Here is a 72,089-nt window from a genome sequence, read left to right as displayed (position 1 = left end):
TGGATGTAGCATTTAATCTGAATTTAATTCAAAATACACATATTGATATTAACTGGTAAACAGTATTCAGTTTTGGGCACAGCTAAAAAAGTTCTCAAAAGGTCAATATTACTAGTATTTTAGAATAAAAGAAGGTTTAAAAGGCTCCGTTGATTAGCTCCCCCTGCCGGAAAGGCTGTACGGTAATGTACACCTCACACTGATTCCAGTGACTGGTTTTACAAGGTTTATATTACATGCTAGAGGGATGACATCCATTCAAATACTCAGAAAAGCACCTGTTCTAAGACAGGAACAATGGGTATGGCTTACAGTGGATGTAGAGTCTTTGTATCCTTCTCAGATTCAAAAAATGTAATCCTTAGGAGTTGGTTTACACTGTCAAAACAGAAAGACTTACCAGGCTCCTCTTTACCACATGGGTGCCATATCAGCTCTGGCCCACAAGTCTACTGTTTCCAACAGGATTAATCCACTTTTAACCTTATGTGCCACAAACAAGCCAACTTTGTCTGCTATACAGGCCAGTGTAAGCCAAGCAACACTGCAGTAATGATACCACTGAGAAAAATAAATAATGCTGATTTGTTTCTCAGAGTTCTTTCTTCATCATATGTTGATGTCATGTAGCAAATGATAAGACTATAGGGCAGACACATTTTGAGAATTTAGTAGTTACAGGAGCATGATTTTCTCACTTACTCTTTTTTTCTTCAGCTTAGTCCCTAATTTATCAGGGGTTGCCACAGTGCAATGAATCGGCAATTACTCTGGAATATGTTTTCATGCGGTGGAGGACCTTCCAGCTGCAACCCATCACTGAGTGTAGACTAACTTATGAACACCCCAGTGCTGGGAAACCTGTACACTCTCATATAAACACAAACAATTCACTTATTGCGACTGTGGGAAACGTGTAAACGTGTGAAAACCACTGTCTACAACCACGATTGCCACAATGCTAATTTAATTTTTAAAAAAGTCAAGATGTCCAGGAAGTTATCAGTTGTATGAAAATAAAATCACATTTATATCATATTTAAATTAGGTCTGCTTTTTTGTTTTTTTTAAAAAAAAGGACAATAATCACAGAGATGGTCTCTAATTAATTTAAATTAAAATATAGGATTTAATTGTAAATATCCAGTGTTGACAATCTAGTTTAAGGGGTTTTATTATCTTATTATTTTTATGCTTTATATTACTATTTTAATTAATAGAGAACATGGAGTTGCTGTGTAAGGAGATAATTGCTTTAGAAAAAAATAAAATACAAAATAACTATTTAAAGCGTTTTGATACTAGAAACACTTGCCAAAAAAAAAAAGTGTTCGTTCACCCAATATGATTCTCTCTACAGTGCTTGTGAACATTTAAATAAAGGGATTTTAGAATAAAGTCATTTGAATAAGTCGTGAACCTTGCTTTCTATTGAGGATGAGAGAGATCTCAGATTTTACCTAAAAAATCTTAATCTGGGCTCTGAAGAAGAAGCGGAGGTCTTAGGGACTCAAACAAATTGAGAGTGAGTAATTAATAAGATATTTTCGTTTTTTTAACTGATTATTAAACTAATAACTATAAAGCAAAACTGGCCAAGCAGTGGCGCTGTAGGTTTTGCTGTCGCCTCACAGCGAGAAGGTCTCTGGTTCAAGCTTCGGCAGGAGTTTGCATGTTCTCCATGTGTTTGTGTGGGTTTCCTCCGGGTGCTCTGGTTTCCCCCACAGTCCAAAGACATGCGGTACAGGTGAATTGGGTAAACTCAGCTAAATTGTGCGTAGTGTATGAGTGTGAATGGATGTTTCCCAGAGATGGGTTGCAGCTGGAAGGGCATCCGCTGCGTAAAACATGCTGGATAAGTTGGCGGTTCATTCCGCTGTGTTCACCCCGCATTATTAAAGTCACTAAGCTGAAAACAGAATGAATAAATATATAGCAAAAGTAATTTTTAATACCAAACATTCTACATTGTCTGTCTTATTGTCTAAAAAATGTGATGGGCAGTAATTCCGTGGACATAATTAAATAGACAATAACAAAGGTTATTCAACACAGAATTCAGGGGCCTGTAGCATTAAGACAGATTGGCTGGCAATCCGGTTATTGTTGTACAGCTTCAAAATACATTCATATAAAGTCGACCCTAAAACTGTGTATTCCTATATATATATATAAATATATATATATATATATATATATATATATATATATATATATATATATATATATATATATATATATATATATATATATAAATGTGTGTATAGACACTGCAAAAAAATGTCTTTCTTAGAGACATTCTGGGGACATTCTTCATTCTTTCTTAGAGATCTAATTAAATTAGATAAAAAAATATCTAAAAAAATTTTTAATTAAAACAAGCTAAATAATCTGCCGGTGGGATAAGCAAAATAATCTTATTTCAATACTTACCCCATCAGTATATTATTTTGCTCACTTAATTTTACCATATTAATTTTGAGAACAATACATTTCATTTATCTAGAAAATACTTATTGATTAAAGAATTGTAAAATCTCTGAGCAAGGAAAACATTTGTTATAGTGTATATAGATGGTTTTGTATAAGTCTGAACTACAAAATAAGTATCTTACACTATATCAAATCAGGCTATGCAATATTATATTAGTGTTTTGATTTGAAATGCATATGCGAAGTGTAAATAATGTTCAGCTATGATGATAAAGAGCCCCTATTTTGCATTAAAAAGGTCATATTTTGGTTTTAGGGTCTCCAACAACTGACTGATATGCGTGCAAGGTCAAAAAAAGACTTTCGTTGTCTTATAATATGCATTTATTTTTACCTAGTTATCCCAACGACTCCCATATGATTCATTCAGTGATTCATTTGTTTCCAAACCCCTCCTTAGCGCGAAGCTAATCTGTGCTGATTGGACAGATGACCCAGTCTGTTGTGATTGGTCGACTCCATTCAGCTCGAGACAGAGAGAAATGCCCATCACAGCTATTAAGTAGCAGCCAGAGAGTATGTGAGAGCCCAATGCAGGAATGCAATAAAGCTGCGGTTCCCAACAGGGGGGTCCCAGCCTAAAACCAGTCCTCAACCACTGGTCCGTGGATCAATTGGTTTCATTTTATTAATTATTTGAGTCTGAGTAATATTTTATTTTGAAGTCTTTTATTTAGAAAAATTATCATATTCTCTCGCTTAAATTGTCACTTGAGTGCCCAAATTTCTTTGCTAAGGGGTTTAGGCCCAGTCAATGACCCGCGAACTGCCAAGGTATGGATCTGCAACCCATTTGTCCACAAATCAGCAGAATCCCACATCTGTGCAAGAAGATCAACTGATGGAGATCGCAAATGTTGGCGGCCTTTTAGGCGGCCGTTCGCATATCGCGTATTTTTAGATTTTGCACAAGTTTGTTCTTACAAATGGAGGTGCGCGGCTTGTGTGCACAAGCAGTGTGACGCACTCGCACCAATATACCCTGGGCCGCGAGCACACACAATCCATGACAAGAATTGACCGATCAGCTTCAGCTTATATGGAATATACACATTTCTGTATAACTAATTTTCTCAGACAGAACACACAAACACTTCAGTGCTTTGTTACTTTACTCCATAAATATAACTCGTATCAGAGTGACAGCAATGTTTTGTCAGCTTGTCATCTTCTGAGAAAATGATTGATGGTCACACCTCAACTGATTAATAGTACATTAGGCTATTATTTGTGCGTAAACATATCTAAATATAGTAATAAACATACTGTTTAAAAAAACAACATTTTTAGTCATCATTACTGCAAACTTATATAAGCGATAATATAATTAAATCTGGAGGGGGGCCCTACAATATTTTCTCGGGGAAAAGGGGGTCTCAGGCAAAAAAAAATTGGGAACCACTGCAATAAAGCAATGCAGTTAAACACCAGCATATTACTCTACTCTTAAACCTAACCCCAAGTAATAACAACATACATTTAGGGCCCTATCATACACCTGGTGCATTGTGGCGCAAGGCGCGGCGAAATAGTCATTTGCTACTTTCAGCTCAGCGCAAGGGTCATTTTGAGGTGTTGCGCCACACTGTTGAAATAGCAAATGCATTTGCGTTCATATGTGCGCCCATAGGCGTTCTGGTCTAAAAAAGCAGGCGTGTTTCGGCGTGTCGCTATTTTGAGAAACTGTAAATAGTTTATTATATCCATATTTATATTTGTTTTATTAAAAACAAGCTTAGATGTGTCCACCTGTCAGGTTTTAGACCATATGGGGCATAGCAGGTGTTTTTGGAAATAACTCAGTATTTTGACCACACTTTGTTATTAATGTTCATTTATTCGTTTGCTGGAAATTAGAACTGAATTTAGAAATAGTTTTAAAACAAATCTTTGCGCTCAACAAACAAAATTAATTATTTATAGACTAATTGATGTCTATGCGGTAAGGTTTCCCTATCCATGAGAGCAAAAGCGAAAGTGAACTTACTTTACGTTATGTTAATACCAAATGCACTTATGGCGCGACGCAGCTGGCTCTTAAAGGTAATTGGAGATGAGACTCTAATTGGTTTATTCTCAAAACACACCTATAACTCATTAAGAAAATAAACTCAACCCTTTTAGACCATGCGCCATGGCGCAAAGCGAATTTTCTCATCCTTAAATTAGCAAAAATGTGTTCTGACACGCCCTAAAAGCATTTGCGCCCTGCGCTTTGCACTCTGCGCATGGACCGTTAAAATAGAGCCCTTAGTATTAATTCACACAGTGGCAAAAAGCAACAGTTGCTCGGCTAGTGTGTGAAGGGAAAGCGCGTTCACAGTTTACTGGAACTACATATTTAGTAATGTACCGTGTCGACGTTGATGGAATCAATCAAAAGATCCGAACCTTGACATGAACTCGATTCATGTATTAGACTCTGAGTCAACTATTTTGCTAAAGGATCAATGGTTTTAAACACGATGCACTTTCAGATTTAAACCTCAGCAGGATGTTTTCATTCACTTAGTGCTGTTACACATTGCATTAAAGCTCATTTTCAAAAACCCATAGGGGCTCTTTAACATATTATATTTTTTGGGATGCATAAGTAGCCTAAATAAATATTGAGTGGGGTTTTGAATAAGTTCTAATTGAGAATTAAAGTGAATAGCTTTTATAAAAACAACAACAACAACAACAACAACAATAACAAACTAAGTAAATAAGAATTTCTGTGAGAATCAAATTAAATACATAACACCACAACCACATTGTAGATTGATAAGCACTTTTATTTGAAAGGTCTGTGATATCAACATATTAACCTAATTTTGAATAGCCCATTTAATTTGACTGAGAGAAATGCTACATATTCACATCTTCACAGTTTATTGTGGCTTCCTTACAACAGTGAAGTTGTAAATAAATCACTAGATGATGGGAAATACTCCAATCCCATTGAAAATAAAGCAGACACAAGTGGCTTTTAGAACATTAATATCCCTCAAGTTTGTATATAATATGAATGCAATTTTGTTTTTCAACATCAATTGGACGTTTCAAAGCATTTCAGGCATCAGTCAGCAAACCGCAGGTTCTAAATGAGAGACTTTCCGGATGTTAAATAGATTAAAGTAAGTGAAGTGAAGTAATTGCACAAACACCTGCTAATATCTGCTGGAATTCAGCATGGAAGAAAACCTGCCAAAAAAAAACTTTTTTCAGTAAGCCTGCAAAAGTCATGGCTGAGTGCAAAAGCTAAAATGCATCTATTACAGGGGAATAGCTTGAAAATTATTCTTCTTGGCACATCACTGGAAGTCTGATGTACTACACTGTAATTTTAGATGAAGATGAGATGCGTAACTCTCATGCTTGGGGGAGGGGATCTACTAATGTGCATTTAATACTTTGTTTATTACTCATCATCAATGTCAATCATAAAATTAAAGCATTACATAAATACTGCTTCATTTCAAATACTTTTTTGATTATGCCAAATCCAATTATTAATAATTAACCCAATTATAATCTGAATTACAGTGAAGTGTTCATCACACAAAAAGAAATAACATGAATTAACAAATTGTTCTCATAACCAACAATCCTTCTTAATTGCATAAGACTCATTCCAAGTCATTGTAAAACAGCCAGTAAACGCCTACATACAGTATGAGCACACAGTCTGAGTTTCTTGCTTGGGAACAATAAACAGTATAAATTTCAGTTTGAATAATAAACTAATTAGTGGAGTTATCTGTCATTGTCAGGCCATATTGCAGAAACATATTGAAATCTTGTCTAATTTGTTTTTAGCAACAGTCATTTTTTCAAAAAGAAATTATTACCTTTTAAATCTTCTAGTTAAATATTTCATTTTCACCCCAAAATTATCACCATTTTTAACCATTTTTACTCGTTTCTCATATATATATATATATATATATATATATATATATATATATATATATATATATATATTTTTTTTTTTTTTTTTTTTTTTTTTTTAATTTATTTATTTATTTTTTTTTTTTTACTATTTAGATTTTTGAAATTCAGTGCCAAATGGGTTAAATAAGCATGTAATAAATACATCGTCTTTAGCATTAGGCTACTTTATGCTTCAGTGCCTAACTTGTTTAAACAATTTAAAGATGTACAATAAAATAATTACATTTCATAACAGTTAATTTTATACAATGAAGATGTATTGTTATGATATGTTTTAATGTAAGCTATTATAAAACTCGGTTTTGGAAAAAAGATCCGTAATCTTCGATAATGCTACACAAATATTTAGGTAAAAAAATCAAGTGCTTGTTGCATTTGTTTGCATAGTAAACTTTTTTTAAAACTGATTTTCATTTTATATATGGGTCCTGTAACTTTACCTGTACGATATGCCGCGGCTGAACGGAGAGTGTAGGGAAGTTCCCCCGGCCGTGGATCGGAACACATTCTCCCAGAATGGAGTCCAGACGCTGCACCTGCTCCCAGGACAAAACACAACAGCGCCGGTTCTGCTCCGACACATCCGCGGTGGACATGGCGAAATCAGTCCGGTGGAGAAGGAAGTGTGCTCGGCAGATGTCAGCTGGAACTCTCGACTATATGATGTCCAGATAGTTAGAGAGTTTAGTTTAGAAGTGAGTGTGCAGCTTAGAAGTTCTGACTATCGACAAAACAGGATCCAGACGTTTAAAAATGAACAAATGAACTCAGGCGTCTCCGTCTCCAGCAGCCCGTTACTTACACCAGCTTACTGTTCATTCACTGCGCCTGGAATAAGCCTACAAATACATTTAAACCTGACACATTTACATACGCCTCTCAATTGGTCCGCGGTATGAATAATTAAATAGCTTATAAAAACTTTGGTCTTTGTACACGCCCACGTTAACCACGTCACAATCCTCGCTGTGATCATTGGTTGTAGGAGGAGCATGATCTTGTGTGAGAGCATGTGTTCAGTTTATATGGTAAACACAAACCACGATTCTAAAAGCCAGTTGAGTTCGGTCTATAGTTTAGTTACACAACTTATCCAACAGGTTACATGTGTAAACCTATGGTAATGCATTCACAAAGTGTTCTTAATGTCAGAGGACAGCACAAATCTATAAATGAGTTTGATTTACAAACTTATTTATATATTTAAGTAAGTTTAAGCTATATGCAATGTTTGTTTCTTTCGTTGCTTTAAAAATTCTGAATGTCATTTGTCTGGTTGCTGTGTATTTTGACACTGCTTTATTGTATGTAAGTTCCATTGGACTAAATTATAAATATTTGAATAAATAATTAAATGTAGGCTACAATTAAATGTAAAGATGCAAATATAAATAGGCTAAATATGTGCAGAGAAAAGTCAAATGCATTGTGTAATAAAAAGTATGTAATAATAATGTATGTTCCAGGTTTCCTTTAGATTTATTTATATGAATATTAGTTCAATTTGAATTTTAGATTTATTAGTACAGGTAATTATTTATTTGTATATTTCTAATTTAGTTGGACAGTTCATTCCATAATTATAATGTATTAGTGTTTTTACAACACTGATCTATAATAATTATAAAACCTGAATTTTTATCTTTTTTCTTTCCCTTTTTTGGGGTGTGGGGAATGTTGGGTGTTATTAAATGTATTAGCATACATCAAACTCAATTAACAATTAATATTTTACAAAAGAAAATGTCATATTAATGTGTAATAATTGTACTTGAAAAGAAAATTTCTAAATATGAAATATTTATGAAATTTTAGTTGTCACTAAGCAACAGATAAATTTTTGTAAAAATTTATTATCATGCTTATTTAACTTACAAAAAAAAGTGATACTTAAAAATAATACTTCATCTTTGTAGTTAGATAGTAGTATCATAGAAAAATGCATTAGTAATTTCTGTGTTGTGCCTATCTGTGATCCTTAAAAAGAGTTATTTCTTTTTATATGTTATCAGATCATTTTTGTTCTAAATAAACCAGTCTGTCTGTCTGTCTGTCTGTCTGTCTGTCTGTCTGTCTGTCTGTCTGTCTGTCTGTCTGTCTGTCTGTCTGTCTGTCTCTCTGTCTGTCTGTCTGTCTGTCTGTCTGTCTGTTTGTCTTTGTTTGTTTGTTTGTTTGTTTGTCATTTTACTGAAAGACATTTTAGGAAATGAGGGAAAATGAAGACCGGTGATATCATTTGTACACATTTGCTTGGAATCTGATATCCTTATTGCTTTGGGTGGCTTGAAGCAGTGAAACAGAAAGTGTATCAACAAAACATTTATTACAAGTAAGCACCACAAAATACTATTATAAGCATTTTACAACAATACAGGAAGGCAGTTTAGAGAAAAAAACAGACACGCCAAACAAGAGCAATACAATTAAGAGTGTGAATAATAAACAGCAAAAAATATGACAGCTTAAAGGAACTGAACAGGAGATTTTACAGTTTTACAGCTGAGGTGAAAATATTTTGTTAGGTAATCTCAAGTGAGTTTAATGTGGGATGTAGTGACAGAATCTACAGTTTCTTGATTTTCATGCCATTTTAAAAGGACAGATCAGGTAAACAAATCTTAATTTTTAGACATTTTAGAGTGACGTTTAAAAAAAACTGTCAATTTTTTCCTTATTGGTTTGGTTCCTGTACGTCTTAAACTCTGAGACTGATATTATATTTGATAAGCTGCACAGGAAGTTTGAATGAGCTTTTTATAACCTGATCAAACAGCGAGGCCCTTACCTTTGCAAACATCCTTTATTTTCTCAGGCTCCGCACAGCAAACAGAAATGTCCTCAGCTTGAAACACTGCTTGTATATGACTATAATCCTGCTTCTATTCCGTCATAGAAATGTGATCTATAGCTGCCGGGCATATAAAAGACGTCATTGAAAGGTAACAAAGTATTATGTGGAGGAACAGAAACAAACGTCAGGCATAAAATAGAAAGGAAAAAAAGACTTTTAATGTTTTCTCTTTGTGATGAACGCTGTTGTAATAAGGAACAGGATAAAAAGCTGAACTGATAATTTGACACTAGATTGTCAAGGCTGTCACAACACATTTAGATATGCATGACACTATAATTTGTGGTATTTTAATGTGTACTAAAACAGAGTTCTACAACTCCCTTAAAAGAGACACGTTTCTTTATTTTTCCTGTTGTTTGTGCAGCTTTACGAAAGCTTTTGAATACTAACAAATCCTTCTACTGTAATAAGCAGTATGCAGTGGTAAACCCACAAAGATCTAGATACTGTTCACTAAGATGGTTGCTAAGAAATGTGTCTTTGTGTTTGGGTAGAGAAGTGTCTGTGGCTGTATTCGATGTTTGCCTCATAAATCTACACGAAATATTAAGCTGGAGCACACACAAACACACTCAGGGACTCTCAATAGAAATTATGAAGACTTGAGACAGACAGACAGACAGACAGACAGACAGACAGACAGACAGACAGACAGACAGACAGACAGACAGACAGACAGACAGACAGACAGACAGACAGACAGACAGACAGACAGACAGACAGACAGACAGACAGATAGATAGATAGATAGATAGATAGATAGATAGATAGATAGATAGATAGATAGATAGATAAATGTATAGTCCTATATGTTTTTAAGGCCATTTTGTTGACAAGCAAACATAGCTGTTTAATTGACATTATTTAATTGTTTTACTGTACACACATTTTATCATCTAACTCAGGATTTTTTTTCTTCAGATGTTATAGTCTCTTCTTAATGTATGTAGTTAGTCATCTATAATGATTGTTATATAAAATATCTGGTAAGGGAAATTAGTTTCTGCTATAGTTTTATATTAAGTTAGTGTTTTTTTTTTTTTTTTTTTGCCCTGATTGTAGTAATTTTTTTTTTCAATTTAACAATATTAGGTTTATTAATTTGAATTAACATCATTTTTATTTGTCCACATATAAATATATATATATAAAGGATATATATAAAGGATATATATAAAGGATCATATATATATATAGTAAAGGACAATATTTGGCTGATATACTGTAGTTCAACTATTTGAAAATCTGAAATCTTGGGTTTCAGAAAATTGCCTTTAAAGTTGTGCAAATTAAGTTTTGATATCTTAAAAAAATATTTGTGGAACATCAAATAATATTTTAATGATAATTGATTTAAAAGAAAAATATTTGATCTGTACAATGGCTATATACCTGTGCAACATAAGACATTTTTACAAAGAGGAAATGCCTTTTCCCTTTTGCATTTCCTTGTCCTTGTTTCATTCCAGTCAGTATGTGATGACTGTGCTCACATATGAAATGCAGTGGTGAGACATCAAATACTAGGTCTGTCAGATGAGTTTACGAAACCAGATTTTTGACCCAGACAGGCTTACTGTATGAGGCAACTGTCTAATACTTAATTGTTAACAAATTAACCTTGGTCACAGTTAAAACGTCATCTTGGTTCTACAGTGAAAAACATGCAATTTCTCATCCTTACAATATCATAGCAAATTTATCAATTTACAGTTCCTACTGGAAAAATAACTTAATAAACACAAAATATTTACTAATATTCATATTATGAAATATAGGTTCCAAAATGGAACCAATATGTAGTTTTTTTTAAGAGCATTTTAATAAAAAGTATTTAAAATGAACCTTTTTTATTTCTTAGTGTAGCCTCTATATATTCTTCTATGGCATAAACCCTTAGCTTTACTTTTAAAAGTGCGTAAGGAACATTTCAATAATAATATAGAAAGATTATAAATAATATGAAAAGATTCTATAGACATTAATTGTTTTTTACTGAACTACTTGTATAGATACCACAGAATCTTTATTTATTAGTGTAGGTGAAACATTTTAAACAACACTGATACTTACTTGATGCTTTAAAATACTGATATTAAACAAAATAAATAAAATAAGAAGCTACAATGATTTATGAATTAAACAACAGAGCAACAGATGAGCAGTAAATTGACTAAAGGCGCAGTTTTGAATCCACGGGTACTCTTTTTCCACCAGATTTCCTCCAGTTTTCTGTTTTGTTGACCTGACTATACCCAGTCTAAAAACAAACATAGCACAATCTAGTGTTTGGTACAGACACTTTAGCACTTTAGATTTGTTGTTCAAAGTTCTGGGTGTGCTACCAGCAGCTCACATAATCTGCCCAACCCAGGTTCAATAGAAATATGTGACTCTGCCCATGTTTCTGCAGAACCTGAAATACATTGCTCCAGTTATGTTTCAATGCACTTTTGTTATGAAATATCCACAAAAGCATATTGTTTGAATTGTGTACACTAAACAATAGCCTTAGACTAACCAACAAAGTTAACCTAAGCACGTGAGAAAAGTCCTCAATTGCAAAAACACCCATGCTCTTTTATCATGTATTTGCACAGCTTAGTGCTCACTGTCAAACCATGTTTTACAACAATTATACTTGTCTAATTGTATTGTTTAGCACACCATTTGAGCAAGCAAGTAAACGAGTGGTCTCAAGCTCAATTCCTGAAAGGCCACAGATCTGTAAAATTTTGCTCCAACTTAAATGTCATAATTAGTTGGATCTTGTGTGTTTGATTAGGGTTGGAGAAAAACTGTGCAGAGCTGTGCCACTGCAGGAATCATGTTTGAGACCTAACTGACTATACGTATATGAAAAGTAGCCCATATATCAATTATAAACGTTTTTGCTCCATCCATGTTTGTCAGCATTTTAAGGAATTTGTAGTATTGTGCTAAGAACTATACATTAATACTAAACAGTAAACTTAAACTGAGTTCATATCACAAAAAATAGAATAAACCATTATACTTAATAGAAATAACCTACAAGACCAGATCACCAACAGATTTTTATTTTACTGACTGAGTAAAAGCACATTTTAGTTACCGGCATGTTGTGCATTAGGTTGCATAGGGAAAATATGCAATGTTATTTTATTTTTTGGAACAAGATTGATAATGGGACATCCATTAGTCTTAATTTATTGTGTTACAGTATATTGGTAAAGGTTTCTGTTGTGTTGAAATGTTCCATGGGGCGACGCAGTTGCGCAGTAGTTGGTGTTGTCGCCTTACAGCAAGAAGGTCGCTGGTTTGAACCTCGGCTGGGTCAGTTGGCATTTCTGTGTGGAGTTTGCATGTTCTCGCGTGGGTTTCCTCAGGGTGCTCCGGTTTCCCCTAATTGGGTGAAGCTAAATTGTCCATAGTGCATGAGTGTGTATGGATGTTTCCCAGAGATAGTTTGCAGCTGGAAGGGCATCCACTGCGTTAAACGTGCTGTATAAGTTAGTGGTTCATTTCGCTGTGGCGACCCCAGATTAATAAAGAGACTAACTCGAAAAAAGAAAATGAATGAATGAAATGTTTCCCTTGTGGTGAAGAGTAGAACATGTGATTAAGAAGATCTGGAAAAAAAAACTTGTACTTACACTCTTAAAAAATACTGGGTTGTTATAATCTGTAATTTGAAGTGGATACTGGACAACTGTGTGAGGATCCTTTTGCAGGTTTTCAATGAACAGAATGGTCAGGCCAGCAATGGTCATTACAGGAGCAAAAAAAAAAAAGGATATGGCCAATCCAGAGTCATAGACAAAATAACATGCAATAGGTCAAAAGACAGGCAGCATACAACGTAAACAAACAAAACAAGGTCTAAACATGGATGGCAAAGCAATGGAAAACACGTCATAATATTCACAATCAGTTTGAAAGATTCAGTCCGAGTGTCTCAAAATGAGCCGTATATATGTGTATGTAATCAGTCCATGAGCAGCATCAGCTGTGGGAGTGTAATCAATGGTGACTAGGAGCAGGTGCTTTTGTGTTGCATGACTGGATCTGTAGATCATTTTGAGGCAGGATTGTAGTTTGTGTGCATGTGAATGTTCTCCAGCGATCTATGATGGTTAGATCACTGGTGATTGTGACAGAATCCAATGTTGGGTCAAATAAGAACAAACACAATCACTGGGTTAAAAGTGTAATTTAAATTGAATTGAAAAAATAACACCAATGATTGGGTTTGTCCATATTTGACTTAAAGTTGGTTAATGATAGCTCAACATTTTTACATGTACTGCATAATCCATGACTATAATGATATAAGAGAATTGCAATTTTTAAAGTCACATTAACTCTTGCTTTTGTTAATACACAATCATATCATACTTTGTGACATTCATGCAAACAATCTGCAAGGATTAGCTTATTCAAACTTTCGCTCATTCACTCCAGCTCATTCCCTGCTTTATCAGGGGTCACCCCATTAATATGAACCATCAGTTTCTCTGGCATGCGCTTCCTGCCACAACCCAGCACTTAGAGTACATTAATTTGTGAAACCCCAGTGTTGGAAAACACTCACTCATACCCTTAAAAAAGGCTAATTTTATTATATTGGAATAGCCAGACAAGAGAATAACCCAGCCAGGACTCAAACCAGCACCTTCTTGCTGCCACATTTAATATTTCAAATAAATTAGAATCAACATTGTGACATACACATACATGTTGCTATAAAACTAAATAAAATTAGGTTCTACTAACCTAAAATTGCTGATTTGGTCAAATGTTTTGAGGCTATGAGCTTTCACAAATATTTTGAGTGATCTGAATTTATGATTTTGTCACTCATTAATTTTCTTTTCGGCTTAGTCTCTTTAATAGTCAGAGGTCACCACAGCAGAATGTCCTTCCAGCCGCAACACAACACTGGGAAATACCCGCACACTTGCATTCACACATAAACAACGGCCAATTTACGGCTTATTCAATTCACCTATACTGCATGTCTTTGGACTGTGGGGGAAAGTGGAGCACATGGAGGAACCCACACAAACATGGGGAGAACATGCAAACTCCACACAGAAACGTCAACTGACCCAGCCAAGGCTCGAACTAGCGACTTTTTTGCTTTGAGGTGATAGTTCTACCCACTGCGCCACCATGTCATCTTATCATGTTTTACAATGCACAAATATAAAGCTTATTTGTTCAAAAAAGCTGTCCCATTATTATAATTTGTGTTAAAAGAAGAACTTGTTTTTTTATTAAAAACGGTGGGCCTTGGTGGGCCTGGTCCACCAAATCTTCAGTTTAGCCCACCCTGGCAACCAGAATTCCACCCCCTGCCCCAACTTATGTGTTAAAATTCTCATAAAGGTTTTTTAAAGTTATCAGTGTATATTCTTTCAGTAACATTATTAAAAGTGCATTCAATTATCTGGTCTTTAATATGATCAGTACAGTAACAAAATTAATATATTATTTTTACAGAGTATAACATTTGCAAAAAGATCAAATGGAATGTTCCTTTAAAGTTTTCGTCAACATTGACAAGCTTTTGTAACTTAATATGAGAATTCACACAATGTTCTTCAAACACAATTCTGCCATGGCTGGGTTCTGCTGGGTGATTGTGTAAGACACTATTCTTTGAACAATGCTTTGAAATAAAATGAGTCTCAGTCAAGTTTCAAAAATACTGAACAGTTTTAATCACTGTAATTAATTGAAAAAATACATTTTAGCAAATGTGCTTTAATATACAGTTTTGTACAGTTGAAGTCAGAATTCTTAGAATTATTATTTATTTTAAACGGAGAGAAGATTTTTTCAACACATTTCTAAACATAATAGTTTTAATAATTCATTTCTAATAATGGATTTATTTTATCTTTGTCATGATGACAGTAAATAATATTTGACTAGATATTTTTCAAGTCACTTCTATACAGCTTAAATTGACATTTAAAGGCTTAACTAATTAGTTTAACTAGGCAGTTAATTAGGGTTATTAGGCAAGTTATTGTATAAAGATGGTTTGTTCTGTAGACTATTAAAAAATTTAACTTAAAGGCGCTAATTTTGCCCTTGGCTTTTAAAACATTAATAACAGCTTTTATTGTAGTCGAAATAAAACAAATAAGACATTATCCATGGATAAAGAAAATAGAATAAAGAAATAATAAAATGCAGAATAAAGAAAATTATCTGACATACTGTGAAAATGTCCATGCACTGTTAAACATTATTTGGGGAATATTAAAAAAAGAACTTAGCAAATAATTCTGACTTCAACTGTACGTCTATATATTATGCTTATTTTTTCATTAAAAAAATCTAAATTCATTATTTAGTTTCTTTTTGAAAGGGGCTTTTTACACCCCTAAATCTGAGTTTTATTTTCCCAATTGACATACAAATCAAATCAAATCAAAAAAACGCTTTTATTGTCACATCATCAGCAGCACGTGTGCTATGATTAGTGAAAAGCTTAGGTGCTGGCTCCAAACAGTACAAAATACAGACAGTGCAAATAAAATGACAGTGCAGAAAACAGACAGTGCAAAATACAGACATTGCAAATACAACGACAGTACAAAATACAACAGCACACTCCTCAAAAAAAAAACAAAAAAAAAAAAAAACAGGACAATGTAAAATTGACAGCGATATGTACAATGTTTGCTGGGAGCTCGCAACACGCCAGCCATGCTCGGCGCCATCTTGATGACGTATAATCGAAATGAATTAACAGTTCAATAAAATCAAAAAGTTGATGTTTATGCAACAAGTTTATTACAATCTATGGTACATATTAGAAACTAAATATTTAAATACTTATCGGCATTATAATACCTTGAACCTTTTTGTATAGTATCTTAATTTTTCTTATCTCCTTTTCAGAAAATTTACATATAAGATTTACAGTATATTAAAAGTAAGCATTTTATCAATTTCAGTGTTCCCTGGGATAAAACCAACAATTAGGTAAATTTTAGGTTGATAAAAGGGCATTTTCTTAGCCACTAAACAGTTAATGAAAACAAATCATTTAAAAAAAGTTTAGGTTTGGTGTTATATAAATTTGTAAAAATTAGCACAAAAATTTTTTTTTTTTTTTTTTTTTTGTAGACCTATTGAACAATTAATAAGAAATTGCTGTCTCATAAAATTGCTTTTCCCTGTAAGATTGAGTTGGAATACTTCCCGTCAGCAGGCTCGGTTGCAGGCCCACTTAGATTTTGTTAAATCATTTATGTTGGTCTCAGGAGGGTTTTTCTGTACTGTTGTTCCTGGAATAAGTTGCTTCCCAGCCATCAGATCTGCGATTTACATTCACTAAAACTCTTACACAAGACCATACACACCTACTCACATCAACATGACAAATGGACATGCCAGCCAACACTGTATGCATGGCGTTTTAGTTGTTCATGACATTTTTTGGAAAACTGAGATATCAGTAGTACTGAAAGATTACCCAGAGATGTGGGGTTCAGTTTGGCCAGCTGACGATTGAAATGTAGGCTCCATGTGTGAAAACAACTCTCTTAAAAGTTTGGAAACAAGGCCTGAGGCACATTAGGGAAGATATAGTAGAGAAGCAGAGACACGTGGGACATGTGCATTTAAGGGTTTGTAATCACATTTCTTGTAAACTGCTCAACCAAACCTCATAAAGAATGAACGTATTAAAGTACATGGAACTGGATTAAGCACAAATAAGGAAATCTTTGGTTTGATCTGTTTCATTCAGTATTCACTTTACTTAGGCAGATTAAGTCAGATTAAGAGTAAATAGAAACTCCTAATTTATTTTTAATGAAGCTGTAAAAACTTATAGGATTGAATTAACAGTATAAAAAGCACCTGGTTGCCAAATATTTATGTATACTTTTTTTCCTTTCTTTGTTATTTTTTTTATTATTACAAGACAGAATGTTGCTGCCAGTATATTTTTCAAGTTCTAACAATCAAAAAAAAAAAAAAAAAAAAGTTGGTGTGTCGGCTTAGTCCCTTTATTCATCAGGGGTCGCCACAGTGGAATGAACCACCAACTTATCCTGTATATGTTTTACACAGCAATGCTGGTGTGTTTCAATCCAAATTGGAACTCATCAGTTCGTTTATATTTTACCCAAATTTGGGGTGAAATAAACAAGCTTTTTTTTTGTAAGTTGATATTTCATTGATGTAACGTTAATTTACTAATCTACTCAATTGATTACTCGGACACAAAATTCTATCTTCATCTTAAATCCTGTGGTTTTGATTGGATTTAGGTGTCCATCCGAACACATCATCCGCTCTGGAGTGATGGGAGCGCTGTCTCCATGGCAACAAACCAGGCTGCTTGCTCCTCTCCCTCTAAACTTACCAACACCAGCAGTGACCTGTAATTCCAGGTCCATAAATAAGTTAACTGAAGAATTACTGCAAAACTCGCTCTGTCACTGGCGGTGGCCAGCAAAACTGGATGACTGTGCCTCTTGTGTTTCTGATGTCAACAGTGGTTCTTACAAGCTGCATCAAAATGTCAAGCCCCCGCTCAAATCCCAGCCAGTTCCATCCCAGCATATATACAGTTGAAGTCTAAATTATTAGCCCCCCTGTTCATTTTCTCCCCAATTTCTGTTTAACGGAGAGAATATTTTTTCAACACATTTTCTAAACATAATAGTATTAATAACTCATTTCTAATAACTGATTTATTTGATCTTTGCCATGATGACAGTAAATAATATTTGACAAGATATTTATAAGGACACTTCTATTCAGCTTAAAGTGACATTAAAAGGCTTAACTAGGTTAATTAGGTTAACTACGGAGATTAGAGTAAATAGGCAAGTTTTTGTATAATGAGGGTTTGTTCTATAAACTATCGAGAAAAAAATAGCTTAAAGGAGCTAATAATTTTGTCCTCAAAAATGTTTAAAAAATGTAAACACTGCTTTTATTCTAGCCAAAACAAAACAAATAAGAGAGTCTAAAAATTCTGTATACCAGCAGATCCTAAACAATATGTCACATCCTCAGTCTGATCATGCTGTCTGTTCCCCATTTCTGTTTACTTCTGGTGAGCGCACGTGAATGTTTATTTTGATCGTTCCCCGTATCTCTCCTCCCTCTCGTTACCCTATTTACCATCTATTAAGATTGATTTTCACTCACCTGCACCCTATCAGTGATTCCTCTCGTGTCCTATTTATTCCCCTCCTTGTGTGTAGTCCAGTGCTAGATTGTTGTTTTGCGAGCGCGCCCACGCCGAGCCGCTCGCGTCTGATCTCGTCTTGTCTCCTGTCGTGGCTCTCCTGTCCTTTCCAACTCTGTCTTGTTGTGCTGCTCCACACCAGAACCATCTTCTTGCACTTTGCCTCTCCTTAACCTCCTCTGTTCCCAGGCCGGACTGCTTCAACCTCTCGGAGCCCATCGGCTTCAACTGACTGCCGGCTTCCTCTCCCTCGCTCACGCTCCACTTCCGCATTCCCCTCACGGCAACGTACCAGCACGCCCCCTGCCGGGTAACAGTATCATAGACGCTATTGTTTGCATTTATTTTTGGATCACCCCGGCTGTCTTTTGCTTTCTCTTTTTTGAAGATTGTGAACTGGGCGCCCCCTTTTGGATTTATTTGGTGACAGGACCCGGTCTCTGTTGTCAAGGACTTAACAGCGCCCTCTTCTGGGAGTCTTTTTTTATGCAGTTTTTTTGTTTTTGTTTTTCTCCTATTTTTTCTGCAAACGCCCAGTTGGATTTGATTTGCACCCTTTTAGGGTAATTTTTTGATCAAGAATAAAAACTCTTAACCTGCACTTGTGTCCGCCTGTGTTCCCTGACAGAACAATCTAGCCAGAAATGGACGCAGCAGGTTCGGATCCAGTCATTACTGCAGTCACCCAGCAGGGTGTGCTGCTAGGGCAGCATGAGGCAAGGTTGACCAACACCACCAGGGAGATGGAGTACTTGGCCAACCAGGTAGCTGATTTAACCGCACGGATCCGTGAGTTGCAGCACGACACAGCCCAGGGGGGGCAAGCGGATCCTGGCCCTCAGCATACACGTGAACCCCGATGCAACAACCCACCACCTTACGATGGGGACCCCAATTCATGTAGAGCCTTCCTCTCTCAATGCTCTGTGGTGTTTGCCTTACAGCCACACACCTACGCTGCTGAAAGAACCAAGGTGGCATACGTTCTGACGCTGCTCGCAGGCAAGGCCCGTGATTGGGGAACATCAGTCTGGGAAACCCAAGCTCCCTGTTGTGCATCGTTCGAAGACTTCAGACAAGAGATGGTGAGGTTGTTCGATAGATCTGCTCAGGGGCAGGAGGCAGCGGACCAGTTGGCTCGGTTACGCCAGGCAGGCCGGTCAGTCACAGAGTATGCCATCCAGTTTAAGACCTTGGCGGCTTCCTGCGACTGGAATCAAGGGGCCTGCATGTCCATGTTTCGAGCGGGGCTTGAAGAGGAAATCCAGGATGAGTTGGCCACCATCGACCTTCCCCAAGATTTTGATGATCTCATTAGTATGGCCCTACGGGTAGAAGGACGTCTGCGCCGCCGTCGTCAACGTCCAGTCTTCCGCCCACCCTGGAGGATGGAGGACACTTCCTCTGCTGTTCCTGAGGCTGCTAATGCCACCTCCTTGGGTTCAGAGCCCATGCAGGTGGGGCGTCTTCGGCTGACTCCCCAACAGAAACAACAGCGCCTTATCCAGGGCCTGTGCTTCTACTGCGGCAAGCCAGGGCACTTTGCAGTGGCCTGTCCGTTAAAAGCCGCGGCTCGCCAGTAAAGAGGGGGATCCTGGTGAGCGCTACCCCTTTATTGAATTCCCCCTCCTCTCGTACTGTTCTCCCTGTATCTGTCCAGTTTGGTGACTCTTTTAATTCTGCCTTGGCCTTGGTCGATTCCGGGGCCGAAGATAATTTTATGGATAGTTCTTTAGCTACCTTGTGGGGAATCCCTGCACTCCCTCTTTCCAATCCTATCCCTGCTCGCTCTCTTAATGGCACCCTTATCACCACTGTATCCCATACCACCCCTCCCCTCCATCTCATTGTCTCGGGCAATCACCATGAGGTTACCACGCTGCTTCTCCTAGATTCGCCTAGTGCCCCCATAGTTTTGGGGCATCCATGGCTGGTGCAGCATGGCCCTCATGTAGATTGGTCGAGTAATTCAGTTTTGTCTTGGAGTCAGCATTGTCTTGCTTCGTGTTTGGGTCCTACTGCTTTTCCTGTGTCTGTGTGTCCTGTCTTACAGGTGGAGGCAGCTGATCTCTCTGGGGTACCGGCGGAGTACCTTGACCTGCGCCGGGTGTTCAGCAAGTCTCGGGCCACTTCCCTGCCTCCGCATCGTCCTTATGATTGTGCCATAGAACTCCTCCCAGGCACTTCTCCGCCCAAGGGTCGTTTATTTTCCCTTTCTGGTCCAGAGAGAGAGGCCATGGATAGGTATATCAATGAATCACTCAAAGCCGGTCTCATCCGACCCTCTTCCTCCCCCGCGGGTGCCGGGTTCTTCTTTGTCAAAAAGAAAGATGGCTCCCTGCGTCCTTGTATTGATTATCGAGGGCTCAATGACATCACTATTAAAAACAGGTACCCCTTACCTCTCATGTCTTCTGCCTTTGAACTTTTGCAGGGAGCCAAGGTCTTTACCAAACTTGAACTCCGGAATGCTTACCATCTTATCCGCATACGAGAGGTGGATGAGTGGAAGACCGCCTTTAACACGCCTACGGGACACTTCGAGTACCGGGTCTTACCGTTCGGTCTGACCAATGCCCCGGCGGTCTTACAGGCCTTGGTCAATGATGTGTTGAGGGACATGGTTAATCGTTTTGTCTTTGTGTACCTTGATGATATCTTGATATTCTCTCCATCTTTAAAGGTACACACCCAACATGTCCGCCAAGTGCTACAACGGTTGCTGGAGAATCAGCTTTATGTTAAGGCGGAGAAGTGCGTTTTCCACGTCCAGTCGGTCTCGTTCTTGGGATTCATTATTTCGGCTGGAGAGCTCCAGGCAGACCCCTGTAAGGTAAAGGCAGTCGCCGAGTGGCCAACTCCAGACTCTCGTAAGGCTCTGCAGCGGTTCCTGGGGTTCGCCAACTTTTATCGGCGCTTTATCAGGAATTTTGGTCAGATCGCTGCACCCTTAACAGCCCTCACCTCTCCCAAGGTACCGTTCAAATGGGAAGTTGATGCTCAGGAGGCCTTTGATAAATTAAAGTCCCGTTTTGTCTCTGCTCCTGTTCTATCTATTCCAGATCCTGAACGGCAATTTATTGTTGAGGTGGATGCTTCGGACGTCGGAGTAGGCGCAGTCTTATCTCAGCGGTCACGCCTGGATGGAAAAGTGCACCCTTGTGCATTCTTTTCCCATCGCCTGAATCCTTCAGAGCGAAATTACGACATAGGTAATAGGGAATTGTTGGCAGTCAGGTTGGCCCTGGGGGAGTGGCGTCACTGGTTAGAAGGCGCAGCTCAGCCTTTCCTGGTCTGGACGGATCACAAAAACCTTGAATATATCCGTTCAGCCAGGAGGCTGAGCTCCCGACAGGCTCGCTGGGCCCTCTTCTTTGGGCGATTTAATTTTACCTTGTCTTACAGACCTGGGTCCAAAAATATTAAGCCAGATGCTCTCTCCCGTCTGTTTGAGGCCCCAGGGGAGAGGGAACCACCCGACACCATTTTACCCAAGGAGATGGTGGTGGCATCTCTCTCTTGGGAAATTGAAAAACGGGTTGAGGAAGCCAGGAGGACAAGTCCAGGACCGGGGAGGGTCCCAGCGGGATGTCTCTTTGTCCCTACCAAGATGCGCTCTGAAGTAATCCAGTGGGGTCACTCCTCTAAGTTGACCTGTCACCCAGGAGTCAGGAGATCACTGGCTGCCATCCGTCAGCGATTCTGGTGGCCATCCATGGCCAAGGACGTCAGGCAGTTCGTGGCCGCCTGCTCTGTTTGTGCTCGGAACAAGAATTCCAATGCGCCTCCCATTGGTCTGCTCCACCCCCTTCCCATCCCATCCCGCCCCTGGTCACACTTGGCCCTTGATTTTGTCACCGGCCTACCAGAATCTAAAGGCAACAACGTCATTCTCACGGTGGTGGACCGCTTCTCCAAAGCGGCCCATTTCATTCCCCTTCCCAAACTCCCCTCAGCCAAGGAGACTGCTCAAGTGGTGATTGATCATGTTTTCCGGATTCATGGTCTTCCGGTCAATGTGGTTTCTGATAGGGGCCCTCAGTTTGTCTCCCGGTTTTGGAAGGAATTCTGTCGACAGATCGGGGCCTCTACGAATCTGTCTTCAGGATTTCATCCCCAGACCAATGGGCAGTCCGAGCGGGCAAACCAGGATTTGGAACGTACTCTCCGCTGCCTGACGTCCCACAATCCTGGCTCTTGGTGTCAACAATTACCTTGGGTCGAGTATGCCCATAATTCTCTTCCTTCATCTGCCACAGGTATGTCCCCGTTTCAATGCTCTATGGGGTTCCAACCTCCTTTGTTTCCCTCTCAGGAACCCGAAGCTGCAGTTCCGTCTGCCCTTGCTTTCGTCCAGCGGTGTCGACGCACCTGGAAGAGAGCCAGGGAGGCCTTGGCCCAGGCTAATAAACGGACCAAAGCAGCAGCTGATCACCACCGGACTCCCGCTCCTCGTTACAGATGTGGTCAAAGAGTGTGGCTTTCTACCAAGGACCTGCCTCTCAGGGTAGCCTCACGCAAGTTGGCTCCCAGGTTCATTGGCCCATACCGGATCACCAAGGTCCTGAGTCCGGTGGCGATACGGCTCAAGCTCCCTCCTATGCTTGGTCGGGTGCACCCTACCTTTCATGTGTCAAGGGTTAAACCTGTATTGTATTCACGTCTTGTTCCCTCTGCCCCCATTCCCCCTCCCCCTCGTCTAGTGGATGGCTCCCCAGTTTACACTGTGCGGAGATTGCTAGACATCAGACGCAGAGGTCGGGGCTTTCAATATTTAGTGGACTGGGAGGGTTATGGTCCGGAGGAGAGAAGCTGGGTCCCGGCTCAGGACGTTCTGGATCCGGCGCTGGTCGAGGATTTCCGTCAACGGCAAGGTAGGCCCCCCCATGCAGCGCCTGGTGGCGTTCGTAGAGGGGGGGGTACTGTCACATCCTCAGTCTGATCATGCTGTCTGTTCCCCATTTCTGTTTACTTCTGGTGAGCGCACGTGAATGTTTATTTTGATCGCTCCCCGTATCTCTCCTCCCTCTCGTTACCCTATTTACCATCTATTAAGATTGATTTTCACTCACCTGCACCCTATCAGTGATTCCTCTCGTGTCCTATTTATTCCCCTCCTTGTGTGTAGTCCAGTGCTAGATTGTTGTTTTGCGAGCGCGCCCACGCCGAGCCGCTCGCGTCTGATCTCGTCTTGTCTCCTGTCGTGGCTCTCCTGTCCTTTCCAACTCTGTCTTGTTGTGCTGCTCCACGCCAGAACCATCTTCTTGCACTTTGCCTCTCCTTAACCTCCTCTGTTCCCAGGCCGGACTGCTTCAACCTCTCGGAGCCCATCGGCTTCAACTGACTGCCGGCTTCCTCTCCCTCGCTCACGCTCCACTTCCACATTCCCCTCACGGCAACGTACCAGCACGCCCCCTGCCGGGTAACAGTATCATAGACGCTATTGTTTGCATTTATTTTTGGATCACCCCGGCTGTCTTTTGCTTTCTCTTTTTTGAAGATTGTGAACTGGGCGCCCCCTTTTGGATTTATTTGGTGACAGGACCCGGTCTCTGTTGTCAAGGACTTAACAGCGCCCTCTTCTGGGAGTCTTTTTTTATGCAGTTTTTTTGTTTTTGTTTTTCTCCTATTTTTTCTGCAAACGCCCAGTTGGATTTGATTTGCACCCTTTTAGGGTAATTTTTTGATCAAGAATAAAAACTCTTAACCTGCACTTGTGTCCGCCTGTGTTCCCTGACACAATATGCACTTCCAGTGTCCAGGCTCTGGGCTGTGCTGACATGTAATCCTAGTGGGCAGACTCACACTGCATGTATTGTTATGATCCCAGGCGATCAGGACGGTGGCGGGATTGTTTGGAGTATACACTCGTACATATAAAATTCTTATGCTCGTGTATGTAAAACAATCCAAAGTTTCTAGATAAATAGCTCAAAAGAGAAAAATTTAAAAATGAGAAAAATGACTTAGACAAGAACAAGAGAAACTTGTTCATGCTTTTATCAGCAGCAGGGTGGATTACTGTAACGGCCTCCTCAAGGGCCTTCACAAAAAGACAGTCAGTTACAGCTCATCCAGAACACTGCGGCCAGGATTCTGACCAGATACAGAAAATCAAAACACATCACACCTCTCCTTAGGTCTTTACACTGGCTTCCAGTTACATTCAGAATAGATTTTTAAAGTATTATTACTTTTCTATAAATCACTAAATGGCCTAGGACCTCAATACATTACAGATATGCTCACTGGATACAACAGATAACTCAAATCTTTAAAATCAATTAAACTAGAAATTCCAAGAGTTCAGTCAAAGCAGGGTGAATCAGCTTACTTCTATGTGAAGCTGCTTTGACACAATCTACAATCACAATCTCAATATAAAACCGCTATAGAAATACACATGAATTGAATTGAATTGTTAAGTTGTTTACTTTATTCGTTCTTTTTGGCGTTGATGTAACTTTGTCAGTTTGTTTGACAGATTTTTTAATACTGCAAGTATATTATACATTACTTTTATTCCATTTGGCCCTATTGACATTATATTACAGATATTTTAGATGTTCTGATATGATCAGATGCTTGTGTTTGGGACAGATTGAAAAGAAAAATAATTAAATAAAACAATTAATAAAAAAGTTTATACCTCTGAAGATGTTTCCCATAAAACATTCTCAAAATCCAACAGCTCTTAGTACATTATGCCTAAGTATAATGATACTAGTATTTAAGTGGAATGAAAGGCCTGTACAATATTTAATGGTAAAAAAAAAATCTAATTTTCATGATGGAGCAAACATAAGAGTGTGCATTCAAATCTCCCATTAAGTGCCAAGAGTGCTCTGCTTTTCATGGATGTTCAATGAAAGCAAAAACCACCTGTGTCAATTCTGAAGATTGTGTAGGTGGTTGGTCCTTGGTCCTGTGTTCCCTGTTATGCAACTGTTATGTCAAATCACTCTCATTCATGTGGAAGAGAATAGTCTTTTTTCTCTGTGTCTGTCACAATTATTTACAAAAAGAAGTGATAATAGACCACAGGACAAACATTGGAATGACAAAATGTACTTTTTAGACTTTTTGTACAATCAATATTGTTACATGTGCAGTAGCTCTTTAGAATTCAAGTCAGACATACAACGTCATTGCATGAGGCGGTGCATTAGTCAAATGTACATAAATGTACAGATTTTTACTTTGCATCTTTTTTTAGATATTTTGCATATAGACAGCAATGTCTATGTGACACTCTGACTGATTGGCTGATATAACTTTTGTGCCGCTATATAAATGTGAATCAATTAGGCTTTACAATTTCAGGCATTTTTCCATATCCATTTAAATGGATGGGTTCAAATTTCCTTATCTCAGGGATCCAAGGTTAGTTTAGTAACTGGAACATTCCACGCAATTTTAAATTGATGTCTGAACAGAGGAATAACATATATAATCATATTAACTATCAACATAAACACCAGAAAACCACAAAATGACGTCATTTGTTCTCATTAAAACAGTTTATGTCATTCTTTTTTTATATTTAACCAATAATATATATCAGCAATTGCTTGTGACTAAATTATAACTGTAACATTAGCAAAAGTGTGGCTCCATTTTGCAGTTGCAAGTGATGGACACAATTTGTAAGGTCTCTGTTGGTTTGTCAAGCTAGGATCAATAAGGAAAATTGCTAAATAACATTGTTTCTATACTCAGAAAACTCTGTCTCTAAAAAAATGTTTTAAGGATTTTAGGAACAGGAGTATCTGTCTACATGTCATAGCCATAGATAAATACTGCTTTAAAGCCTTTTTAAACATTTTTGCAATTTGTATTCAAAGACAAGAAACACATTTAAATAGCTGTGATAAACTCTATTTTATTTTTAAAAATTAACTCTATTGTACTAAATTAAACACACATATATATATATATATATATATATATATATATATATATATATATATATATATATATATATATATATATATATATGATAGGTGATATAATTATTGATCCCCTTTGTTGTTCAGTGTATTCTTGTTGTTGTTGTTGTTGTTGTTGTTGTTGTTGTTTTTCTTTATGTATAATAAAATGGAATGAAAGATGAATCATTCCAGATTGTTCTTAGAATATGAAATTGTGTAATATATGTCAATAAGCACATCTAAAGAAAATGTGCATAAAATAAACACAGTCTTAATGATCAAGCTGTGCATACGAACTAAAATAATCCATTTCCTTGTGACAGTTGCACAGTGAATTCTGGACAGGCCTTGCAGAAGAGAATAAAAGTGCATTATCAAGGAAAGTTGTATGCTTTTCCACAATCTGCTTGTTAAAGCTTGACTTAAACCTTATACAAGATGTTGAATCTGAAATGTAAATGTGTTTCAGAATGTGTTCACAAATCAGCCAATCTAAATGGCTGCAATCCGGAGCTTTTTTGAAAAAGGATCAGAAGTAAGCGAGACGCAGGTCAGGACACATTTGAAATTTGACAATTATTCAGGATTTAACATTTGCTGTGAAAATAGCAATGACCTGCCATGATTCATCCTGCACTTCAGGTCATCTGCCAAAGAAACAAATCACATATTACAAAAAGACTGTCATTAATATTCATGTCACATGTAACACAAGTTCAAAGAAAGTAGAGCTTATGACCAGATCAAAACAATTCTGAAAACTGGATTAGCCCCGCAGGCTAACACATGCACTCCCTCTGAAGAAAACAACATCTATGGCATGTTCAGACAGTGTTAGATTTGGTGTATTCATTTTGGATAAAATAAAGTAAAATAAAATTCCCTGAACTGGGTTGCAGCTGGAAGGGATCCGCTGTGTAAAACAAATGCTGGATAAGTTGGCGGTTCATTCCGCTGTGGCGACCTCTGATGAATAAAGGGACTAAGCCAAAGGAAAATGAATGAATGAATGAATGAATGAATGAAAATAAATTTAAAATACATTTTTTTGTGAGAAAATGTGACTGCTCCTTATCATAGCATTGAACCAGTATTGAACTGAGGCAGCAATAAACTGACTTGAGCTGAATAATTTGTCTGATATTTTCATTAGCACAGCTGAACTCAACTAATTGCTACTGAACTGAACTCTTTAAACATATTCAGAAGTACTGATCCAACAATAAAATTCGGATAATACGTAATAAATAGCCTGGAAATAGAAATTAATAAGCTATTTAAATGAATGATAAGGTGATTGCAGTTGCAAGGTGGGTAGCTTGGCCAATCCGTTATAGGGCATTGCATGGGTTTTTGAGTTGATTGACAAATGACAAAAAATCAAAAAATCAAAATGCTAATCAATTTGACATCATTGACTTCACGACAATGGTTTCAAAAACATCATAGATTGATTGCAGGAATGACAATTTGTATGTGTTTTTTGGCACCAAAGTTAAAAGTCACTTTGATGCAGTTTTTTTACCGTAAGATCGTTTACATTCATTTAGTGATACAAAATCCAGAGTAAATTTGGGATTTAGAACTAAAGCTGTCAGATGAATAAAACTGTTCTTAAATTTTTAATATTTTTGTGTCATTATGTTGGTGGTCAAAATGGCATCAATGTATATTAACTCAGCCTCAAATCAATTAGCCTTTTTGACAGTGTCAATGTCAATTTAATTTTGTTCAGGAGCCTGCTGGGATCATTTAACATCTTTTCTTGTCTGTAAATCAAATCTCCAGATGTGTTCTTGCTGTGCTTCTTTTATCAAGAAAGCATCAGAAGAGATCTTCGTAAACTTGAGACAACCAGGTATACCAATTGCATCTTAAAATACAAATAATCTGAATGGTGTAGAAGAAAACCAGGAAAATTTCAAAGGGTATTGCGGTTATTTTGTCCCAAGTGAGAATACAATTGTTTAAACCTGATGTTGTGTATTTGAGTTAGAACTATTTGGGAGTTCAATGTTCATGTATTACATTAGGGAGCCTTACCTCATAGTCCTTTTGGCCTCTATTGTTGGAACTAATAAATGGTCTTGTGTATATCCAGAGAGTTACATTAACACCCCCCAACCCACCAAATGCCAGTAGATTTTAGCAGTGGCAGGTTAGACAGCCACCTCCACTAGCCATTTTGGCTGGTTGAAAATAAATTTTAAATTGTAGTTTTCGTAAAAGCAGTGTTTGACAATAAGGATGGCCCAATATTTGTACAAATGCGATCTTAGAATCGAGAAGCAGCATGACTAACAAGTAAAATTTAATTTGTGTGGGCAAAAAAAAAAAGCCGGTTGAATACCGAATGACAGGATAATCACTCGCGCCAACAGCTGATGTGATTCGCCTGCTCCCATTTCCTTGCTTGAAACAACCATGCCTGGAAACGCAACTGGTATGATCAGTTCTCTTTCAAATAGACCAGACAAAAAGTTATGCTCATGCACCCACAGTCCACAGTCTTTTTGTAAGCAGCACCGATTGCTTTCGCTTTAACCATCATTTGAACAGGAAATAGGATATTAACTTCCCAATAATGTGTAGATAACTGGTGTTTTTTAGGAAGTGTTTTGTTAAAGTATAGTATACGGCTATATTTGGCTTGTTTTGACACATTATTTAAAATTTGTGGCTAAGAAATAATTATTTATTTATTTTTTGTGTGGTTAGAGATAAATTTGGTAAATCCTTTGAGCTCTGAAAAGTCATGTGAAATAAAAACTAATTGTAATACAACACTGAAACCATGAGCCATGTGCTCACGCTTATTAAACAAGCTCATACACAAAAAGTAAAAGGAATGAGGAGTCATGTGGACATTCCACAAAATCGAAATCAAGTAATTTTAGCATGTCAAAGTCAAATGCATATAACATATATTTTCCTAACAACAAAATTGTGGCTATAGTGAAAATGGCAAGGGGCTAGTAACGTTGGAAAACTACAAGCCACAGTGGCTGGTGATCAAAAAAGTTAATGTCAAGCCCTTTGTATATCTAAGGAGGAGTCTTTTGTCCTATTAATCTATTATGTGTTCCCTGGTATATCGTTTAGGCTGAGCAAAGACTTGAGATTTTTATTTTTAATTTGTTGTGCTATAGAATTGCTACCTGTGCATTTTTTGTTTGTCTGTATTACCTATTGCATAAGCTTCTTTTACTTCATGTTCGTTCTTCAAAGACAAGAGTTGTCCCCATGTCCCATAAACATAAAAACTGTGAAATACCAACAGTATAAATGTATGCATGGTGTTGAAAATATATAAAGTGACAACAATGGGATTTTTTCTATAACAGATTTAATAAAAATAAGGATTTCACAAATATTTGTATGCATGAAGCCACCAATGCTTCAGATTTATTTTCAATTCTAATGCTAATGCTTAAGCAAATGGCTGAAGCTTTTGATGGAATGGGGAAAAGGTTTGCCAAAGATTCACACATTCATGTGAACACATGGATTCTTGAATTTTCTTGTTTGCTCTGCTTAGTGTACATCTGGTCCTAAAAAGTACAAGTTGACTCAAAGTGAGTTTACTTGGCAGACCACAACCTGTGCTATCTAAGCCAATGCATACACCTGGATTTAAAAAGATACTAGAGGACACAAAAAGGCAAATCTTAACAAGCTCCTGAAGAAGGCTTTCCCAAATTAGATGGTCCGAAGAAAACAATAATGAATGGTGCTTGCCTGTGTAAAGGTTGTCTATGGGGAAGCTGTCTTGTAAAGACTCTCTTAAGGATCAGGTGAAAATAAAATAAAGTTTTTTAGATGTTCTCTGTAATCTAGCGTGCTACAAAACAGTAACAAAATTTACAATTAGAAACTGACATTTAAATTTAGAATAAAACTGACATACACTTGCAGTTTGTCACTTCCTCCTAAATGGATTATGGTTAAATGTTTTTTTTTCTTCATGTCATACTTTAGTTTTTCATCAAATCTTGACTAATCAAATGCTATTTATTACCATGCCCTGCCACCTTCAAGACGCTTCTCATTTGCCTTTCATTTGATGCACTTGAGCTCAACCACTCTCATTGGCAGAGCTGTGATAAAACAAAACCCTATTAGCTGCTTTTTAAGGGGAGGAAGTACTTTATGTCCCACCCTTTTTTTGTGTTTCAGTTGAGATTACGTCAAACACTGAATAAAAAAAATGCACATTTCAAAGAACTTATTGGGACCTTTAAGGACCATTGATCTGTAGGGAGAATTCGCATAACTTTTATGCACTTTTTTCTTGCATTTACATGACAACAACATATTAGTGACTTGAAGAAAAAAAAAAAAAACTTTAGAAAGCTTATTTATACAATGTTCAGATATACCCTTCACAGATGGCTCTTTTAAATTGCATGATTCTTTTCATGATCATATTTGTGTATTAACATTAGATTAGTCAGTCCCAAAGGCAAAGCTGGAACAAATCTAACAAAAACCTTCACAAAAAAAGATTACGTACATAAATTTGTTCACCCAAATTACAGTGGTATAAAATAAGAAATTATAAAAACTCAAATTTTTGTAATAGAGTAGATTTTTTTTTTAATTGTTATTTACTAAGTTGTTTTAAAAATGTGCACTTTTATTTTCCCTTGAGTACATTTTTAGTACTGTATTAGTACTTCAACTCCAGTACTTTCCTTCAACCCCTACTCTATTTTTTCTTGTCTATGGGGATTAGAAAAATCAGTCCTGTGATTCCTGTTCAATCAAATTACACATAGAAAGTGAATCGCATCATAATAAACAACCTCAAGACATGGGCGATTTATAATTGCAGCAAACTGTTTGGAACAAGTTTCCCATAAGATGTTCAAAATCTTTACACGCATAAACCCAGAGACTGTTTAGATGCATGTCACTCATGAGAAGATGATGGATGTTTACATTATGATGACAGAAATGGTCCTAAACAACCAGCAGCCACAAGACGTCAACTTGACATCAGATTGAGGTTGTACCCTAACGTTGTGAGGTTGTTGCGTTTTGTTTGGATATGAAAATCAGGTTGACATCAGAACGTTCGAGGTTACTAAAGTAACCCTTCGTTCCCCGAGGAGGGGAACGGAAGCACTATAAGTGGATTTGATTTGTAAAATCCACGCATTGGGAGGTTCGGTTCAGAAGCTACTCGTCTGAAAGAGTATTGAACGGGCCAATTAAGAATGAATTGGCAGCGCAAGCCTGCGCAGGTGAGCGGCATAAGCAATCAACTGAGTATATAAGCTCACCTGGCGCCAGCAGACGCTATCCTTTTTAAGCTGAAGAGACTTTCAACAGCTAAGGGACAGTCATTATGGCGACGGAGTATAGTGCTTCCGTTCCCCTCCTCGGGGAACGAAGGGTTACTTTAGTAACCTCGAACGTTCCCCTTCGGGGGGAACTTCAGCACTATAAGTGGATTTGATTTGTAAAATCCACGCATTGGGAGCCCATTGAAAGCGCCATAATGACTGCACCTTACCAACACCCCCGATGAGGAGATAGTCAAGCAAGCGTGACGCACCCGCATCATGGGGGGCGCGGTCCTCCAACGTGTCCCTGGCCCTAATTTATCCTACTTCAACAGAAGTTTTACGGATTTAGATATATTTTTTGGGAAGTCGTGAGCATCTAGATAATTCTAGGAAATACGACAGTACGTTGGGAAGCGTGCAATCCCGATAGGGAGGACGCTGCGGAGGCCATCCGTTACCCGAGGGGGGATAGATGGCAGAATTTACATATGGACTAGCCCTAAAAAGGGGGAGTACGCATAGCAAAAGAGTGGTTAGCGGGGAGGGAAGACACGGGTCCGCCCAGGGGGGGGACTTAACCGTGGCGGAATAAGCATATGGGATCGCCTAGTGGGGATCACGCATAGCAGGCACCTTTACCCAAAACGCGGGCTGACCAGCGGGCAGACCTACAACGTAGTGGGCCAGCAAGTGACTCCTCCGCTGAGTCAGTGCTGGGGGCCACGGAGGAATCTGCAGGGCTCACCTGACGGGGAACTTTACTGACAGATAAAAAGGCGCACGTATCTCCGTGTTAGGGAAAATGGCGCAGCAAGCGTGTTTCAACACCCTACCGAATTGTTTCCTCAATCACCAAGGGTTACCTAATACCCTTGAGGAAACCGGCTCCACTCGCAGATTGTAAAACCTTGCAAATGTGTTGGGTGTCACCCAGCCCGCAGCTCTACAGAAGTCTGTTAGAGGGGCGCCGCGTGCGCGCGCTCGAGAGGATGCGAAACTCCGAGTGGAGTGCGCACGCGCTCTCGGGGGACGCGGCTCATCTCGGCTCTGATAGTGAAAGAAAGGCATCCACAATCTAGTGGGAACTTATTTCGGTACGGCACTTCCCTGCTGCCGACCGTTATAACAGATGAAGAGCTGCTCAGATGATCTAAACTCTGAGTGCGGTCCGGATAATACGCAAAACGCGAACTGGACAATAAAGAAGGGCTGGGTCTGCCTCCTCCGAGGGCAGCGCTTGCAGGCTCACTACCTCGTATTAAAACGGAGTGGTAGGAACCTTGGGCACATATCGCGGGCGGGGTCTCATACGTGAGAGAAGCCAGCCCAATTACAGGCACGAGTCACTGACCGAAAAATGCCTCCGGGTCCCCGACCCTCTAATCGATATCAACGCGACCAGCAGAGCTGTCTTCAGGGACAGAAAATACTGAGTCGAGGATCGAAGGGATCTGACGCGGCTTGTGTAGCGAGGGCGAGATCCTAAGAGGGCATGAGAGGGGGCGGGGTGGATTAATTCGCTTAACGCCCCTGAGGAACCGGATGATGAGGTTATGCGTTCCCACGGTGCTGCCAGCCACCGCGTTATGAGAGCGGAGATGGCAGCCACGTAACCTTGAGTGTGGAGGGCGACAGCCTGCTCTCCAGCTTCTCTCGGCGTAAAGAAAGCACAACGCTGATCTGGCAAATTACGGGGGTCTTCTCAGCGAGAGACACACCATTCAGTGAATAGACTCCACGTCAGGGCATAGGCGCGCTCGGGGAGGGGGCTCTAGCCCGAGTGACGGTATTAGCCACCGCAATCGGAGGTTACCTAAGTCTTCCTCGCGTCTACAATCTCTTCAAAGATCGGCGAGGGTGCCAGGTGGTGCCCTGTCCCTGAGAGAGTAGGTGCTCTCTCGAAGGGACTGCCAGGGGAGGGCTATCGCGAGGGAGAGCTCTGACATCCAGGTCCGGTTGAGCCAGAGGGGCGCAACCAGCAACCTGTTCCTCGTCCTCTTCCTGACCTTGCACAGTAACTGCGCGAGCAGGCTCACTGGGGGAAACGCGTATTTGCGCGTGCACCGAGGCCAGCTGTAAGCCAGTGCATCCGTGCCGAGAGCACTCGGTCAGGGAAAGAACAACTAGCAATGAGCGATCTCGGGGGAAGCAACAGATCGATCTGGGCTTCCCCGAATCGCGCCCATATCAGCTGAACAGACTCGGGGTGGAGTCTCCATTCTCCAGGACGCAAGGCTGCCGTGAGAGCGCATCGGCTGCACGGTTGAGCTTGCCTTAATATGAATGGTGTGCAGCGATTTCAGCCGCGGATGACTCCAGAGGAGCAGACGGCGGGCGAGCTGAGACATGCGGCGAGAGCGCATACCCCCTATACGGCTGATATACGCCACCGCCGCCGTACTGTCCGTCCTGACCAGCACGTGTTGCCGCTCCAGCACCGGAAAAAAACGGTGGAGAGCGAGGAACACTGCCAACAGCTCCAGGCGATATGCCAATGCAACTGGGTACCTTTCCACAGGTCCGCAGCCGCATGCCCGCAACGCACAGCCCCCCAGCCCGTGTTGGAAGTGTCTGCTGAAACGACAACAAGACTGGACGCCTGTTCTAGAGACACCCAGGTCTGTAGGAACGAGGGGTCGCTCCAAGGGCTGAGGGCGCGGCGACACAGCGCAGTAACAGAGACTCGGTGTGCGCGCGCGTGCCATGCGCGTCTGGGGACTCGATCGTGAAGCCAGTGCTGAAGTGGTCTCATATAGAATAATCCGAGCGGCATGAAGCGGCTGCGGATGCCATATGCCCCAGGAGCCTCTGAAATAGTTTCAGTGGGACCACTATTTTACTGTCGAGCTCTCTCAGACAGTACAGCATCAGCTGAGCGCGCTCTCCGGAGAGGCGCGCTGCCATGGTGACCGAGTCCAGCTCCAGCCCGAGAGAAGAGATCCTCTGCACGGGGGCGAGTTTGCTCTTTTCTCGGTTGACCTGAAACCCCCACGGGTGGAAGTGCCAGAGCACTTTGTCTCTGTGCATAATCAACTGCTCTGAGAGAGGGCAAAAATCAGCCAGTCGTAAAGAAATTGAGTATGCAGATGCCCGCGAGCCGAAGGGGCGCTGAGGCACCCTCCGCGGGCTTGGTGAGGACCCGCGGAGACAGAGAGAGCCCGAAGGGGAGGGCTTTGTATTGCCAAGCTCGACCTTCAAACGCAAACCGCAGAAACTGTCGGTGGCGAGGAAGAGTGGAGACATGGAAATACGCGTCCATCAGGTCTAATGCTGCAGACCAACCCAGAGGACGAACGCACCGGAGGATGCGCTTCTGCGTGAGCATTCTGAACGGCAGCTTGTGCAGGCAGCGGTTCAAAACGCGCAGATCTAGGATTGGCCGTGACCCACCGCTCTTTTGGGCACGATGAAGCGTGGGCTGTAAAACCCGCTCTCCATCTCGGCTGGAGGGAGCGGCTCGATTGCATCCTTCGCCAGGAGGACAGCAATCTCCTCTCGCAAGACAGGGGCGGACAGGGGGCTGACCCTGGTGAATACACACCCGTGACTTGGGGGGCCGTTTCGCGAACTGAATCGCATAGCCGAGTCTGATTGTGCGTATGAGCCACCGCGAAGAGCTGGCCCGCGCTAACCAGGCAGGCAGAGCTCTCGCTAATGGACTCATCGCTACAATCGCTGACGTACCAGCAGTGGGGCAGCGCGGAGTGGGTGTGCTGATCCGGGAAGCTCGCGGGTCCCACGGAAAAGCTGGAGGTGAGATATTTGCTCTCACTCCAAACCCGAGCTCCGGAGGGGAGGCTCGAGGGGTGGGAGAAAGGAGACCGTCCTCCCAGCGCTCGTGAGCCACTGGCGAAACGCACCGAATCTGCAAGCTAGAAAGCATAGCGTCCCAGACTGGCAGATTTCGGGCTGTCACATCTGGGGAAGTGAAAAGTGCCCTTTCATAATGTTTTCATGGCAGTAAAAAGTGCCGTTGGAAATGGGGCCCCGCCCTCCAGCGGGGAAAGAGCAAGTTCCCTCTTCTCCAGATGGCCTGTCCCAGGGGCGCTTCGCGGTCCGTTGCCGGACTTAGCGGCGTTCTGGGCAGGGGGGCTGCCTGCTTCCGAGGTGCCCGACGCGCTCGCTTCGCCTGAGGCGTGTGCGGGGGCGGAGCAGCTCTCGTAGGCGGGCGCCTTCGGCGAGGAGCAGGTATGAATGGCACGGCGGGCGGAGCGGGCTACGGACCGCCGATAAGACATCACCCACCAACTGCTCTCTCACCGCCTTGAATTCCTGGGTGAATTCACAGACAGTGTCGCCGAACCTGGCTGGGGATATGGGGAAGTCAAGAAAGCGGACTTTGTCGACTTTGCGCATATCAGCCAGGGGTGGCGCTCCTGGACCACTAATGTGGACATCGTCCTTCCCAACGCACACGCAGCGGACTCAGTAGTCCGAAGAGCTAAGTCGGCGGCGGTGCGAAGCTCGTAAGCCTGGGTTGGACCCACCCTCGTGCAGCTCGGCCAGCGCCTGCGCTTGGTAGCGCTAGTAGGTGGCTATCGCATGCAAGGCTGAAGCAGCCTGGCCCGCAGCTATGTAAGCTCTAGCTCCGAGGGAGGTAGATAACTTACAGGCTTTGGATGGGAGACGAGGCGGATCCCGCCAAGAAGAGGCGCCGCGCGGATTTACCGCCATCGCGCACTCAACCTGAGGAATCGCCACATACCCCCTGGCTGTTTCACCGTCAAGAGTGGTTAGGGTGGAGGAACACGCAGCACGAGCAGAAAAAAAGTGCTTTACAAGACCGCGTGAGCCTACTGTGCACCTCCGGGAAGAAGGGAACGCCCCTCTAGTCGGTCCGGCCGCGGAGCTGGGGGATAAACCATCTCCAACCCACGGCCGAAGCAGCCCGGGAAAGCACGGCTAACATGTCCGTTTCAGGATCCGTAGTGACAGCGCTCACCAGCCCGAAGGGGGCGAGCGGGTCTGGATCATCATCGGACAATGAAAGCCCACCCTCCGATGCCGCGGTGGACATCTGGTCTCCGGTGTCATCGGGCGTAAGGGCTACCATCTGTTAGACGGATCGCTTCCCCCGCCCGAAGCTTGGATGGAGCGCTTAGAGGAGCGGGAGGTCCGCGGGCCCGTGGGCGACGGATTATCTCTCGCTGAAACCCTCAGATCTGCCCGAGTGCCCGCTGCAGAGCAGGGGACAACTGGGGTGGTTCACCCTTTTGCAAAGGCTAACCGCGATCTTGCGCAACAGTCATGGCATCGCAATGACGACATGAACTGCCCGCGAGCAGCGCATTAACATGCTGGACCCCCAGACATGCAACGCAGTGCCCGCGCCCATCATCCGAGGACAGGAAACCACCGCATCCAGAAACGCACAGTCGGAGCGCCGTCCTGATAAGGACGTGCTGCACGACTGTGTTGCTCTTTCTGTGAAGTTTGCAACTTTATACGCACCGCTCTGGAGGACCGGACCCAAAGAACGCCAGGCAAGGGAGAAACCCAGCTCGACCGTCTGCCACTGCGTGTACACACTCTGGACCGGGAGAATGCTCTCGTTCGCTCAGAATCGCTGGTCACAGCAGGAGGAACCCTCATCGACTCGATCAGAAAGTCTCTGAAGCGAAAAGGATAGCGTCTGCTGGCGCCAGGTGAGCTTATATACTCAGTTGATTGCTTATGCCGCTCACCTGCGCAGGCTTGCGCTGCCAATTCATTCTTAATTGGCCCGTTCAATACTCTTTCAGACGAGTAGCTTCTGAACCGAACCTCCCAATGCGTGGATTTTACAAATCAAATCCACTTATAGTGCTGAAGTTCCCCCCGAAGGGGAACTCAACTTCAGGCCGACGTCAATGTTTAACGTCCAACCTAAAATCAACCAAATTTCAATGTCTAATAATGTTACAGCTTAATGTAGAGTGAATGCTACCAATATGACATTTATGTTGGATATTGGTTGCCATACCTGACAATGAATGTCATTGTTTGACGTCAACATGACGTTGGTTTAAAATGTTGACTCCACGTTGGATTTTGGTCACTTTCTAACAACCTAAAATCAACCGATTATCAACGTAATTTGACATCGTTCTTGTACATCAAAATAACGTTGTTTTTAGACGCTAGCTAGATATTGAATTTTGGTTACCTGATGTCACAATCTGAATCTAATATTAATATGTCTAAATCTAATATTAATAGTCTTATGATGTTGTGTTCCTGCTGGGCAATAACTAAATACACTACAGAATGTTACGTTGACATCAACAAATTACATGTAAATGCATCAGCTTTTTACAACGCAATACTCACTACTCTTGAGTACTTTTAAAATGGCTACTTTTTACTCATACTTTGAGTAAATTTACAACAGATACTTTCACTCTACTAGCACTACATTTTTAGGCAAGGAATAGTCTTTTAACTCAAGTACGATTTTTTAGTACTTTTTCTGCCACTGCTGAATTATTGTGTTGGGTGAAAATAATAAATATAATTAGAACAAATTAAGCGACGTTTAAAACATAAATAATATAAAAAGTAAATTTTTGTTTAATCATTGTAGTATATTTATTTTGTTAGTTGTATGTGTTGTAGATGTTATAGATGAAAATAACCTTTCGAGTCTTAGGAATAACAATCTACGTATGTACAAAACAGAAGCAGATCTTGCATCTCAAATGTACTGAGAGTTAAATGAGAACTGCTGTCGGCTTCACCTCCAGAATCAACCTTCTTTCCTCTGCTGGCCTATAAACCGCAGGACCCCCCGCATTACAAGAGAACAAAGGGTTGCAGCACCCTTGTATACGCTATGCTAAAAATTGAGCACAGATGTCAAACAGTTTGTGAGAAGCCCAAAATCCTTTTTTATGGCCAAATAAATTTATCACGACCCATGTGTTTGAAGTAATGGCAAGAAGTATGTGTGTTATATTGCTGACATACGCCTTTCACTTTGAAGTTGATGTGAGATGATCGTGATATCTTTAAAAGCATATCTGATAAAATCAGTGACTTGATTTATACACGTTTTTTGGCAAGAGTGGCCAAAGTTAGAAGGCTCTGATCAGAAAGCTTTTGACTACTGTTTGGAGCAGGTACAAAAAGTGAGGTTTGGAAAGGCAAACATTACCAGCTATGTTTTCATCCAAAGTACCAAATTATCATGTGTGGCATTCAAACTTTGCTGAAAACATTTGCAATTGTTTTCATTCCATTCTTAGTGTTTAAGACAATAGCTCACACTTTAAAACAAGGTAATGTAATTAGCCTACTAACATAAACCAATAATGAACATTACTTGTAGCAATTATTGATAAAGATGCATTGTTAAAATCCAAATTAATTCTTATTAAATTGTTGACGCAGAATAACAGAAGAATACTGACAGCCTGATACAACACAGATGTCTGTTGTATAAGACTGAAGGGCTTTAGGCTATTCTACAAAAAAAAAAAAAAAGTCCTGAATATACTTAATTCCGCTTCTTACACAGCTACTTGCCACACAAGATAAAAAATGGGCACAAAACTTTGTTCTGAGCTGTAATAGTTAATTAATTTTTTAATTAAATGCAATGCTGACAGAAACAAAAACAGGTGATGGAGTATAACCCAACCTGCACATTATTCAATCACAACATGGCGCATACTGCATAGACTATCTGTATTATTTATTCATTCGCAACATGGCACAAAACAGTCTAAAACAGTCCAAATACACTGACAGTCAAAAAGATATATGAGTGCAGATGAATGTATTTGGATTTGTTTGAGGTGATTCGAAGTTCTTGGGTGAGATTGCGTTATTTAGAGGTTGTGGTTACTGGGAAAACCATACCTTGGAATGTCGCAACTTAACAATCAGAAGCAATATTTCCAGAAAACCATCTTGTAGTATTTGTTAATGCACTGAGTTAAGACAATAAACACCTTTATTTCCATTGTCTAATGATGACAAAGATTAATAAATACTGTAATAAATAAACTGTTCATTGTTTGTTCATGTTAGTAAATACATTAGCATTGTTATACCAGAGAGGTTACACAAGCATATTTCATGTTCAGTCTATATGTATAAATGTACTTGACAAGCAGAACAACAAAATATTTGAGTGCTTTGAAAATGTTGTTGTTTTATAAACAACAGCTTTTAAAGTATTAAACGTATGTTAAATTTTAAAGTATGTAAAAAGTATTGTAAGTACATCTAGCCATCTAGTGATTGTGCACAAGGGGGAGGGAACTAAATTGTACCTCTTGACTTTTTCTTGACGAAATTCTGAACAATTTATACTTATCTATATGCATGTATTTTAAAAAACAAAAAATAAATTATATATATATATATATATATATATATATATATATATATATATATATATATATATATATATATATATATTATTTATTTATTTATTTATTTATTTATTTAATTTTTTTTTATGAAAACGCCCTAAGCAACAGATACAGGATTAAAATACAGCATGAAATTTTCTGTTAGACTTTCTAATGCCTCTTGGCAGTAAGTTTTGTAATTAGAATATAAGCGTAGGCATAAATCTCATTAATGTGCTGAAATTTAAATGGAGACTGTGGTTTATTGAGGGTGGTCTCACCCCTGCAGGGGACACTTTCATATTAACAGGCCTGTAATCTCTGCTACACGCTTTGATTTCCTCATTCATCATTTCTACCTGCCAACACACATCAAAACGACTCAAGGATGGCAACAACTTGCTTTTATTTCAAAATCATACCAAGGCTTTGGTGGTTATTTTCATCTATCAGAGCAATGCCGCAGTAACTTGGTTAATGGTGCATACAGTACTTTTGGCAGGCTGTTTGATGAATTGAACACTCTTGAATGTTTATATTGCAGAACTTGACATTTGTTCCTCTAAATTAAAATGTGAGAAGTGGATTGTCTTCAGGGGCATTGCTAGGGGTGGAAATAAGTGCAGTGAGTCTGAGTTAAAATCAGAGGGACTGAAGAGAAAACCTGTGGATAATGCACAGAATTCCAAGCAATGCCTAACTGTCTTCATATAACCTCTACAATGAGAGACAATACAAACACTACTGTAGTGTCAAATATTCACCTTATTCTTTGCCGACGAGCGGGCGCAGCCATTTGAATCTTTTTGGCTCAAAACTTCCGGTCTCATTCACTTCCATTCATTTTTACATGTTGAAAACTGCTCGTTACGCTGGTTGATGTTGCAAACTGATATTGTCCTATTATATTATTCTACGTGGTCTGTATAGTAATGCAAACATTTGTTTGTAGAGCAAGTAGTTTGACCATTTTCTGCCGTTTATTATCCCTAATTATTTCTCCCATAGGCAACTGAATCGGAAGTTCTTAAACAATCAAGAAAACAGGTGCACTTCCACATTTTAGAATAAGGTCAATTCTCTTACCTGGAAAAAGTAACTATTTTACATTCAATCATTTATTTTCTTTTCGGCTCATTCTTTTTATTAATCTGGAGTCGCCACAAAGGAATAAACCTCCAACTTATCCAGCATATGTTTATGCAGCAGATGCCCTTCCAGCTGCAACCCATCACTGGGAAACAGCCATACACACTCATTCACACACACACACACACACACACACACACACACACACACACACACACACACACACGCACGCACACACACACACACACACACACACACACACACACACACACACAGACACACACTACAGACAATTTACCCTACCCCATAGATATTTACATTAGATATTGCCTACTTTGTTGTTGTCTATTGGAAGGAATGCATCAACAGAGTCGCCATTTTAGTACAGGGTAGCGTTCCTTTGAAATGAATGTGGGACCAAGCTGCAGTGGAGAACTGTGGTACACATATACACATATATCTCTAATCGGAGATTTCCCGGAGGTCAGTATACAATTTATTTTGTTTTGTTTTTTGTTTTTTTACGAAGCTTATCATTTTACATCACTTTTCTACATTTATGGATAAGTGATTGCACAGGCATTCCTGACAAAAAGCTTGTGTTTGTGTGTATGGAAATGTACTATCCACCCTCCCTGTTAAATTTTATCTAATCTGTGTCCTAAAACACACCTCGTCTCCTGCCTTTACTTCTCATACTGACGGAGGGAGTGATTCGTTACTCTGTTATGAACGACTCCTTCACTAGCCGACAATAAAACAAGTTTCTGGCACCGCAGCATCTTGTTGTCATATATCTTTCGAATTGTTTGCTGATTTTATTTAACAAAACTAGCATAAGCAGAGTGTTTAGTGTAAGTTTGTGCTACTGCCTTATGGTGAATGCAATAAGTGACTTTTATCATCAATAATGTTACCTGTTTAGCACAAAAGTTCATAACATACAAAAACGTAAAAAGCTAATTTACCTATGAAATGTTCTTCCTCTGTGCTTTGTTTTCTTTGTTTGCTCGTTACTACACCCGTAGACAGTGCTAAAGTCCAGCATCTTCACACAGTAACACTGTCTTGACTAGTGCAGTTAAATGACACTTGTCCTGGGAGCACTGTACAAATATGGCGGCGCTATTGACGCATGCTCAGAGTCTGTATGCGATATTTAGTTTTTATATCTATGAGCCTACCCAATTTACCTATACCACATGTCTTTGGACTTATGGGGAAAACCGGTGCACCAGGAGAAAACCCACTCGAACACGGAGAAAACATGCAAACTCCACACAGAAATGCCAACTGACCTAACCGAGGCTCGAACCAGCAACCTTCTTGATGTGAGGCGAACGTGCTCTACCGTGCCGCCCAACAATTTTACAAAGTGGTGATATTGGGTTATACAGAGTGATTTATACTGAAACTATAAATAGCTTTTTTTTTTTTTTTTTTCGATTCAATGCTGGATTCCCAGCTGGCACCTTGATGACACTGGATTTGTTGGGAACACTTTACTTGAAGGAGTGCTTATAAGACTGTTATGAAACCTTTATAATGATGACATTACACATGATGAATGTGAATGAGATTTTATGCATGCTTATGACAACTGTTATTAAGTGCCATTTGTTCAGTTTCAAGTCATTTTTTTATGTAAAAATTGCATTGTTTTTTATAACTTGACATAAACAAGTACATTACAACCTGCTTATGTCTATACAGTATACTGCAGTCATACGATTCCTGACATTTATAATAGCTTCATGATAATAATATTTATGACAGATTTGGCAAGTTTTTTGTCTGGGTAATGTCAAAATGTCATGACAAAGGCAACAACAGGTTTTGATGTATGTGTTTATGTCAAGTTGTCAAAAAAACAGTGTCATCTGTGCATTTAAAATCTCATAACTGAGCAAATTACATTTTATGACAGTTTTCATAACCATGCATAAAATCTCATTCACATTTATGACATGTAATGATCATAAAGGTTTCATGACAGTCTTATAAACACCCTTCAAGTAAAGCATTACATGCTCTATCCCTACAATGCATGTTAACTATCTTGAAGTCAAAATAACATCAAGTTTACATAAAAAATTTATGTCAAAAACCACATTTAAAAAAAAAAATTTCTTTAACTTTTTTTGACACTTTACTCCCAGATCCGTTTATGTCAAAGTTGATATTTAGTGTTGGTGTTTTGTAACATCTAATTTTTACAAGGTCGTTTGCTCAGTGCTCAACCCCCAACCTGGAGGACTAGGACATAGACACATACTCTACAGACATTTTAGCTTACCCAATTCACTTATAGGGCATGTCTTTGGACTTGTAGCGGAAACCGGAGCACCCTCAGAAAACCCACGTTTATATATATATATATATATATATATATATATATATATATAATTAATTTTTACATCAAGCTGCCTGCTGTGTTAAGTCGGTTGGGTCACTTTTTAAAGTTATTAATCAATCTTTGGTATGTAAGCAGATCAAAGAAAATGTACAAAGGAGATCACAGAAATTTATACGAATAAGCTTTCAGTATGCCAAAAGGTATCAAGTTAACAAATTGCCATGGGATTGCAGGTTGGTACATGAAAATATGTTATGACATGTTAAAAGAGTCTTTTTTCCCCTTTTGGATCTTGATCCTTTTTTTTCCCATATACTTTCCAACAGTAACTACTGGGCTGAAACCTAATACAAAAAGAGACTATGTAGTGATGCAACACATATGAAATTGACACAATAAACCAAAAATGTTATTAAATGTATTTATTTAATTATATTAAATGCTTGAAATATTTGAAAACGTTTCAAATGTGAAAATGTGTTTATTTGTCATTTTAAGTATAAGCTCAAAAGCATGAGTTTTAATGTATAAAATGTTCAGTTTGCTAGCCATCAGAATCTGTCAAGTGGAAAAGACAACAATGCCTCTGTTTTGACAGTTATAAATTGTATTGAGCAACAAACAAAAATATAGCCAGAAAATGTCTGCCAAATAAATGTTTTCTAAATGTGCTTTTGCGTGATCAGAGTCTGGAAACAATCACAAACAGTTCCCTGATGAATGAAAAGTGATGTTTTCACCAGTGGTTAACCACATTCTTACCACTGCCATAACTTGCCACAGATATAACGACCTTGCTCGCAAAGCTGATGCAGAGGTTTTCCATGTGGATTTGCTGGAGACCCCCTCTCTCCGGGCTTCCCTCAGGGCAGCAGGGCCTTCTCTGGAGCTTGTGGGAGAGATGGAGCTTTATGTGTCTCATGGTGAGTCATTTGAGTGTAAAACCTTCCACTGCTGGAGACCACAGTCTGCTGACAGCTCACTTTTCAAACTGTAATGAACCCACTTTCTCCACACATGAAGAACAACTCTGACCGTAAGCTTAAAGGAAAAGTTCACCCCAAAAATGAACACTGTCACCAGTTACTCAATCTTGTGTTATTCCAAACCCGTGTTACTTTTTCCTTCAAGAAGTAATGCAAAAAACTTTCAAAGAATGTTGCCATTTTCAACACAATGGACGCAGAAAGAGACTGACGTGTTACTGAATATTTAAAATTTGTTGCTTTCCTGATTGTGTTGAGTCCAAAACTCCCAAATCTAATTTCGGATTCCACATTCAAATGTAAGAAGAACCATTTGTGGTAAGTCTCAATTACATGAATCCTACTTGGCACAATTCATACACTGCAAAAAATGCTTTTCTTATGGATAACCTATGGATAACTTATGGAAGCCCATATGGATAACCCTCATGATTTAAATTCCATATTTTGCAGTCTATCAAGAGTTTCTACACTGCAAAAATGCTTTTCTTACCTAGATTTTTTGTCTCGTTTCTTGTCCAAATATCTAAAGGTTCTTAAATCAAGAAGCATTTTCTGTACAAGCAAAACATATTCTTGTGTTTTAAGAAATAATATGCCAAAATGAAGTGAGTTTAAGCAAAATAATATTATCATAAATCGAAAAACAATTTTGCTTACCCCATTGGCAGATTATTTTGCTTGATTTGAGGAAAAACTCACTTCATTTTGGCATATTATTTCTTAAAACAAGACAATATTTTTAGCTTGTATAGAAAATACTTCTTGATTTAAGAATTTGTAGATATTTGGACTAGAAAAAAGACAAAAAATCTAGGTAAGAAAAGCGTTTTTTGCAGTGTAAAAACTCTTGATAGACTGCAAAATATGAATTTAAATCATGAGGGTTATCCATATGGGTTTAGAACAAGAGAGAGGAATATCTGTGAAATATTGCACTGCATTAAACATGAACAAACAAAACTGTCTTCAATTAGAAGTTTAATTTATACTATTTTTATACAACCTGTCCTTCAATATGTATTACTGTGTAGATCGTTTGTCACTTTACTGAAAATAACTGTTACACCCCATGTGGCTCGGAGGATGAGAAGGACTGAACATAATTATGACAACCCAATATTTTTTAAATTCCCATTAGCTGCTATGGATTGACACAGACAACATACGTGGCAAAGCTGCTATGGATTGACACAGACAACAGACGTGGCAACAAAAAAAAAAGTGATTCACTTTATATACAATAAAGATAAAGGAAAATAAGGATGTTTAATCACCCTAAGTATACTTACAAATGTGTACAATATATGCAAAACAAATCAACTAAAACAAACCTGATAGAGGAAATTAATTAAATCACCTCTAAACAAATAAAGAAAAATATGAAAATAAAAAAAAATCTTCTGTCTTGCGTCCCTTACTAAACTGCACTTACTGGATAAACATACAAAGGGTAGCACCCACCTCTGCCCTAATGGATTAACAGAGAATCAACTATCGAGTGTGTAAAAATTTAAGTCACATGACGTACTTCAATTTTACTTCCGTATTAGTAAATTTAAGCAAATGGGCACTCTGAATAGATGTACAACTCAAGAAAACTAAAGCGATACAGAGAACAGGACAAGCACACAAATGTCTCAGAGAAAACCAGAGCAGTGACAAGAGACAAGGATCCCCCCAGTCTGGTCCGAGTCATCACTGGAGAGCTTAAATCACCTTTATTCTCTTCAGGTTCACCCATGAAAACTGTGAAAAGCAGCAGACAGCAAATAAAATGGAAAGGAGAGGAGGGAACAACAGAGCAACACCCCAGGCATGTAACAATAACCCATAAAAGTGTCTACTCAAATATTACCTATACCATAAGTAAGAAGGATTGCATTGTGCCTTTCGTTTGTGTAAAACAAGGGATTAGATTGGTTAATTTAGTAGAAAATTATCAGCCTGATTTCAAGAGGGAACATAGATATTTTCTGTTTTGTCAGTTTAGTGGCTAATTTGTACGAGTTTAGTCATACAAAAATGTTGATTTTTAAAAAGGAGGCGTGGCACCTAACCCCACCCCTAACCCCAACCTTCATTGGGTGATGGGCAAATTGGACTAAATTGTACAAATTAGATCATACAATTTCATACAAATTAGCCACTAAATCAAAAAGTTGCAAATTCTTTATTAAGCTTCAAAGTTTTTTGTTTTTTTGCATTCCAAATAGCAAACAGTATGTGTATAACATTTGTTTTAGTTTTTTTATAAAAATAAAAAAAAAACTCTTTAAATGTAAACAAACATCCCATGATGTAAATAAGTTGCCATTTATTAAGAATATGTCAATAACGTAATTTTGACAAAAATGTCAGATAGAACCTTCTTAATTAATAAAATAATTCTAAGGGGACGGTATTTGTTTGATATTGTTAAAAAGTGTACCTTGAACAAACTATAGATCATGTTCCAACTAAATAAATGTACATGCATTTTGAGAGTTGGAGAAAAAAAGGTGGGTATAGGACTGTTCAGTTTTAATAAAGCTGAAATTTGTTGAAATGTTGAAATGCCAATCAAACTAAAATTCATGACAACATAAACAACACAAATGTGATTATTTGTATGCCAACTAATTGGCATCTTACATTAAAATGCGATAATAGTTTCTTGCGCAAGTATTAGTCTTTTTTGGAGGAGACTTTCATGAAGTATATGTTCAAGTTTTTATTTTGCATTAGAATTCAAGAATCCAATGTTCATTCTGAAAACATAGCCCTATATGCATTTCTGGAGATGGAGGAGAAAGAGGAGTTGACGATGGTGTTTAAGTCCGGTGAGGAATTGTTCCAGAAAGCAGGTAGGACAAAAACAAAAGCCAAAAATAAAATAAACAAGTAAATAACAGGGTGAGAATATGGTAAAATCTGAAAACACTAGGGAAGTGGGTGGCTGCTGGTCAGTCTGAGCTATTGAAAATACTATTGGTTGGGATTAGGGAAGAAAGAGGGTTGGTCAGTCGGTCAGTCATTCAGTCAGTCAAATAGTTAGTCAACAGTGGCCTCTGGTGGAATTACATGAGAACAGCAGGCGTGAATGGCACTCGCGAGAGAAATTTGAGATCTCAAAAAGTGTACACAGTGGCCTCTGGTGGATTCGCAAAAACAAAAACTGCAAGAAAAAAAAATGCACAAAAAAAAAAAAAGTAGCTCCTGGGACGTATTTGGCGGTCTCCAGAAATGTATTTAGAGGTATGTTTTCTCAATGAGCCTGGGATGCAACAAACTGAATCGAAAATGTCTCCATTAAAAAAGGAAAAGCCACTGAGCAAATCTACATATTCATAATTAGCACGCACGAATAGTAGCTGAAACTTTTTGGAGAAAATTTGCCTTGGCAAGCTGCTTTAAACTTACAAAACGAACTCCAAATGAACTTCAATTTGGCCTTATTTGGTTCAAAATAATGCCAAAAGCAGTTAAATTTAAAACTGTGTGTTTGCAATCACTAACATTTGCCAATATAAATTGATCGAACCAATTAAAAATTCTAAAAGTTCTGACAAAATTTTATTGCAATTTGTAACCATTTACATTATAGCATTTAAGAGAACACATGTGATTTGTATGACCATGTATATTTTCATATAGTGCCCCAGTGATGTTATGTTAATGGGGTTATGCTATCTTTATATTGTTTATCATACATTTTTGTATAAATGAGAAATTAGCCACTCAATAGAACTAGAAATAATCCACTGCCATAATGTCACTAAACTGCAATTTCCTTTATTACTTTAACCACTAATCTAAAAGAATACAGGAATGTAGACGCATGGCATTACATAGAAGTGAATGTTATTATGCAATCGATTGGTTAAAGGTTTTCAGCCCCAAGACATCAATTTCTCCTCATGTTAGCACATGGTCTCACCCCTCTTTGTTTTCTGTCTGAACATTTTTGGTGTGAACTCAATAAGTAACAAAACAAAGAAAAAAACAACTAAACAAAAGCAAGCAATATAAGATGACACCTATCACAGCACTTTAGTGAAACTTTAGTTCCCACTTGGCAGTGCAACACAACAAGAGAATAGTCTAGATTTCGTCAATGGAGATAATCGAGTAAGACTATAAGCAAAGGATCAAATGAAGCTGTTTCCCAGGGGCTCCATCGGAAAGCAGAGACCCAGCAAACCTGTGGAGCCTGAAGTTCCTTAAAGAGCATAACAATTTCGACCAATTACTGACATCACACATATCCTTCACAAACACAGTCAAAAGTTGAGCACATCATAAACTATTTTAAAATGAGATGACTACAGGCGATACTGTAAAAGCATATACTACTTTAGAGGTATACACAGGAGTTGTTTTGCGGTATACATACATGAACTGAATGAATTAAAAATGGTCATAGTGTATGAGTGCATGTGTGAATGAGAGAGTGTATGGGTGTTTCCCAGTACTGGGTTGAAACTGGAAGGGAATCAACTGCGTAAAACATATGCCAGAATAATTGGCAGTTTATTTACTTGTGGTGACCCCTGATAAATAAAGGACTAAGCTGAAGAAAAAATAAATAAATGAATGTTGTGAAAACTAAATAGGAGGTCAGGTTCACTTTAATTTATTTCTATCTATCATCAAAGTAGAACTGGTATTTTAAAATGACATTGGTATCACAAGGATATATGTAGCAAGACCTGTTTTGAGTTTACTGTGTTTTGTTCCTCCAGATCATTTTAAAGGTGCCATAGAATAAAAATCTGGATATACAGCCAAGGCTCAAACCAGTGTATACTGCATCTAGGCATAGCTGCAGTGTTCAGTACATGAAAATGGCATACCATGTATGTGGGACTCTTATTTTGAAAACATCTCGTCTGTTCATAACGCATAAGAATACGAAATGCATAGGGTCTGTTTAATTGTATTTTTTAGTTAGTTTAAATGTTTATTGTGAAATTTGTTGTGTGTGTCCACATCAGGCACAAGCATTAGCTGGTTGAGCACAGTATTGCCAGATAGAGCTGACTTTTTCCAGAATATAAATCTTGCCAAAACAAATGCCCAAAATATTAGATTAATGTTTTATTTAATTTTTATTGATTTAGATTAAAATTAACCTAGTTACTTTAACTGTCATAATTTTTAACCATACAGCAACGAACACAAGCTGTCAAAAAACCACAACATAACCGGATCAAATCGAAACACTGCCCCCCTCTCACCAACACACTGCACTTAATGTTGTGTAGATTACACTACCTATTAAAGTATGTTTTCTATTTTCAAAATGAGGTATAAATTCGTCCCATTTGCCATTTTCAACTCTTTTGAACACAATTAGGCGCTGCTTGTCAGTCAGACGCTTGTATGTTTGTTCTTGCTGTCAACAGAGGGAAAAATAATTGCTAAAAGTGTCATGATAAACTACTCTGGGTTTAACTGCAGGTGCTGTGTGATGTGCGTGCATGTGAACGGGAGTCAGATTTGTCCAGGAAGTCAGATTTTGAACTTTCTTTCACCTCCACTTGTGGGTTTGTTCACGCGGTTTGCGCTATGCATTGGTCTCTACTAACTGCCCTAGTAGCAAAGAATTCTGGCCCAGATTTGGCATAAAGCTGGGACATCAGGCATTCATCCGGCACTGGCATACAGCATGTGGGCCAACCATGGCCTGGGTTTGGCAGAGGTGGCACCGTCTATAATGCGGCACACAAGATTTGGGCCAGATGTAAAACGTAGTATTTGGCCCAGATTTTAAAAATTGATTGTGGGCCACGTGAGTTTGGCCAGTCTTGACCCACATTTAAAATACATAAAAATAATTTTTGATTAAATAAATCAATTCTACCAATCAGGTCACTGAGAAAAAACCCCATAGTGTGCCTAAAGCACAACTCTTCATAGGTTTATTAATTTCATTGCAATCGTGACACACCAACCTTTCTGGCCCAGTTTAGGCCCAGTTATGAGTTATTAACTTGGCTGAGACTTGGCCCAGATATGGTCTGTGTTTGGCCCTTGTCTGGAAGCCAGATTTGGTCCAGTCATGTACCGTAATTCACAGCGGCATGTGGGCCAAGCAAAACCTGATTGTGTGGGTCAGAGCTGGGCCAGAGAAATTTTGCTATGGGGGTGAATAGAGTAGGAGCACACAGTTATGTTTGGTTAAATAAGTTGCATATAAAATTTACATTTCAAAAATTGGCCATCAGAGTGGCGCAGGGGGTAGTACGATTACCTTAAAGCAAGAAGGTCACTGGTTCGAGCCTTGGCTGGGTCAGTTGGCATTTCTGTGTGGAGTTTTCATGTTCTCCTGCTCTCTAGTTTATTCCATCTGGCGACCCTAGGTTTAATGGTGGGACCAAGCTAAAAAAATAAAATAAATAAATCACCCAAATTTTATCAACCCGCTAATGCCATTTTTTACCCACACAATCAAATTCAAAACCGCCCAATTGGACTGGAAACTGCCCAATCTGGCAACACTGGTTGAGCATCAGAGCTGGACTTAATATACATGACCCCTCCAAATATGGTCAAAATCACACATGCCAGATTAGGGCCAATTCCTAGGGTTGGAAATGGACCTAGCTATTTAGATGGATAAATATTTAGTAAATTGTATCAATGTCACCCTAAAAAGTATAAACTGTATACTGTTGAAGTCAGAATTATTAGCCCACTTGTTTATTTTTCCCCCTTTTTCTGATTAACAGAGAGAAGTTTTTTTTCAACACTTTTCTAAACATAATGGTTTTAATAGCTCATTTCTAATAAATAATTTATTTTATCTTTGCCCTGATGACAGTAAATAATATTTTACTGGATATTTTTTAAGACACTTCTACACAGTTTAAAGTGACATTTAAAGGCTTATCTAGGTTAATTAGGTTATTTAGGCAGGTTAACACGGGTTTAGTCTGTAGACTATCGAAAAAATATATAGCTTAAAGGGGCTGATAATTTTGGCCTTAAAATGGATTTTTTAAAAATTAAAAACTGATTTTATTCTAGCCGAAATAAAACAAATAAGACTTTCTCCAGAAGAAAAAATATTATCAGACATACTGTGAAAATGTCCTTGCTCTGTTAAACATCATTTGTGAAATATTTAAAAACAATAATATATATATATATATATATATATATATATATATATATATATATATATATATATATATATATATATAATATATAATAATAATATGCCATTTTTGTATAATAAACTATTACCTGAGGTTAATGAAGGCCAGGAACACTATATTTTTAAATCCAGGATACTTTTTTTATTGTATGTTTATAAATAGTTCATAAATAAGTCAAAACCAAGCCAAAATGCAACATATTAATCTTTACATTTTCAAAGATCTAACTATGACTATGCATCCTAAATATATGTAATAGTATATACAAAGAGTGATTAATAATATTAAGATTCTGAGTTAGATTTGGCCAGAATGTACACAACATAACATAACATAACTTTTTTTTTTTGCAAAACGCTATATCCACCTTAGGCTATATTCTACTACAGTAATACCATTGAGAAAAACTAGTGAATCAATGTTTTGTTTGATAAGTAAGATTAAGTTAGTTAGATAAACAACTTGTAGCTTGTTACAGAAAGAGTGGAGGACAGCTTCTTCCATACCGCTGCTGAAAACCAAACCTGTATGAGCCACTCGCCTTGCCCTGTCATATTTAATAAATTATTTCACTGTATTAATAATAATAATAATAATAATGATAGCTTATTTTATTTTTCTACAAAAAAACTTGTGCCCTTCATGTTCCCTTATAATAAATCAACAACAACAACAATTATGTGAGACTATAAATTTTAGGTGCAACCGCATAAATCAATCTTCAGATAGGCTACTTAGCTACATGTATGAAATTATTTTAAAAAATAACTTACAACGGAGTCTTAGAAATGTCGCCTTCCAGATAGGTATCTTGTGATGGGGAGGAGCGCAGGAAAAAGGCACTCCTTGGTCTTCCTCTTGACATCAGCGGAGACTCGTTCCCCGCTGCATTTGTGTAATGTTGATAGAGGCAGGATTCTAGTCCACTTTTGTAGCGTTTTTATACATTTTTGTGCAGTTGAAGGCTTAATCTTCAATCTCAAAATCAATGAGCAAACTCGGAGCACTTCACCGGCGGTGACTCTCTTTCCAGGGGATGCTGAGCTCGCGCAGCTTCCTGAACGTTTTATAACCGTTATATCGCACTTTGTAAAGTAACTGGTCTGGCAGATATTGGGTTTTGTGAAAAAAAAACATTTTGTAATAGGCCTAAAATGTACATTCTTAATGTTATTAATGGCAGCAGTTCACATATAGACTAAGGTACATCTGAACAGTGATAATAAATAATAAAATATAAAAATCTAAATGTCAAATCGCGTTTTGCAACCAAACTCTTCCTTTATATATATATATATATATATATATATATATATATATATATATATATATATATATATATATATGTGTGTGTGTGTGTGTGTGTGTGTGTGTGTGTGTGTGTGTGTGTGTGTGTGTAAGCCGCTAAACACCACTTGCCTTTGACAGCAAAAGCCGTCATATCCCGAAAATCAATCAGCGCAAATTGAGTCATACGTTTTCAATGTAGCAGCGCTGATACGCCGGCTTTTATGAGGAGACTGTTTTATTCTGCTTCTGATTTGGAATTTTAAGAGAGAGTTTAATTAAGATTAATGAACTGACCCACCATGTGATTTTTCTGCTAATGTAAGCTAATTTTAAAAGATAAATAAAATGCATAAAACTATATATTTATATAGCCTACTTCATGTTACCTATACGTCTGAGAGGCTTTTTATATTAATGAACAATGCACAGAAATTGATGTTTCACAATGTTTTAAACTACATTATTTAAATCTACCAAGCTTAGTTTACAATAATTACATTAAATCTAAATCCCAAATATCAGAAATGACAGCAGATTGTTAAGATTTATTTAATGTCAGTTTTAATGTTATTGATTAATGCACTTACTTGACAGATTTCATTCATTCATTTTCCTTCTGTTTTTTCCCTGCATGGTTTACCACAGCGGAATGAACCGCCACTTACTTGACAGATGTATTTTTAATTGTAGGTGGTTTGTGTAATGTGCTTTTTATGTTTGGAAAAATAATTTCTAATTGCATCTTTAGTACTTTTTGAATTAAATTTGTCCCGATAGGTGGATTTAGAGGTTTTTTGTGAAAAAAGCAGAGGTGGATTTAGCTGGTTTTGACACAAAAGAATTGTCTAAAGTGACATTTATAAAAAAGGTTATTTTATTTACTAGATAATAACCTTTTCATTACATATAAAACTTCTGAGCCTTAATATAAGAGCCTGATAAAAAACGCTCATTTACAAGAAAAAAGGTGTGATGGATTTTGAGGGTTTTGCATTTGAACTCTTCATATATCATTTTATAACAGATAATCAAATTCTAGTAAGATTAGAAATATCATGAATTATTATTAAATAATTATATTCTTGTTTTGTTTGTTTATAAATGTATTATGTAAAAATGTATATCAAAGTTGAATTTTCAGTATCCGTCCTCCAGTCTTCAATGTCAGAGTGTCTTTATTAATAATTCTGCTGAATCTGATGCTTAGGAAACATTTATTCTTATTATTCGTGTTGAAAAAAATTGCGATGCTTGATATTTTTGTGGACACTATGATTCACTGAGCATTCTGGGATTGCTTTAACAAATCATTGACCCTATTATTTGATATGTGTTAAAATAGAAATATTCTCTCTGTATATCATAGGAGAAATTCTTTTTTAAATAACAAAAACTGAGCAAATTAAATAGCTCAAAATCCAACCTCACCTTTCTATCTGCTACATGCAGAAGACCACCCACATTCTTCATTTATACCTGATGGTGAACAGTGATACAGGCAGGAGGTCTTTAACACTAGATCCTTGTAATGAGTTTGAAGAGGTTTATGGTGGGCAATCTAACACATAGACCTAAAGACAAGCAGTATGCCAATTTGAGTTGAAAGTGTTCAAAACAGTAAAACCCTCACCCACTGTCCTCACCGGATTGGTGCCAATAGTGAATTCTGGGTATAGGATGGTTGACTGAGTTCTCTGAATCCACAGTCTTTGTACTGATGCCCTGCTTGATAACAGTTTAATGATGCTGAGAATGTTAGTCTTGTAAACAAACACGTATAATTTTAGTATGCTTAACTGTTCACAATTGTAGTTTGGTTATAATGGTTCTTTTTGGCCAATTCTGTCCTTTTAATGGTTGTATCGTGTGACATTCTGTTTTTGATTTATTTAGGTTTCTGTTCAGTGTCGTGTTCATTTTCAGTCTAACCACACCAGACTTTACTGGAACAACCTTTTCAACTGACCAATCTTTTTAGTTGTCAAGACTGCACCAAGATTCATTTGGCCGTGTTTACACTTATTTAAATGAATCTCACTGACAGTGGAATTTGTTTTAATGAAATCAAACCTTCCATGTGTGAACATGCAACATTCAAGGCAAGAACATACACATGAAGAAGCCGTTTGTCTGGATTATATAGCTGTGTAAGTTTTGTGTCAAACAGTTCATCTGGGTAACTGAAACTGGCACGAACTCACCAGAGACATTCATCATAGACTCACTCTGTCTAGTTTCATATAATCATAATTACATTCATTTTGCAACTTTGACATAAGTTATAATAATCACTGTAATATATATATATATATATATATATATATATATATATATATATATATATATATATATATATATATATATATTGTGTTGTTATCACAATGTTTGGTAGACTTATTTTCTGTTCTGGAGTGAATATGTATGTTTTTCATTATTAGGACGTGGCCCCTTTAAGAATCTTAGGTTTCAGAACAGAGTCATACCATGTGAGCACTGATGAGGAAGTGAGCAAGCATGTTGCACAGAGCAGCACAGTCAGACAATCCTGAGTTAATTCTGTGACGTTTGCATTCATCTTGTGTTTGTTTTAGCATCGTGGGTATGTATTGACTGTTTTAATCAATGTCTACTATTTCAGATGCTTTAGGTCATTTTTATATAGTTATTATTAGAAGTCTATTATTTCTGTCTGCTTCACTATAGTTAAGGGACATAGTGAGTGTAATCTCTGTCTAGTTCATTGAAAGTTCATGCAATTCAGTATAGTTAAAAAGTGATTTAGGAATTGTGTGTGTGTTTAACATGATTATATTACATTTAAGAGAATGTGTGTTTAAGAGAAGACACATAAAGCCTTGAAGACATTCATTTATTTACTTCTTTGCGAATGTATACATCTTAACAAAACATGCTTAATGTTGATTATGCCTTTTGTGCATTTCAGTTTTACCTTTCTTTGGAATATCAATAAACCTGTGGACAAGGAGTTATCGTCTTCAGAGTTTTGATGTCAAGGAAGAGTTTATCTGGCTGTAAAGTTATATTCAGCACATATAGCGAGGACAGCACAGTAAAACCACGGCCTTACAACTGCAAGTGGCAAACAAAGGCAAATAATCGTCACACCCAGCTAGTAATCAATTAACAGATGTGTTGCTGGAGCCATGACAACAGAAACATCGTCATTAAAGACGCGCTCATGCGCTTCATGTTCTTCAGCACGATCCAATACATCGTCAACTGGATCAGCAGCTGCTAAGGCAAGAGCAAGAGCAGAGGCAGCAAAAGCTCGACTTACTTTCGCTGAAGAAGAGGTTAATTTAAAGCTACAAAAAGCCAAAGTTGAGGCATCTATGGAAATGCTGCAGCAGAAAAAAGAGGTAGCTGCAGCTGTTGCAGAAGCAGAGGCTCTTGAAGCTGCCATTGATGAGCATTCTGAAAAACACAGTTGCAAGCTAAGTTTGAACTCTGTTCCCTTGGAAACCACACAGCGAACAGAACAATATGTTATCGACCAAACCAAAAATCTAGACAAGGATCTACAACTGTGTGATGTTCCTGCGAAAATAGAACCAAGTACAAGCTACAGTATTTCAGGTTCACAGCTAAAACCTGAAGCCAAGCCTTTCCTTTTACGACACAACAGTGTCTCTTTTCAACTACCTGATACCACCTTAAAACACTCTGCAACATCACCTGCAAACAAATATCCGACTCCTTCGCAGCAATTCGGATCACAAAATAGCATCAATACGTCTAATCCTCTGAACTCTGAATACCCCATGTTTCAAAATTCAAATGATTGCAGTTCAAACATGAACGACTTTGTAAGATATCTGGCTCGTCGAGAGCTTGTTTCAACAGGCTTACTACAGTTTAACGACAAACCCCAGAATTACAGAGCCTGGAAACGATCTTTTCAAAATGCAACTTTTGATTTAAATCTGACTCCAAGTGAAGAAATGGATCTCCTGTTGAAGTGGTTAGGCAAAGAGTCAGCCGAGCAAGTGGAACAGATAAGAGCAATACATATTAATCACCCACAAGCTGGGCTGGCGATGGCATGGGACAGACTTGATCAAACATATGGCTCAGCAGAAATAATAGAACATGCTCTATTCAAACGAATCGATGCCTTTCCTAAAATAGCCAATCGAGATTATTCAAAATTGTCAAAATTGAGTGATCTGCTAATGGAGTTGCAGTCTGCTAAGGCTGAAGGAGACTTACCTGGTCTTGTTCTCTTAGACACTGCAAGAGGCATCTATCCAATAATACAGAAGTTACCATTTCGTCTGCAAGAAAAGTGGGCATCAGTTGGTGCAGCCTATAAGCGACACAATCAAGTTCCATATCCTCCATTTGCTTACTTTGTAGACTTTGTTAGCCAGGAGGCAGATATTGGAAATGATCCGAGCTTCAGCTTTGTCTCTTACATAGACACAGCTCCTAAAGTAGAGAAGGCAGCTTGGAAGAGCAGTAAACAACACGAAATCTTTGTACACAAGACAGCAGTATCTTACGGAGACTGTGCTGATACTGGCGGGCTTTATAAGCAATCTGATGACTGTGACAAACTGTGTCTCATCCACAAAAGACCACACCCTCTTAACAAATGCCGTGTCTTGTTAGAGAAGTCTACTGATGCTCGGAAGGCATTTTTGAGGGAGCATAATGTATGCTTTAAATGCTGCTCTTCAACAACGCATATCGCAAAGAACTGTAAAACTAAAGTTCAATGCTCTGAATGCAAAAGTGAAGGACACAACACGGTACTCCACCCTGGACATGCATCCTGGAAAGAGTCAAACCCTGCCACAAAGCATGGCGGGGAGGGAGAGCAACCCTTATCTCAATCTCAAGTCGACAGCAAATGCACAGAAGTCTGTGGGGAAAATCAAACAGACCGATCGTGTTCAAAAGTATGCCTTGTAAAGGTATTTCCAGCTGGCCAAAAAGACAAAGCAGTAAAAGTATATGCAATCTTGGATGAACAGAGTAACAGGTCTCTGGTTCGTTCACCGTTTTTTGAAGTTTTCAGTGACCAAAGTCCTTGTGCTCCTTACATATTGAGAACATGCGCAGGAGTGAAGGAGTCAGCAGGAAGACGGGCCAGTGGCTATGAAGTAGAGTCTCTAGATGGAACTGTTTGCATTTCACTGCCAAGCTTGATAGAATGCAATGATATTCCTAATAATAGAGATGAGATCCCAACCCCTGATGTTGCTCGCAGTCACACACACCTAAAGTCTATGGCGCACTTCATTCCAGAACTAGACCCAAAAGCCCCAATTATGCTTCTCTTAGGTCGAGATGTTATACGGGTCCATAAAGTCCGTAAACAAGTGAATGGCCCACACAATTTGCCTTATGCACAGAAGTTGGATCTGGGATGGGTTATAGTAGGTAATGTATGTTTAGGGAATGTCCACAAACCTCTGACAATCAGCACATTCCATACAAACACTATAGAACCAGAACGTCCAACTCTCTTTAAACCATGTCCAAATGTTTTCCATGTTAAGGAAACATGCAAAGACTTTCAAATTGCTAACCACTGCCCAACATACCCGGAAGCTAAATTCACCTGTGATGTTGACTGTCTAGGAGACAATGTGTTTCAGAGAACCAAAGAGGACAATCAAGTGGCTCCTTCAATTCAGGATGCAACTTTCATGAAAATCATGGATGAAGGTTTACGGAAGGATTCAAATAACAGTTGGGTAGCTCCATTACCTTTTAAGAGTCCTCGTCCTCGTCTTCCCAACAACAGAATACAAGCCCTAAAACGACTTATATCACTCAAGCACAACTTTGAAAGGAAGCCGATGATGAAAGAACACTTTCTCAAGTTCATGGAAAAGATATTCAAAAATGGACATGCCGAGTTAGCGCCTCCTCTTGATGAGAAAGAAGAACAATGGTACCTGCCAATATTTGGAGTGTACCATCCAAAGAAAGTGAATCAGATCAGAGTAGTTTTTGATTCGAGTGCACAACACAATGCAATATCTCTGAATGATGTGCTGTTGACCGGGCCTGACTTAAACAACACCCTGGTAGGGGTAATGATGCGCTTCAGAAAAGAAGCAATTGCCTTTACTGCAGACATAGAACAGATGTTCTATTGTTTTTTGGTAAGAGAAGAAGATAGAGATTTTCTTCGTTTTCTTTGGTTTCAAGACAATGACACTTCCAAAGACATTGTAGATTACCGCATGAGAGTGCATGTCTTTGGAAACAAACCCTCACCTGCAGTGGCTATACATTGTCTGCATAAGTCTGTTCAGATTGACAATTTCCATGTCGACTCTGAGGTCAAGCAATTTGTGATGCGTGACTTCTACGTGGATGATGGTCTCAAGTCTTTGCCTACAGTAGAAGCTACGATCAGTTTGTTAAAAAAGACACAAGAGGTTTTGTCTAAATCCAATCTGAGACTACATAAGATAGCAGCAAACAGCAAAAAAGTCATGGAAGCCTTTCCATCGACAGACCATGCATGTGATCTGAAAGATCTAGACTTTGAGGAAGACACGCTGCCAATGCAGCGTAGTCTTGGTCTAAATTGGGACCTCCATTCTGATTGCTTCCGATTTAGTGTCAGTGATGAGGTAAAACCCTACACCCGTCGAGGTGTCTTATCCACTATTAACAGACTCTATGATCCCCTTGGGTTTGTAGCGCCGGTCACAATTCAAGGCAAAGCTATTCTGAGAGAACTTACTGCTGTGAGCGGTGACTGGGATGCTCCATTGCCACAAAAGATGGAGGACGCTTGGACCTTGTGGAGAGTTTCCTTGTCAGAGCTGGCTAATTTTTCTATTCCCAGGGTTTATACTGAGATTTCGACATCGACAACTATGAGAAGAGAACTATGTGTTTTTGCGGATGCATCAATAAAAGCCATTGCTGCAGTGTCATATCTAAAAGTCACAGATGATGAAGGAAAGAATCACATTGGGTTTGTAATGGGGAAAGCCAAACTTGCCCCCCGCCCTGAGCAAACAGTGCCAAGACTTGAACTTTGTGCGGCAGTGCTTGCTGTTGAGTTGGCAGACTTAATTTCAGTAAACCTGGACTTGCAATTTGACGCTGTAACCTACTACACGGACAGTAAGGTAGTTCTTGGGTACATTTGTAACGAGACCAGGCGCTTTTATGTTTATGTGAGTAACCGCGTTCAGCGTATCCGAAGGTCTTCTAGTCCAGATCAGTGGCGATATGTTCCTACTGAACAAAACCCAGCAGACCACGCAACACGTTTTGTTTCTGCAGCCCACTTACAAAAAACCAACTGGTTAAGTGGACCCAACTTTCTGCTCACGCAAGGACCAGATATTCAGAACACTTTCAATCTGGTTAATCCAAGTTCAGATCCTGATGTGCGTCCTCTAGTGTCCACACTAACCACCACAGCATTAACCAAGCAGCTTGGTTCTGAACGGTTTGCCAAATTCTCCTCTTGGAATTCACTAACTGGTGCCATTACTCGCCTTATCCACATAGCTCATCATTTTAAAACAACAGAGAAGGAAAACAGTTCTTGCAAAGGCTGGCACTACTGCAAAGAATTCACAATGGAAGAATCTGATAGAGCTATAAACATCATCCTCCGAGCAGTACAAGAAGAGGCTTACAGTCATGAGATTGAATGCATTAAACGGCAAGAGAGGATACCAAAGAGCAGTCCACTCCATACTTTGGATCCATTCATTGATCAGCAAGGTCTTCTGAGGGTCGGAGGACGTCTCCACCTTTCAAGTCTTAATCAGAGAGAGAAGACTCCTTTGTTAATTCCTGGCAAGAGTCACATTGCCACTTTGATCATTAGACATCACCATGAGCGTGTTCAGCATCAAGGTCGTCACTTTACGGAAGGAGCGGTCCGTGCTGCTGGTTTTTGGATAATTGGTGGAAAACGAAGGGTGTGCAGCATCATACACCAATGCGTAACTTGCAGACGGCTCAGAGCTCCACTCAGCATCCAAAAAATGGCTAACCTTCCAGCAGAACGGCTCTCAGCAGACCCTCCTTTTACCAACGTTGGACTGGATGTGTTTGGCCCTTGGAATGTCTCCTCCCGTCGGACAAGAGGTGGTCTCCTATACAGCAAGAGGTGGGCCGTAATTTTTACATGCATGAGCATAAGAGCTGTTCATATAGAGGTTATTGAATCTCTCGACACATCCAGTTTCATCAATGCTCTTAGACGTTTTCTTGCTGTGCGTGGACCTGTCAAACATATTCGCTCCGATCGTGGGACAAACTTTGTAGGAGCATGTAAAGAGCTACAGATACCTTCAAACATTGACAGCAAAGTTGTAAAGACGTATCTGTCAGATCAAGGTTGTACATGGACCTTTAATCCTCCGCATGCTTCCCATTGTGGTGGATCATGGGAAAGAATGATTGGTCTGGCAAGGAGAATTCTTGATTCCATGTTTCTCCAGTTGACAGACAAACTTACCCATGAGGTGCTGGTGACCTTCATGGCAGAGGTAACAGCTATTATCAATGCCAGGCCTCTTGTTCCTGTGACAACAGACCCCCATGAGTCATTCATACTCACACCAGCAGCTCTCCTAACACAAAAGGTGAACCCTGTTGCTGCACCTACAGGCGAGTTTGGAGTTACCGACTTGTACAAGTGCCAGTGGCGGCAAGTTCAACACCTTTCCAACACATTCTGGGACAGATGGCGTAAGCAATTCCTTCCAACCCTACAACCACGCAGGAAATGGCAGTCCGTTCATCCAAATGTCAATACAGGAAGTGTTGTCCTCCTTAAGAACAGCCAAGTACCACGGAATGAATGGCCTCTTGGACTGGTAACACAATCATTCCCTAGCAAAGATGGGAAAGTGCGTCAGGTTGAGGTTAAGGTCATTAAACCAGGAGGTTCCACTCTTTTTCTTAGGCCTGTTACAGAGGTAGTGCTTCTTCTTTCCTCAGAGTCTAAAGTAGATGAATAACTTAGAATTATCTAGTGATGTTTATTAACATCAGGCGGGGAGTGTGTTGTTATCACAATGTTTGGTAGACTTATTTTCTGTTCTGGAGTGAATATGTATGTTTTTCATTATTAGGACGTGGCCCCTTTAAGAATCTTAGGTTTCAGAACAGAGTCATACCATGTGAGCACTGATGAGGAAGTGAGCAAGCATGTTGCACAGAGCAGCACAGTCAGACAATCCTGAGTTAATTCTGTGACGTTTGCATTCATCTTGTGTTTGTTTTAGCATCGTGGGTATGTATTGACTGTTTTAATCAATGTCTACTATTTCAGATGCTTTAGGTCATTTTTATATAGTTATTATTAGAAGTCTATTATTTCTGTCTGCTTCACTATAGTTAAGGGACATAGTGAGTGTAATCTCTGTCTAGTTCATTGAAAGTTCATGCAATTCAGTATAGTTAAAAAGTGATTTAGGAATTGTGTGTGTGTTTAACATGATTATATTACATTTAAGAGAATGTGTGTTTAAGAGAAGACACATAAAGCCTTGAAGACATTCATTTATTTACTTCTTTGCGAATGTATACATCTTAACAAAACATGCTTAATGTTGATTATGCCTTTTGTGCATTTCAGTTTTACCTTTCTTTGGAATATCAATAAACCTGTGGACAAGGAGTTATCGTCTTCAGAGTTTTGATGTCAAGGAAGAGTTTATCTGGCTGTAAAGTTATATTCAGCACATATAGCGAGGACAGCACATATATATATATATATATATATATATATATATATATATATATATATATATATATATATATACATTTATATGATTTTTTTAGAGGAAAAAAAACTTAATTTAATTTAATTTAATTAAAAACTTAATAAATTTTCAGCCTGTGACCCCCAACTTTTCAACACCAGTGACTTGCGACCCTCAATATTCTTTAAGGTAGTTATAAATATAAAACTTTGCACACAATGGCGAACACATACCAATAGGCCCAAGTCTTTTCAACGTTTCATTTTGGAGACTGCCATTCTCCATGTTCAGTTGTGGCCTGTACCTATTTTTAATGAGTGCCGTAAAGGTGTCAGAAAGTTTAACTTGATAAAATCAATGTGCTGCGTCTGACACTATTTCTGGGTCTTTAATATAATATAATCACCCCATAGGTGGCAAAAAATGAAAGACTGGTGGCTTTTTATTTGCATGCTGTTTATTAATGTTTATCATTAACATGTTAACACTGGTACTAATAACTCCTATTTTGTTCTACAATAGGTTATGAACAAAAAATATGGTCATTATAATAGTTTAATAATATTTATTAGATTTTTGGACCAACAGGAACACCAAAAAACTTCCAAAATAGCTTTTAACAGGGTGAACAGACCAAGCAGATATAATTAACCCGGGCTCATTCTGATTACATACCCCTATATACATTTCTGGAGCGTGCCAAATATGTCCCAGGAAATAAATTTTTTTGCAGTATTTGTTTTCGCAAATATTTGTTTACACTTTTTCAGAACTCCCAGTTTTCTCGCGAGTGCCATTCACATCTGCTGTTCTTGTGTAAATCCACCAGAGGCTGCTATCGACTGACTCACTCACTGACTGACTGACCAACTGACCAATACCCCCACCCTCCCCCTTCCCTAAACCCAACCAATAGTGTTTTAAAAGCACCAATTAGCCCACCTACTCACTTCCATAAACCCAACCGCAATATTTTAAAAACAATCAAGAAAAGAACCCCCCCGATTTTTACCATGTTTTCAGATTTTACCACATTCTCACCCTGTTATTTACTGGATTCTGTTTTTGTCCTACCCGCTTTCTGGATCTGTTCTTCACCAGACTCGAACCCTGTCATCGTGGTTACCTCTGCTCTTCATCTCAAGTCCAACAACATACGTGTTGAGCTACCGGAAAAACTGCTAACAGTGGAAAAGCCGTCTACATGCAGGTAAGCAGTCAGCTGGTAACCGAGAAAAGGAATGGCGCCATACCGCCCACAAAGATTTCATTTTAAAGATGAAATGCAGCCATGCGTAGCTCTGGCAGCATAACTCGCAATCTCCATTAACTTATATTTCTATGTTTTCAGAATGAGCCTTTGTTGAATATGATAGTCTTGGTCCTGCTATGCAATGGAGTGTCTGTTGTCAGGTTTTTATTCTGTTTTCAGTGTTTACAGATAACAAAACAGACAGTAAAACAGCTATTTTTACATTGTATACTTTCTAGCTTCCACATGTCCCACTCACTAGTTTTGTGTTTTAGGTGACATCATATATGATATTTGATCTGAAGCAACCTGTATTTGGACATGTTTTTTTTGTCCACACTATCAATCTTGAATATTCTGAAAAAGACTAAAAATATCTTTGGTGTATAATCTTGGTTGTAGCACATTTCAGACAATAAAAATAGTCACTTATGTTTCCAGGAAGATACAGTATCTTCTTCTTAGGACACTCACTGTACAAAAGCATTTCTTGAAAATGTATTTCTTAGCATAATAAACCTGTGCATTCTGTATTCTGTAAATCTGTGTCAGCTTGGAATTGGTGATTCAACCACTGCTTCTTGAACTTGTGTGGAATATACATCACACGGTGAGTGAAAGGTCTGTGGGTTAAGACTCAGACTTTGTGTTTTATGTATGATGCATTATCTCTCCAGAGCCTTCGAGAACAAACACCTTCAGGCAGTAAAAAAACAAGGTAGTAAGCAAGCGAGCAAGTAGCATATAAAAGCGAGTAACGTGAGAGATGTGAGGATTCCTCTGGATGATTGTTGTCAGTGCCGTCACACACCACCACAAGCATCTGCTGGAATTCCATCACAACAGAAGTCCTCCAGCCAGAGGTACGAAAATCACAGGGTGTGCATGAGAGCCTAGAGGAAAAGCTTAATGTCTTTTCCTGCCTCTCTTTCTCGGGTTTGCAGTTCTGAGAAGCGACAGCTACACACACACACACACACACGTGCTGGCCAGGCTTGCCATCACAGTTTCCATTCACATGCTATTTGGGAGCCAGCCACTGAATATTTACAAGGATGGGGAAAAGAGAAATGGCAGGAAAACCGGAAAGTACTTATCTCCTTATAAAAAGAAGCAAAGAGAGAACTGTATGTGGATGCCTTTAACTACTTGACTGATGTTCGAGATGTCACCTTGCCTTTACAAAACACTCCACTGACAGCTCTTAGGACCTGACAAGCTGTCACTCTGAGATAGATTGAAAGCACAGACATGTAAAGACCCTGATACTAGTGTTAATATTTTAAACAAAGTCAGTTCAAAACAAACATCATTTCAGAAGTTTAAAACTGCTAACTAAAGTCAACTTTCTAAAAAGGTCGCTCCTGTTGGTAAACAGTGAGTACGTTTATATGGACACCAACAATTTGATTTTAATGCGATTAAGACAATACTCTAATTAAGAGTCTACCATATAAACAGTGACTTTAAATTAATTTAATCAGATTGAGGTCAGATTCATTGGACTAAAGAGGAATTGTATCAGGACACGTGGAGCATGCTGACTTTAGTCGCATTATTGAAGTGCAGTAAAGACATTTTAACACAATAATCAAACGAACGCACGTCATGTAGCACTTTTCGCCGCGTTTTGCAATAGGATAGTCCATACACACACATGGCTGTTTGACACTCTTTGCACCTACATGCATTGTGAAATGCGGAGGGTTTTTTTCCATTCAGCATTCGGTATGAACTTCAATTTAAACAACACTTCCAGCAGTGAAGAGTTGCATCCAATATCTTGTTTACAAACCAACTCGCTCTTTAAGATCTCAAAATTCAGGGCTTCTGGTAGTACCTAGAATAGCAAAATCATGTAAAGGAGGTCGAGCCTTCTCTTTCATGGCTCCTACACTCTGGAATAGCCTTCCTGATAACGTCCGAGGCTCAGACACACTCTCCCAGTTCCAAACTAGATTAAAGACCTATCTGTTTAGTAAAGCATACACTCAATGCATCACCTAGCGGGTTCCACACAGGCTTCTGCATCTTGCTTATATACACGATGAACAGCAGCTACGCTAATTATTCTCTTTATTCTCTATTTTCACCTGGGGATACTCATACCGAGGTCCTCAGATTATGCGGAGTCACTGATTGGATCCAAGACCAGCGACGTGATGATCCCAAGGTTTCCATTTCCGGGACCAGGCCATATCCTGAGCTGCTGCTGCGCTGATGGTCGTGGGGAGTGGAGATCATGAGTCTGATTCCACCGACGTTCCAGGGACAGACGAGTCTTCGCTGAAGCCATCTTCCAGCCTAAACCACGGCGAATGAAGCTCTGCACAAGACTTTTGGCCAGCGGAGAAATTAAAATGGTCGTGCCCAACTGAGTCTGGTTCCCTCAAGGTTTTTTTTTCTTCACTCCCATCAGGTGAAGTTTTTTTTCCCTCTCCGCTGTCGCCACTGCCTCGCATGGTTCAGGATTGGTAGAGCTACACATCGATGAATTGGCTCTTCAGTGTTTGAACTCTCAGTAATGATTAAATCACACTGAACTGAGCTAAACTGAATTGAACTGAACTTAAACACTAAAACCTGAACCACACTGTTCCAGTTACTATGACCATTTATGTGAAGCTGGTTTGACACAATCTACATTGTAAAAGCGCTATACAAATAAAGCTGAATTGAATTGAATTGAATTTGTCAAGGGGGGCATATAGTCTGTTCCCGAATTAAAGTGAAAGTGCCGTTAAACTGCAGTCAAACTGCAGTTAAAGTCGGCAAATTTAAAATAAAACACCTGAAATTATATAAAACTCTGGAGCACATGCGGATAGCGTGGGGATGCAATAACATTAATCGAATTATTACTATAACATGTAAAACAGGGTCATGAAAGGAACATTCAAAAAGCAACTCATGTAAACGCCCTAATCTTGTTATTGTCTTAATTAGATTAAGGCAAATAATTTGATTACTGATGTCCATGTAAATGTAGTAACTGTCAAACAACCATTGGTCCACAGAGATCAGATAATTCAATGGAACAGTGTAAAAAGTGCAGGGTTCAACACAATTTCTATATGTTCAAAAATATTTTGAATAAATACTTTGTCTAATTGGGAATTACTTTGGCCTCAGTTCGTCTTCACATTCAAATCGAGTAATGGCAGATGGCAAAGCTTTACCTGCCTAGCAAGTGATATCATGTGGTCACATGACATAAAAAATGCTGGCTTAAAGTAAAAATATTACTTTGAGAAAAACTAATGCCTTTAATTTTTAAAGGATTTTAATTTTTTAATTTTTATTTTTTTGCTTTATTTTCAGAAAAAAAAAGTTAATGGGGTTCAGCTGTGTCCTCCATTTTCTGTCTAATTCAGGCTCAAACTGACACGGCTGCTACATTGACAGGATTTACACAGCATAGGCAAAGTGCATAGTAGAGGTGTGATGTTTTCTTGTGGCGTGGAGCCGATTCACAAATCACAGCACATTATTTTACCTGACCAATCCGAGAAAATATATATATATATTTTTTTTTTACAAGTGAAGCTTGCTTTGTATACTATCAACACAACCTAGCCTTAAAAATGCCCTCTGGACCACCACTTTAAAATCAGAAACCATAATTTTAAATTAATCCAATATAAAAATAAAAGACTCAGTAGTTTCTCTTTTCATCAGCACAGGTTTCCAGCTTTGTTGTGTGTTTATATCAGGTCTAGCATATATCAGGTCTTCAATGTATGGAAATAGACAACGCAATAGAGACCATGTGGTGAAAACAACTACTCACTCATGTGTGCTGCCACAATACTGCTGTAGCACCAAACACAGCATCATCTTTCATTCTTTCTAAAATTCCAGAGTTCAAATGTGTCATATTTGTAAACAAATCTGCAGTACAAATAAAGTGAGCAAAGGACAACAATCCTTCTGAACTTTCTTTGACTTTATAAGAAAAATGGGTGGACAAACAGCCAGTGATATAGAAAATTGCATGAATCTCCTTCTGTGTAGGCAGAATAGAGTTAATAGGAGTTAACTACACTATTGTGTACTAAAGTGGAACATTCCACGGTCAGCTATTTTGGCAGATTGGCTTCACTATGAGCTGTTTTTAGATGGAATGTTCTAAGTTTGGAAACTTGCAGGATATTTTTTGTAGTAATGACCTCTGATATGTCAACAGATTACAGACATTTTGCTGTCTCTGTTCATGAGTTTCTTGCACATCAGCAGCCATGGCGCTCCTCTTTGAATTTGTGCACTCCCTAGGGACATAGTGAATCATTTCTAGATTCACATAGCAAACTGATTTCTGACAAAAACAGACAAATTTCTGCAATATGATCGTGTGGGATATACTGTATGTGCATGTCACTATTCCTGTTTAAACTAAATTCATTAGCTTTTTTTATTTAACATTGAATCTTGGCTGACTATTAATTGAGAAACCGTGACCTTAACACAAAACTAAACTATGAGAAGTCTGTATTGTTCCACCACTAGAATCTGGCCTCTTGAACAAGACAAAACTATAATGCATCTATGAAACATTAAGAGATCGTAAAGACTAATTTATTGTTTATCTGGGTCTCCATGCTATGCAGTTTAAGTTAGCTCATCTCACCTGTCATCTTCCAGGGTAGTTCTGTCACACTATAAGTCACTTGTCCAAAAATAAAGTTATGTGTGCTGTCCAGGTCTTATAACAGAAAAGGATTAGCTCTTCACTCTTCGGTCCTTGCTTTTCGAGTCATTCGTTCAGCAAGTAATGGCACTATTGACTCTATTTTGACACATGTCAGACAGCAGTAAATGACGGGGGCTCAGATTAACTGCATTATGATTGGTCAGATCACCTTATCAAACTTATGTCAAAGGTCAATTATAGTCAAACAATAGTGCTTTCTAATCCATAAACAGGAGGCTGTGAGTCTCATCATGAACACATTGAAAAGATTTGAGGTAAAGGTGAAAGTTAAACATTACACTTTAAAATGCAAAAGGTAAAAAGCATTGCCACATAAATACATTACTCAACTAGAATGCAAACTTGCCAAGGGAAATTACGTTAATTTAATTAACCAATAAACTACTGCTTAAGTCTAGAGGTTGTTATCAAGCATTGAAAAGTACTCGGCACCATCAATCTGTACCACTTGCTTGCCAAGGTATGTTTCTGTTGCCTTCCAGACTGGTATTTGGCAGTCAAAGATAAGCCAGGTATTTTCAGAACTACACATTCCTGTGCGTTCAGTCAGATTTACTTAAATAAACTTCACAATGTACAAAGATTGCCAAAGACCTGCTGTGATTCATTCTGCCATTTAGCAATGTTCTTCAATAAAAAGCATTTAGAAGTTACTGAAACTTACTGTGTTCACTCTTAGTTAAGAACAGAACAAAAGTGCTTCCCCAATTAATTTCCTATTTCTTTGTTCAGAATTATACACTTAAAACTCTAATATCATAACATTATCCATAAAACTAATAGAAAAATACCATTTAAATGCATATTTATTCATATAATGTCACCAAATTGTAGTATTTAGATTAAACTACATAAACTTTATTAATATTTAAACTTTATATTATACATTCACACAACTAAAGTTAAATGATGAGTAAAGAATGTAGTAAAGGCATTGTTCATTGTTTGATCCTGTTAGTAAATAAATTAACACACATTAACTAATGGAACTTTATTATAAAGTGTTAGAAATACATATCAAGCTCCAAATCAGTGTTCTTATACACTAATCATTTAATTTTAGTCAACCAGTCAAACTAGTTAATGTAAATTAACAACTCAATATAATAAATAATCCACCCTGCTACACATTTGAGTAACGAAAGACACAATTAACACTTTAGCATGGACCTATAAGCTTCTCAAGCGGTATAAGCTATTTTATCAGCATACCATTTCTCAAAGGGATATTTTTTTCTCTAGCAAACTCAACAAATGCTTGGCGTTCATACATCCTGTGCGTTCTGAATTTTTCCTTTTAAGCTTCTGGAACTAACTCATAACTCATGCAATCCGCTGGCCTTCACGTATTCACACAGGTTTGTTAACTTTCGAGCTCCAACCTATTTAACTCAAGTTACGCCTGTCTCTCGTATTCTTTTAACAGAAATTCCTGCACCTCGAGCTGTTGTTTTACTTGTAAATGGAGCTAGAGAAGCACATGGATGATCAGGGAGAATATTCTGAAACTCACTGTTTACATGCTAAGATAATTCTGTTTCAGCATTTGCAGAACTTAGATTTTTTGTTTGTTGTCAGATTAGGGTCAAATGTCATAGAGTTGTGATAGATGGATAGTCTCGCTAATCTTCTCACCTTAGTGTTATTGAACTCTTTCACATGATGTAAACTGGATCTGGGAGAATCTGGACAGCTTTGCCTCCTAGAAAACATTATTACAAAAACTCACTTGCCACTTTATTGTTTACAATTCAGTAAACTCACATGGCAGCAGCTTATCCCTAACAAAACATTAATGCAGTTTTTTTTTAGTATAACTAACTACAGAATTATGTCTACAATACTGCAATACATAATAAAACTAAAGTACACTTTAATACTTATGAACCTTAGTGCTTATTTAATGTTACTTCAGTTGTACTGCAGATTTTACTGCTGTTGAACTTTATTGCATCGTAGTTGAACTGTGTTTTTACCTCATTATACTGTAATTTTGTAGTTGCATTAAATTGTGCCACAGTTATTATTGTGTATAGGCTACTGCTGTTGTACTGTTCGGTTTACTGTGGTTATTTTTGTATTATTTGTTTTTGCAAATCAACTTTTAAAATTCCAATTAGAAAATTACTTGAATACAAAAAAACATCCCTGAAAGAAGTAAAAAATATTCTTGGAAGAGGTTGAAGAACAAACCCCTTGGAACACAAGTGCAGTACAGTTCTTACCACATCATTGGCATATTTACTCCTAAAAATAAAGGTTCTTAAAGAGCACTTTTTTGTTGTAGAGTGTTCTTTAAAGAACCTTTAACATACATGGAACCTTTTCAATTCACAAAAGGTTCTTTGTAGCCCCAAATGGTTGTTTGCACTATAAAAATGGTTCCACAGTAAATTACATTAGTATCATTTTACAGGATTTAACTGGTTTGAAACTGCATGAATGTTATAGACATGTTTGGGTGCACTGCACCTTTATTTAATTTGAAATGGCTAGCATTGACAAATGAAATAATAGAACTATCAATTTCTACAAAAAAATGTGTTTTTTAAACTGCTTTTGTGTTTTTCCAATTTAACATTGTATAATTTGCCTGACCTGTACAACACAAATTGTTTTTACAATAAATATTTAATATTTCTTCTTGGGATTTTTTATTTGCTGCATTTAGGTCAGATGGTTCTACAAAGAATTTAATTCAATTCATTCATTCATTCATTTTCTTCTCGGCTTAGTCCCTTTATTCATCCGGGGTCGCCACAGCGGATTGAACCGCCAACTTATCCAGCAAGTTTTTACGCAGCGGATGCCCTTCCAGCCGCAACTCATCTCTGGGAAACATCCACACACGCATTTACATACACACTCATACACTTCTGACAACTTAGCCTACCCAATTCACCTGTACCGCATGTCTTTGGACTGTGGGGGAAACCGGAGCACCTGGAGGAAACCCACACGAACACAGGGAGAATATGCAAAGTCCACACAGGAATGCCAACTGAGCCAAGGCTCAAACCAGCGACCTTCTTGCTGTGAGGCGACAGCACTACCTACTGCGCCACTGCTTCGCCTTAATTCAATTCAATAACTCAAAATTTCTATAGAACTTTTACAGTAGAGATTGTGTCTAGTAAGTTATAGTAAATTGAAACTGTGTCAGTCCACTTTTCAGAGAACTTTGCTTCTTTGCAGTAACAAAAAAGTTTTTTTTTATAACAGTAAAAGGACACATACAGTAGTTTACCCCTTTTTTAAAATTTTATATTAATATTATGGTTCTTCTGAGTGTGCCAGTTTTGGTTCAGTTCAAAACACAATTCAGATTTTTTAATCATGTACTAATAAGTGTCATGTTGGGGGCGTGTACACAGGTCGCTGTAATAGAGGTGTGTTGCTTCACATGAAAACTAGCTTCGTCTTCCCCAAGAGCCCGTGAGTTCAGTCGTATGAAAATGTAAGATTTTAAAAAGGAGGCAAGGCACCCAACCCCAC

The 72,089-nt window shown here is 38.7% G+C and overlaps 2 protein-coding genes across 2 annotated transcripts in view; one reads left to right on the top strand and one right to left on the bottom strand.

Moving 5' to 3' along the window:
• tent5bb (terminal nucleotidyltransferase 5Bb) overlaps nucleotides 1–7,241 on the bottom strand; it is a 14,401-nt gene extending 7,160 nt beyond the window's left edge. The window contains 1 exon segment of the mRNA NM_001045170.2: nucleotides 6,870–7,241. Coding sequence (NP_001038635.1) covers nucleotides 6,870–7,025 — 156 coding nt within the window. The 5' untranslated portion in view covers nucleotides 7,026–7,241.
• A 48,147-nt stretch (nucleotides 7,242–55,388) lies between these two features.
• Nucleotides 55,389–62,546, top strand: LOC108191338 (uncharacterized). Its single transcript, XM_087296168.1, has 2 exons — nucleotides 55,389–55,508; nucleotides 55,854–62,546. The coding sequence occupies exon 2, from the start codon at nucleotides 56,074–56,076 to the stop codon at nucleotides 61,882–61,884; it is 5,811 nt and encodes a 1,936-aa protein (XP_087152294.1). The 5' UTR covers nucleotides 55,389–55,508; nucleotides 55,854–56,073; the 3' UTR covers nucleotides 61,885–62,546.
• Nucleotides 62,547–72,089: the final 9,543 nt, after the last annotated feature.

The sequence above is a fragment of the Danio rerio genome, chromosome 19 (genome assembly GCF_052040795.2).
Source record: "Danio rerio strain M-AB ecotype USA chromosome 19, GRCz13ab, whole genome shotgun sequence".
In the NCBI taxonomy this organism is placed as follows: domain Eukaryota; kingdom Metazoa; phylum Chordata; class Actinopteri; order Cypriniformes; family Danionidae; genus Danio; species Danio rerio.
The sequence above is the reverse complement of the archived record's forward strand: the minus strand, read 5'-3'. Positions and strand labels throughout refer to the sequence as shown.

What these genes read in the sequence shown, in the direction of transcription:
- LOC108191338 (XM_087296168.1), top strand. Translation starts at nt 56,074, where the DNA reads ATGACAACAGAAACATCGTCATTAAAGACGCGCTCATGCGCTTCATGT.